Source organism: Juglans microcarpa x Juglans regia, chromosome 2S (assembly GCF_004785595.1).
Source record: "Juglans microcarpa x Juglans regia isolate MS1-56 chromosome 2S, Jm3101_v1.0, whole genome shotgun sequence".
NCBI classification, from domain to species: Eukaryota; Viridiplantae; Streptophyta; class Magnoliopsida; order Fagales; family Juglandaceae; genus Juglans; species Juglans microcarpa x Juglans regia.
In genome coordinates this window covers 28,750,992-28,823,080 of record NC_054597.1, presented here as the reverse complement: position 1 = coordinate 28,823,080, position 72,089 = coordinate 28,750,992, and the positions used below count along the sequence as shown (strand labels likewise).

The window sequence follows — 72,089 nt, the reverse complement described above, 5'->3', positions numbered from 1 at the left end:
TTCTTATCCGAGTCACTGGTACTCAGTTAACAATTATTTAGAGAAAGTATATGGAGTATATTGCATCTATTTACTATGAGCCGACTATGGATGTCTACTTTGAAGAATGTTCACAGTTAGTTGGCCTCATTATTACCTATGTTACAATTTTTTTTGTTTTTTGTTTTTGCAGATTACAAGAATAGAGTACGTGCACTCTAAAGGATTCTTGCATAGAGACATAAAACCTGATAACTTCCTCATGGGTCTTGGTCGGAAAGCAAACCAGGTGATTGATTTTACTGTCTTTTCTTCCTTACCTTGTATGGGTTTTTATTCTTTTCTTTGTCATTTCATTGCAAATCCTCCTGGGCTTTTATTGTGCTGAACAGGTTTACATGATTGACTTTGGGCTTGCAAAAAGATACCGGGATGCAACAACCAATCGTCATATTCCTTACAGGTACTTTTTTTTTTTTTTTTTTATTATTACACAACTAATGTTTTTATATGGTTCATGGATGTCTGCATTGCTCATACATTTTAGTGAATATCTTTAAAGAATATTATATAGACATGGATATGTGCGTGCACACACACACAAACTTGGATTTCTATGTAATAAATGGATACATATCCTTACACAACTAAGCATTGTCTTCAACAGGGAGAATAAAAACTTGACAGGGACTGCACGTTATGCAAGTTGCAATACTCATCTTGGAATTGGTAAGCTAGGAAATGTTCTCCCATTTATTTTCTTTTGTGGTTTTTTCCTCTACCCCCTACTTTCCTCCTCTTCATTCCCCTCCGATGATGCAAGTAATCCATATTTGGTATCTTCTTCATAGAGCAAAGCCGGCGGGATGATTTAGAATCACTGGGATATGTGCTTTTATATTTTTTGAGGGGAAGGTATGATTGCCTTTTCATTTCTTTCCTTTTTAAAGATTAAATATAGAACCATGCCCACCACCACTATCTGTTTCTGCTTTGTATTAATAATGAGTAATTGCAATACTGAGGTCTAAAAGTATGATTTCTGCTTTCTTATGCTTTGGCACATCATCTCTCTAATGACTCAGTTTCTGTGTAGCCTTCCATGGCAGGGTTTAAAGGCTGCCACAAAGAAGCAGAAGTATGACAAAATATGTGAGAAGAAGTTATCAACTCCTATAGAGGTGTGTGTTGAGTCTGTTGACTGTGGATATGTTTGATGGAAGTTACAAGTGTATCTGAAGTGACTGTTGGTTTTTTTTTTTTAAGGTTCTCTGCAAATCTCATCCAGTGGAGTTTGCTTCATACTTTCATTACTGCCACTCACTGACATTTGATCAGCGACCTGATTATGGATTCTTGAAGCGTCTGTTCCGTGACTTGTTTGCTCGTGAAGGTATTGATCCGCAAAGCCTAGTGATCCATCTTTCTCTCTTTTTGCTCAATTCTCGTCATGTTGCAGATTTAAGCAATCTAATAAAGCATATGCCGTAATCGTTAATCCTTCCAGTCAGATATGGAATTCTTTGCATGAGAGGAATTATGGAAATTGCAGTAACATGCTGATTATGTTTTTGGTCTATGTCCCCTGTGCTTGTTTAAACCCTTGCCCCTCCCTCAAGCTATAAATATTTAAATAGACAAATGAAGGATTAAAAAATAGCCTGCAGCATGTTGTCCTAGTAGCATTCATGGGCCTTCCCTACAATGAGATGGAGATTGTGGGTGATACCTAACCCCAAGGGGTTGGCTCAAGTGGTGAAGGCCTTGGTCTTGGGGTATCACTCCCTTCAAGGTCCAAGGTTCAACACCTCATGGGTGCAAACAATCATTTGGGGCCATACCCCTTGGTGAAAAGCCAGAGATTTAACTAGTTTTGTGTAAGGAAACTTCCGAGGGGTGCACGGGACCGGGGTTTACTCTGCAGGGTGGGTCCGAAGGGCCCTGCCTTGGAGAGGTCTCCCGACATAAAAAAGAAAGAAAAAAGAAGAAGAAGATTGTGGGTGATACCTATGGTTATGCTGGAGGCAATTAAATAGAAGCCCACATACGCATAGGTATGGCCTTTTGGTAAATAGAAGTAGTCTGTATAATTTCTGAACCTGCACAACTAATTGTGAAACCATGAGTGATGGTCATTTCAATTCAGACTATATTCTAAGCTATGCCAGATTTTGCTGCAATTTAACTCTTTACTTTGTGTTTTTGGCAATTCCAGGATATGAATTTGATTTCATATTTGATTGGACAATCATAAAGTATCAGCAGTCACAAAAGAATAGAACCCAGTCTCGAGTATCTGTACGTATATTCTCTGCTTGGTATGCTTAATAATTTGATTATATTTGCTTATTTGGAGAGAGGGATATTGATAATTCTAACAATACTCAATGTCCATATATTACAGTCTGTTCCTGTAGGTAGCAGTAGTCGTGCAATGCCACTAGATGTGGACAATCATCAAGGTTAGTTGTTGCTGATGCATTTAAAAAAAAAAAAAAATAGAAATCCTTATAAAAAACCCTCTAAAGATGACTTATAAGTCTGAGCTATTGCTTGTTCAAAGTAAGGATTTATATGAAGTTCAGCATATGAAAGTACCACTTTAATCATTGGCTATATGATTGGTACTAACTTATGGCACCAGTGGCATGGATTTAATAGAACTGTGTTATTTATTTTCCCTCTCAACACCTGTTATCATCTATTCAGCTGCATTAAAGAATAATCTTGTATTCATCATCTAATTGGCAGGTGGTGTTATCGTTCCTCTTTCAGCTGAAGTAAAAGAGCGTATTAGACCTGGAAATGCAACTGGTCCTGGTTTCCGGATGCATTTTAAATCACCAATTACGAAGAATTTAAGTTCTGAGAATCCTATTGAGAAGAATGTAATTCTTTTACTTGAGCCTTTATTTTGGGTGGGGCTGGGGGATATTTTGACTCAATTATATGGGTTATATGTAATGCAATTTCCTTGTACATTATCCATTTACTAAAATTTATGCTAATTAGGTCACGGGTGGGATAAATGTTGCTATGTAGGTGACGAGCGAAGACCACATGGCCTCTACTTCATATGCACTTGCTGGTTCCTCTAAAAGAAATTCCTCAAAGCTTGCATTGCCCACTGATACTGCAAATCCTGGTAATGGACATGGCAACCGAATGGGTCCTTCAAGTAGCTGGATATCGTCACTGCCACGCATCTCTTCTGCAAAGTGATACATGGTAATTTATCAGGATCATACTTCAATGACATTATAGGTTGGATTCTTTCTTAGTTTGCTTTCCCATTCTACACATTAATTGTATTGTTGACTATCTTGCAGTGTATTGTTTTGTTGTGGATCTGCTCAAGAAGATTCTAGGGACGCAACCTTTGAAGCTGCAAATGTGTGGTGATCGGTGTTTTGTTCTTCACTTTGTGTCTGTCGAGAAGATTCTGGTAATGCATCTACAGAGGCTGCAATGTGCCACTAGTGTGATGTGCTGCATTGGTTCCTCTATTGATGCCAGCTTGCGTAATTTTTTCTTAAGGTGACTACAATCACAATTGTTATAAACACAGACTACAAAAAACTTGGGTCCTGTGCTGTACATAGATTTCACAAGTGGCTCATAGAGAACTTGTATTTACAGTCCTATGTAATGTGAATGATGTGTGAAAGTATACTTTAATTCCCATTTCTAGTCATATATAGTAGGTGCCTTTTGTGCCATATGCTGGCTGGTGACATTTTTACGTTGATTAATTTTATTTTACTTGATCCATGGTTATGAGTTGTTGGTGTAACTAGGCCTGGTTTGGATAGTGAGTTGAGATGGTTTGTGAATAGTAGTGAGATATTTGACTTAAGATGAGATGAGTCAGAAATGGTTTGAGTTAAAATGTTTTATGGGGATTTGGGAAGGGAGAGAAAAAGTTGAATAAAAATATTATAAAGTTAAAATATTGTTAAAATATAATTTTTTAATATTATTTATGTTTTGGGATTTGAAAAAGTTGATTTGTTTTTTGTGTTTTGTTTTGAAGTTTGGGAAAGTTGTAATAATTAGGTAATGATTAGATGAAAAAGTTGAAGATTTGAAATTAAAAAGTGTTTGTATTTGTGGTGTTTGGATATTGAGAAGAGATGGGATGAGATGGAAGCATCTCTCTATCCAAACCAGGCCTAATATTCTGCATCTTTTGGATCAGACCCGTGTTCTGCTAGATGAATTTTACCTAGTGCACTAATTTTGATGTCCATATTGTGTGCCTTATCTGAAGCATCCCTAAGTAAGTGGGAGTTCAAACTGAAGAAGTTTAAGTTTTGGTTTTCTTGCTTTTGACTGATTCAAAGGATTTTACATCGTAGCACTGATTTCTCGAAGTGATCAGATCAACATGTGTTTCTTAAATTTAATTTTGAATGAGGGGAGAAGTGTCTCAGTGAGTTCTAGAATTATGACATATAAAAGGTACTTGTCCCAAAAAAAAGTTGACCTTTGTAGGGGATAGATCGTTAAAGTGTTTGTAAGTGACTGTTCATATTTTAGAATTGCATAGAACTTTGGAGAATCTTGGTTTTTTTTTTTCTTGATAATATAATCCATGCTATTGTTTATGATTTCTCAATTTGCCTTTCTACATATTTAGATCTGACTATACCCCCAACATAAATCATGCTTGATTCTATTTTACTTTCATTGTTTAAAGAGGATCAGTGGTTTTTAGTTTTGTTTCAAGATGTTATTTAAAGCCATTAAGTAATTATAGCTTGTTGATGTTCATGTTTACAATTAGATTTAAATAACCTGCTCAGTTATCAGTTCATACTTTGCAATTTGCAGGATTTCTTTTTCCACAACATTGTTTGCAGGATGAAATGTGGCAGGGAAATGCTTACTGAGGAAGAAGGCATATAGGAAATGTTGGCATTATGGGATTTCCTGTATGCTGATCTAGAGATTTGGAGTTGGCATGATTTTTGCACCCACTTGATGTCAACAAAAATTGTGAAATTGGTGGTTTCTCACCAGGCAGGACGGGCTTCCCTCAAGGGATGTGTTAGATTATTCCTTTCTCTTTCCCGGGAGGGTAGTAAATGCACCACAATTAGTAGTTGGATATGGTGAAATCTGCAAAATCCTTTATGCTGGATGTTTGGCATACTGTTAATATCTGTGCTCTTCAATCTGGAGATCTAAGAACCCATAACATGTTGATGGTCCATTACTGTTTGAGACGCATTTTCATGCTAACTGCCAGGTACATTACGTTTGAAAGCAGATTCGTATCGGAGTTATTGAATTCATTTATAGATTGCAAGGAAGCCATCACACACTTTTATGTGGATCACCAACTTATTGCACCAATGTACATGGGGATCATTTGGCGTGTTTCTGCTACGAGACTGGGATTCCAGGCTGAATTTCAGAAACTCATTTTGGTGGCATCACTATTTCCACCTGATATCTGTTGTTTTACGGAGCCAAGCGTGAGCAAATATGCTGGTGGATTTCAGTTATAAAGCTGGCGAGAATTGGGGGTGCATCCTCCAGTCAATGCTAGCACAGCCAAGTAGAATGGAAGATAAGATATCTGAAGAGGGTAAAGTCATATTGTCCTAAAAAGGAGGTATGTGGGCATTTAAATTGCATGGATAAAAAAATTATACTTTGCCTTCATCGTCTTAGATGCCACCACCCTTCTTTTTTGCCTTTTGAATCCACCTCAAACCCTCTGGGAGTTCTTGCATTGTCCTACTATCCACTCAGCGTAAGTATTTTGTTTTTTGTTTTTCTTCTCTAATCACTTAATTTTAAATGATCTCGAAATTAGTACTAAACTTTTCACTTAATATTGAACTAGATAAAATATAACGTATATAACTGTTTTTTTTTTTTTTTTAAATTGGAAGTTTAGAAATTATATTATAAAATGAGTGATAGTTTTATGAGAGACATTGATTTTTTTCTATTGTTTTTTCTTTAAATATGAAAATGCAAGCACAAAAATGGGTTAAAAAAATAAATTAGCGTGTTTCTTCGCAGACTGAAGACGGTAATATTATAAGCGCAAACTCCACTATCAAACGGCGTTCTAGTTTTCTAAAAGAATCATTTAAAAAATAGAATAATTTTTCATCAGTTATCATTTATTTCACACACCATACCTTATGAAAAAAATATAAAAAAAGTTGTAGATGTGTTATGGGAGTAAATAATAGTAGATGTATAATAAAATTCATTTTCGAGGCGGGCATATAGGCTATATAGCAGGCACAGAATTTGAGGCTCGAGCTAGATGCAATATGAATGCTTGTGTTAAATCACCCATTATCAATAAATAAATAAATCAAAACATCTTAGAGTTCATGTCCAAACTCTGAAACCTTAATTCAGAAAGAGTGATGCACATAACATAGGTTTTTAATACTTATCCAGTATTTCAAGTCTCGTTTGTTTTCACAATTCTTTTAAACTCATTTCATTTCATTTTATTACAATTTTTTTAAATTTTTACACAATAAAATGAATAATATAATTTTTTTAAATTTTAAAACAAAAATAATATTAAAAAAATATATTCTAATAATACTTTATTTAACTTTTAATTTGAATATTAATTCATCTCATTTTATTTGTGAAAACTCTCACAATTATTAGAAATTGGTGAAAGAAAAGTTAGAAATTGTTTAAAAAGAGGAAAGTTGGAATTTAAAAAGAAAGAATTACTTTTAAGAACCAAAGAAATATACCATTCTATCACAAGCCATTCTAGATCTATATAGAGAGAGAGAGAACCAAGTAAATTTGCAAAATAAAGTTACAAAGCATAGCAGAAGGTCAAAACCCAAATCATCATATGAATTGCAGATATCTATTTCTTCTCTCTATATCCTTGAGAACCCTCGCAACTTCAGCCAGCATGTAACACCCCATTCTCAAAGGTTAGGAGTGTCACGTACTTTTTATAAAAATAAATTCAGCAAGAGATCTCAAATTTTATAAATGAAATTAGAAAATTTATTTTGTAGAAAAGGTCTAATAAAATGTCTTCCAAAAATTTAAATGAAATAAATTGAACAAAATTCATGTCATAAAAGTATGTTTTATTTTAGAAAGTCTGAACTAAAATTTAATGCTCTTTCTATTCCTAGCTTGCCTGCTCGTATTCATCATCCTCACCTGGGTGGTTAAAAATATGAAAACAAACAAAAATGAGTCAAAGATTTAGGAAGAAATCAATCACAACGTAAACATAATAAACATAAGGTTTTCATAAAAACTTTCATGCTGAGAGTTTAAATTCATGACTATTCATACTGATCTTATGCTATGCATGACTGTTTTAACTGAATTAACTGACCGATCTGACTGATTTATCTGATTTAACTAATTTATTTGATTGGCCAACACACTTAACCCTGTGTGCGAGGTTGTGCACCAGCCCCACATCCCGCGGCTGCAAGGGGAGCCGCTGATAGTATTCTGGCATACTATGGTGGACCACGACTGAGTTCGCGGCTTGCACATTCACCCTGAAACTGAATTGCATTGGTACCATACATCTGAATGACCATCTTACTAACTGATCTGATCTTATCTTTCACTTGAATTTAAGATGTCTTACGTATCTTATACACATGAGATGCATGACATATTACATACATAATTATAATTTCTGAATTTAAACTTGATGCGGAATGACAAAATAGTATGCTATGCTGGATGACATGTTTACATATGATATGAGTGGTGCATAAATAATTGGCTGGAAATGAACTGGCTTGAATACTAATTATCTATAAACTGAACTATGATGATCCTAAATTTGTGATCAAATTACTTACCTCGCTGCGTTTCTTCTTGAATAACACTTCGTAACTTAAGACCTATATGAAATAATAATTATCACTAAATTTGTTTGGAAACACAAAGTACTAATATCTTACTTAATTAAATCCACAATCTAAAAGATAGTGTTAAACAATTTAATAAATCCTAGTATCTAATTTACTTAAAATACTAATTTATAATTTAGTAGAATACTCGAACTATTTTAAAATAATTCATAAAACTTAAATTCTTAAACTAAGTTTTATTTCTTAACATAATTATTAAATCTTATAAGAAGCCTAATAAATTCTATTAAATATTCTTAACATCATAATTTTATTAAATTCTTAACATAATAATTTTATTAAATTCTACTAAATAGACAAAGAAATATTAATAAAATATTCACAAAACATCCTTATAAAAATAGCATTTGACTAATATATTTATTTAAGAAAATTGACTTTTAAAATGTTAAGCCCAATAAAATTAGTAAAACTGTTGTTGAAATAAAATAAGATCAAATCCAAATTAAAATACAAGTCCATTTAAAATAATTAGAATAGTTTCTGAAAAAAATAGCCTAGCCCATAACATAATAATATTGAACTACATGAGCCCAACAAAATGAGCTCAAACACACGTGCATAAGGGCCTAAGGCCCAAGGGCCCATCAAAATAAACTCACAGGTTTCTACTAAATCGAAAGACACGAGCTAAAACAAAAAAGAAAAGCAGAGAGTTTGAGAGAGAGGGGTTCTGCGATAGGAAGACTCACCAAGAGAGGCTGAGTGCGACGGCGGCTCCGGGGGTTTGGGAGTGATCGGCGACGCGTCTGGGGGTTTTCCTATGGTGGTGTGACACCGAGTGAGGAAGAGAGAGAGAGATTAGAGAGAGAACTATGCTAACCGAAAACTACCGAAACCAAAAGAGGCTGCGGCGGTCGAGGTCTTACCGGAAGGGAGTGGGTGCGCTGGGGCTGAGCTGGTCGGCAATTTCTGGATCCATGGGTGGTGCTTTGACGTCCTATGGTGGTCGGCGGCGGTTGGGCAGAACCTAAGGCTTAAACGGAAGTGTGTTAATCCTCTGGGTATTTCAGAAACATATGATTTTTGTAAGGTGGCTCACGAGTTACTCCTCTTGTACGGGGTAAGCGAGATTTATAATGGTAGATGATAGAGAAAAAAAATAAGAGGAAAACTCGAGGAGTAGAGACGTGCATATGAATGAGAGTGTAGACGTGCGGAGTGGAGATCGTTACTCGCTAACATAGTCGGTTTTCCACTAGAACGTTATCAACAAACACTGAGAAACGTACAGATTTGAGATTTAAAGTGTTTAACTAAGAGGTTAAAAGTAGAGATGAGGTCTGGTGGAGATAGATAAAAAAAATATTTTAAATTTCAAATCAAACTCTAGTGAACGTAAATCTGATACAATTTAGTAATAATTATTAAAACAAAACTCTAGTAAATTCAAATAAAATTATAATAGTAATTATTAAAATAAAATAAATATAAAATCTCATAAAACTATAATCATAATAATAATAGAAAAAAGTAAATAAAAATTTTACTAAGAAAATTACTTATATATCCTAAATCCAAGACTAGTATGTTACACAGCACCACCCGATGTTCTGTGCTGTCAACACGTACCATCCCTGCCAACAACTCTATCTTCTTCCTTGTTCCTTCTTCAAACAGCAATCCGTCAATGCACTGCTTATCCTCACGCAGTTCATCATCATCATCACCACCATCAACTTCCACTTGATGGCAACACTAGGACTCGGCATCTGACTTCACTTCAGGATCATCTTCTTCATCATCAAGCTGGGTGACAGACAATTCAGATGAACGCCCTCCATTACTGCTCATTGTCTGCAACACTGCAGAGTTGGTTCTCTCCATCCTGGACCTCCCTTTAGTATTGAAAGCCATCAACTTGAATTGATTGAACTCCCTCAAATGGGTTGGAGGATTCGAATACAAAGCTTTGATGGAATGGTTAGAATGGCCAACGTACGTGGTGTTTTGCTGTAAAGCAAAACAGCTTTAGGTCCTCTTCTGAGTTATCTCTTGCAGCCGTTAATATTGCGAAAAAGGAAAAGGGGGGAACTGGTCTGAATGAGAAACGTTCCATTCTTTTTGAATGCCATGAATATTATGTAGTCCGTTATGAAGTGAGGATATACAGAGTGATTTCAAATATTCCATTAATGCTTTATGGGGGTCAAAGTATGCACGCGCCCTCATATATTTTTTTCTCAAAAAAAAAAAAAAAAAAAAAAAGAATGTACAGCCAGTGTCATGCACAAGCACGCATGCGTGAGATAGAGATAATATGGGTCAACATCAAATAGAGCATAAGCCTTTTGTCATATTCAGTCACTCCGTAGTTGTATGTCAATTCCAGAACAAAACTTCAATCTTCAGGTCCATAACCCGTCATTGCAACTGTATGCTACGTAGGAAAACCAAGAGATTATTTTCAGTAAGGATGAAATGCACAAAACCAACCACCAAACATGGCTTTGTAAACCGGGAGACAAACAATTCAATCAAAGGCCTGGCTTAAAGACATAGTCTAGCCACAATGACCACAACAGCATTCACCAATGGATTTCCTTAAGAAGCTAATCTTCCATCTACAAATTACCCAAAATGAAAGTTAAGCATACGATGGCTAGCATCAAGCATAAGCCAATTATTTACATGTCCAGGGTTGTCAAATCCTATAGCTGTGTTGACACAGCAACACAAAAGGTTTGGTGTGCCCTTACCACATAGGTCAACTATGAAAGTAGAATTGCAGCTAGGCGTGCTGGCAGATAGAAGTTCTGACCATAGACCTTTATTACTTTGCATAAACCAGAAGGGAGATGAGGAAAGGAGAGAAAGGAAGTTGTTCAGGTATGAAGCTAGCTGGGCTTTAGAGGAGGACTGTGTGGTGGCCTTAAAGAAGGTATGGGAAGAGAGGATGATGGAAGATGGTACCCCAAAGAACCTACAAGACAGCTTGATTGATAGTAAAAGAGTTTTACTTGGTTGGTGTAGGAAGAATGGGAAAAAAGAGGGAGAGAGCTGAAGCAGAAAACCCAATTCCTAAAAATGCTTCAAGAAAATGAGAATAGACACAATTCTGGCGAGATTACAAGAATAGACACATCCTTATCACCTAGCCAACAGGAGATTGATGACTGTATGAAGCATTTGGAGGCTCAAGTGACAGGGGAAATGAATGAAGCTCTTACAAAGACCTTTACTAAAAGGGAGGTTAAGGATGCTATAAAGCATATGGCACCTCTGAAGTCACCTGGCCCAGATGGCTTTGGAGCCTATTTCTACCAAAGTCATTGGCATATCATTGGAGATGAAGTCAGTAGGACTGTTTTATCTTGGTCAAATGGTAACTATTTTGATCCCTCTGTCAATTTCACCTACATTATCCTCATTCAAAAAGTATCAAATCCTAGTATAGTCAGTGAATATCGACCAATTAGCCTCTGTAATGTGGCCTATAATATCATGTCAAAAGTATTGGCTAATAGACTAAAAACTGTATTGATTGATTTAATCTCTCCCAATCAAAGTCCCTTCATCCCTAGGAGATTAATCATTGACAACATCATGGTGGCTTACGAGTTGTTGCATTCAATGAAGGCTAGGAAGAGAGACAAATATGGAAATATGGCTATAAAACTTGATATGTATAAGGCATATGACACGATTGAGTGGCCTTACTTAGAAGCAATTATGAATAAATTGGGTTTCTGCAGAAGATGGGCTGAGTTAATAATGATGTGTGTGTCCTCAGTCTTTTACTCAGTTATAATCAATGGAATACCAGGTTCCAAGTTATGTCCCTCAAGAGGTTTGAGAGAGGGAGACCCCTTGTCTCCCTACCTCTTTATATTGTGTGCTGAAAGTTTATCTTCACTTCTCAATGCTTCTGACATGAGAGGGGATACGAGGGGGGTCACAGTGGCTAGGGGAGGAACTAGAGTAAACTACCTACTATTTGCTGATGATTATGTATTACTTGGTAGAGCAAAAGGAGTGGAATGGAAAAAGCTGCAAGCTATGTTACTAGTCTATGAAAAAGCCTCGAGGCAGGTGCTGAACAAAGAAAAATCTGCCATTTTCTTTAGTCCCAACACTAGTTCAAGAGAGAAAGAAATGATAAGAGAAAAAGGTGGAGCTGTGATCGTTGGTTGCTATGAAAAAATATCTAGGCCTGCCCTCAGTAGTGGGAAGATCAAAGTACTTAACCTTTAGAGGCATCAAAGAAAGAGTGTGGAAGAAGATTAATAATTGAAAAAATTCATTCCTGTCTATTGCAGGAAATGAGATACTTATCAAGGCAGTCCTTCAAGCTGTGCCTACATACACTACGAGTGTTTTTTAGGTTTCAAAAAAGTTGGGAAATGAGCTAGATATAATGTTTGCAAAATTTTGGTGGTGCAACCAACACAAGAACAAGTAAATACATTGGAGCAGGTGGGAGTCTTTGGGAAATCAAAAAGGTTTGGGAGGGATGGGTTTTAGAAATGTGGAATGCTTCAATAAAGCTTTGTTGGCTAAGCAGGGATGGAGGTTTTTGCATAACCCTAATAGCTTAGGTGCCAACGTTTACAAACATAAATACTTTAGAGGGACTTCCCTGTTGGAGGCTAAGTTGGGAACCCTCTTTGATATGGAGGAGTGTGTGGAAGACTTTAGGTCTGATAAAGGAGGGGCTGAGATGGAGGGTGGGGAATGGTAAAAACATAAAAATATGGAGGCAAAAATGGCTATCATCACCTGTGTCTTACTGTGTTCAGTCACCACTGTCGATGATAGATGGGGATGCTAAAGTGGAGGAGCTAATACAGCAGAATAGAGAGGAATGGAATGAGGAACTTGTCACAAACATTTTTAATGAAGATGAGGCAGAGCAAATCTTAAGTATTCCCCTGAGTAAAACAAATACATAAGATAAAATGGTGTGGGGGCCTTCCAAGAAGGGTCTTTTTTCTGTAAAAAGTGCCTCCTACCTGGAGGTTGAGAGGAGAAGAGCCATCAGAGGAGAAACCTCAAAAAGAGAAGAAGCAGACATTAGATGGAAGGGTATATGGGAGCTGAACATACTAAAAAAGGTAAAATTATTTTTATGGAAGGCAGGGAATGACTACCTACCTACGAGGAAGAAGTTATACTCGAAGAAGTTGGTGGATAGTGATCTCTGTCCAATTTATAAAAAGGAGGGAGAGGATGTTATGCATGTTCTATGGAAGTGTACTGCAACAAATGATGTGTGGGTTGAGTCACTGATTAGAATTAAAAAATGGTGTACTGATGAAGATGACTTACTGGATCTCTGGGGAAAAATGATGATGAAACTGTCAAAAGTTGAACTAGAAGAAACAACAACTATGATGAGGGGTCTGTGGATGAGAAGAAATCAACTCAATTTTGAAAACTGTTATAAAAAACCTGGGCAAGTCCTAAGTATTGCAAGGGATGAGGTAGAAGAGTTTCGAAGGGCTCAAAGCCTAATATGCAGGAACCAACCTAATGTAGTTACTGTGAGGCAAGTGAGGCGAGCGAGTTGGAAGAAACCGAGAGAAAATTATGTCCAATTGGGATGCAGCACTTGATCAAAGGGAGAGAAAGATGGGAATATGAATTGTTATACGGGATGAGAATGGGGATGTTTTAGCAGCTGTCTATGGTCAAAGAGGGCATGTACAGCAAGCAGCAACAGCAGAGAGCTTAGCCCTATGGAGAGCTATGGAGATTTGCAGTGACCTTAACTTTTGTAGGGTTGTTTTCGAAGGTGATGCTCAAATCATTGTCAAGGCTATTAGTGAAGATAATGAAGCATTTCCAGACTATGGGATGTGATTAAAGATGCAAAGAAGATGCTCAAAAATAGGATAGATTGGAAAGTACAATTTGTGCATAGAAGCTCTAACGAGGTAGCTCAAATACTTGCAAAAAATGCTTTAAGTTTAGTTTCTGAACATATATGGATAGACCTGAATGTATTAGTCAAATTCTAGAAAAAGACATGAAATGTATTGACAACAATCTTTATCAATGAATACAAGGTGATACGTTTTGATTAAAAAAAAAAAACTATGAAAGTAGAATTGCCACAAATGAGACCATGCCTTTCTTTTAGGAACTCTTCTCAATTTCCGGAGAAAGATATCTGTCTTTTAGGTTCTCCTTTGAAGATCTTGCTTAGAATCTATTTCTTCTATCCTTCTTCTTGTACCCTTATTAGGATGAAAAGGCATCTAGATCCTGGTTTTTAACAATCTTATCTATAACAAAATAGATCCATACACAAAGATATAGGCCAATCCATTGATCTAGCCAAACAAGTCAAGATACCTTGTACTCGGGATTATCTCAGTAGCGAGGAAGTTCCATGCCAAATGCCCACATAATAGGATGTATGGATTCAGAACTATATATATAACTTGACAAAGAAGGTCAAAAGTAAAGAGCAGAGCGTAGCAAATGAGACTTCAAATTGCCCGATCTCAAGCAGAAAACTCTAACCTTCTCATAAAAACTTATGTAACGATCATGATTGTCAACATGAAGCATTATATGACACAATGGTTCAGGAAAAAGTTCAAACTTGTTGCCATCAAAGTCCTCAACAAATGCAATCACTGTACTACCACCTTTGATGGGACCAGGTTCTTGGGTGCCTTTACCACCCTTGACCTTAGGAGTTTGACAGACTTGGCAACCTAACTAGAGACCCAGATAAAACTCCCGTATATGTCCACTAATAAATTACAAGGTAGAGGACATTCTAGCATAAATGATCAAAGCGCATGAGTAGAGGGAGCTTTCAAACATGAGAGTGAAAAGAAAATACACCATATGATCAAAGGAAAAAGGTATAACAATTGAAGAATAGGAACTCACATCTTCGTCAGCAATGCCAAAATGGCCAAATCCAGTTCCGATATCATAATTTTTAACTCCATGATCTGGAAGCATCGGTAAATCAAAATGAATATCAACAAAATGAAGGAAAAAGTACAGATCTTATGCGCTATTATAGCATGTGAATGTTCATAAGAACTTTATTTTTTTCAGTGACAAAGTGAAAATCTCTGGGCCCATATCCAAGAAATGCATTTGTGTATCTCTCGTCTGGTATGTCACGTTTTCAAAGCAGTTTCATCTCCAAGCACTCTGTAGAATCTGCAATCAACAGTCACTTTTAATTGGTCCTAAGTTGCCTCTAATCACAGTTGTTCAAAATAATAGATGACATATAAGATGGGCAGAGCATTTCAGATTATACTGAAAAGACATACTTTATGGTTTTGTCCAGGTCTCCAACGTGGTAAAACATGGAGCATCCTTCGCTTGTCTTTTTTGACCCATTCTAGGACATTTTCTTGGGTAGCAGTGGTTCTTGCTTGGGCTACATTTCCAGCGGCAGCGACCTCCATGCAATTAACCTCTCCTCTCAAAAGCATAGCAGCTTTCAGATCAAAGAACTGTGACTGCGGAACAGCTGGACAACAACTCTGAAACCATTTTGTCTAAATTTCTGAAATGTCCAATACAATCATCAACCGTCCAAAATTTTTAAAACGTCCAATGCGCTCAATATACAAGTGTTTCTTTCATATTCCATAACATGGTATGAGACCCATGGTTTTTAATGGGTGGGCATGTATGAACACCACGAGAATTCTCAGGCTTCACAAAACATTTAATAATTTCATTCCCAAACATCATTTAAATACAAAACAATTTTCGATTTCAAATTTTCACATTTTTCATCTAATAAAAATTATTCAAATACAAAAATCAATACAATTTTTATAAATTTCAAAACAAAAATAATATTCAACAATTTTCTAACTTTATAACATTTTTATCAATATTTTTTCTCTCATTTCTCAAAACCCAATAAAACATCTTCACTCAAACTATTCTACTATTATTAACAAAATTATAAGATATTCTAAGTATCCAAACATGCCTTAGAAATTTATTATAAAGGAAAAGCCCATATAATGTAAAAGTCACACAATGCTCCAACCACTATAATGAGGAAAAATGAGATGCAGTTAATTTAATTAAAATCCTATTCTAATCTAAAGTCCTCAAATGCCTCAATTTTTTAGAAGAGACAGAATCAACATAGATTATATTCTCCTAATTCCAAACACTGCATTTAAAATAGTTTTTCAAAATCTTATATAGCATATGCACAGTATATAAAGACGCACTAACAAAATCTACCATCGTGTAACAGATCTGATAAATAAAGTAGTAGAAATTGCAAATCTCATTTCGAAAGTAAGTACCTCTAGAGGAAAATGAGAGAGAAAAATAGAAGTTTCCAGTCTTTTTCGATGATCTAATAACTAAGTAACATGGCTCTTACATACTGAGGTTCCCAAACTAGGCCTAACTAAAGTCTAAATTAAAAGAAGGGCTAAAATAAATCTTAGGTCGTGGCCCAATACTCATTATAGACGTAAACACTAAAGAAAACACTACATGCAAAAGACACTAAAAAGGTTGAGCCCATCAGGAGCCCGTTGGTCAAAGCCCTCAACTAGCAGAACTCCCTTTCATAAAACACCTTCCCAACAGCAAGTACAACCTCCGACGATTTAAGTACTTCCTTCCTAGAATCTATTTCTCCTTCTCCATGCACGAACCTTTCTCAGATTTGTTCTTGGTCTTCGTTGGTCAACTAGTTATAAGTCTCTCCCTTTAGAGCACCTTGCCCACAAGGTGAGGATAGGCTTTTCTTAACTTTGAAATTCCTCCCAAGATGCTTCTACTTCACTCTGTCCTTGCCAATGAACCAACACCTCATCCTTTGGGGGATTATGGAGCTTCAACAGTCACCGTTTCAGCACTTGTTCAGGTTTAGGCTTCAAGAAACCTGATGGATCTACTGGCGGTAGTGTTGGAACTATGATAACCCTAGATCCCAATTTCTTTTTAAATTGTGACACATGAAACATAGGGTGGATTTGTGAGGTTGATGGTAGATCTAACCTGTAGGCCACTAAACCGAATTTTTGTAGGATCTGGTATGGCCCAAAATATCTTGGAGTCAGCTTGGGGTTACATCTGTGTTCAACTGAGGACTGTTGATACAGCTGGAGTCTGAGGTACACCCAATCTCCAACCTCGTAACTCTATTCCTTCCTCCTTAGATCAGAATACTTCATCCTTTCCTGTGCATGTTGTAAGTTGTGCTTCAGTAACATTGATATCTGATCTCGTGTCTTCAAGGCGGTTTCTATTGGCTCCAACTGAGCGGTTCGTGGTACATAGTTAATGATCCTCGGTGATGGGTACCCATACAATGCTTCAAATGGGGTAAGTTTGGTAGATAGCTGACCACTCAGCAGGGGGAATCCACTGGGACAAGACCTTGGGGCAGTCATTGGTGAAGCACCTCAAATTATTCTCCAAAGTCCTGTTAACAGACTCGGTTTGTCCATCCGTTTGGGGATGGTAAGCCGTGCTCATGTTCATCTGAACTCTTTGTAACGTGAACAATTCTTAACAAAATTTGCTGGTGAAGGTGTTGTCACAATCTGAGACAATTGATAGGGGTAACCAGTGGTGTTTAAAGATGTGCTTAAAAAATAACTCTGCCACTGTTTTTGCTATGTAAGGGTGTTGTATGGGGGTGAAGTGACTATACTTGGTAAGCCTGTCTACCACAACCCATAAAATGTTGAAGCCATGAGAATTAGGAAGTCCCTCCACGAAATCCATAATGATGTGTGTCCAGTGTTGGTTGGGTATAGGCAAGGGTTGTAAGAGTCCACTGGGTAGGGTGTTGTCGATCTTCACCGTCTGGCAAACATCACAGTTCCTAATGAACTATTTGACGTCATGCTTTAAACCTGGACAGACCTCCTGACTTTTTGAATAGTTTTGTCAAACCCCGCATGGCCACCCCAAGGGCTGCTGTGCAGGAGTTCTAGCAACTTGTTTTTAAAGTTTTCTTGGCTGGGAATGTACAGCCTATTCTTGTAGAAGAGCAAATCTCCTTTCATAGAGAAATCAAGAGCTAATTGTTGGGTCTTGAATTGTGAAATTAGTGTGTTTGAACCCCTTCATCCTGGTTATAAATAGCCTTTAACTCTTCCAGCCAATCTATGGAGGGAAAATATATTAAGGCCAATGAGACTTCTTCTTCATTGTCTTTCCTTGATGGAGTATCGGCTACCCTGTTTTCAATATCCTTTTTATATTCTACAACAAAGACATAGCCCAATAGCTTAGTAAGCCACTTTTGCTAACTAGGAGTGCTCACCTTCTGGTCTAACAAGTATTTGAAACTCTGCTGGTCAGTTTTGATCACAAAACGCTGCCCCACTAAATAAGGCATCCATTTTTGCACTGCTGAAATCAATGCAAAAAATTCTTTTTCATAAGTGGACATATCCCGAGTCCTCCCCTTAAGAACTTGACTGGAAAAGGCCAAGGATCATCCCCTTTGCATTAGGATTGCATCAATAGAGGTACTCGATGCATCACATTCTATTGTAAAGGGCAATGAAAAATCAAGTAATGCCAAGACTGAAGGTTGCATTACTGCTTCCTTCAACTTCTGGAAAGCTTCCCTGGACTCATCATTCCACTTAAATTTATCATTCTTCAACATTTCTGTGAGTGGGGCAGCAATGCCCCCATAGCCCTTGATGAATCTCCTATAATAACCTGTAAGTCCCAAAAACCCTCTTAAAGCCTTAAGGGAGTTGGGAAATGGCCAATCCTTCATGGCCTGTAATTTTTTTGGGTTAGCATGTACTCCATTGGAAGAAATTATGTGACCTGAATAGGCCACTTCAGGACTCCCAAACTTGCATTTAGTTTTCTTAGCATAAAGTTGGTGCTGCCTCTAGACTTACAGGGTTACTTTCAAGTGATCCAAGTGCTCCTTCTCATTGTTGTTGTACACTAGGATATCATAAAAAAATACCAGTATAAATCTCCTTAAATAAGGCTTGAAATTGTCGTTTATCAGTCATTGGAAGGTGGAAGGGGCATTAGTAAGCCCAAAAGGCATCACTAAGAACTCATAGTGGCCCTCATGAGTTCTAAATGTAATTTTTTTTTTCCAAATCTTCAGGTTTGACCTGAATTTGTTGATACCCGAACCTTAAATCCAACTTAGAGAATATTGTTGACCCGTGTAGTTCATCCATTAACTACTTTACTACAGGAATAGGAAACTTGTCTTTAATTGTGATATTGTTGAATCCCTTATAATCCACACAAAGCCTCCAAGTGCCATCGGCTTTCCTTTCCAATAAGATAGGGGATGAAAAGGGACTTTGGCTGGGTTATATGACTCTCGAAGCTAAGAGTTCCTTCACGATATTCTCTATCTCATCCTTATGAAAATAAGGATATCTATAGGGTCGAAGAGAGATAGGTTTAGCCCCTGGACTAAATTAATTGCATGATTTCGTGCCCTTGAAGGGGGTAAGCCCCTTGGTTCGTCAAGCACATCAGCAAAGGGCTCAAGTAAGAGTTGTATTTCAGGTGACGATTCCTCTTTGCCATCCATTTCATTTAGTCCCCTAGTAATAGTTGTAGTAGTATGCCCATTTTTTCCAACTTATTCCCTTGGTGCAATGAGCCTTCTTCAATGAGCTGAGTAATGGCTAGTCCTTTTAGCTCCACAAGCCTTCCTTCAAAGGTAAATTGACAACACCTTGAAGTTCCACAGTATTGGTCCTAGGTCTTTTAGCCATTAAATCCCCATGACCATATCACAACCTGCAAGGGTTAGCACATGTACATCCAACGAGAACTTCACACTCTATATCCAGAGCTCTAGTTCTTCAATTTTGCCCTTACTAGGCAACAATGCTCTATTGGTCACCTTCACTTTGACAGTTTCATCTATGTTCACCGGTAACTGATTTCTTTTGGCTATTGTTGGATCTAGAAAGTTATCGGTTGACCTCGTGTCAATCAAGATGGTAATCCAGTTATTTCTTATTTTTCCTTTAACTCTCATGGTTTTGGGGCTTTAATTTAGTGAAATTTCTGGATTGTCTTGTGTGATGTCTATCTGCAGCACCTTCATGTCCACCTCATTCTCGGGTGGACCCATGTTCTGACCAGTATCAATCTCAAGCTCTTGTAAAGCCTCTTCGAGGATGTACAACTTAGGGTTTAGGCACCTATGGCCTGGGCTCCATTTAGCATCACAGTGGTAACATAGTCCCCCTTCCCTCCTCTTTTTCATTTGGTTCTGGTTTATTTTGTGGATGGGTTATGATGACTTATGTTGGGTTGAGGTCTTTTCTGGTGGTGGACGGCTGGAATCTGGTATGTGGGTTAGGATTGGCTTATTGGGTTTTTTTGGACAGATTGAGGTTTTATTCTTGTAACTTGGATAAGCTATAGGCAATAGTTAGGTTTTAGGGATTGAACATTCTCACTGGAAGCCAGATTTCATCCTTTAATCCACTTAAAAACCAATTGAGCTTATAAGTGTTAGATAGCCCCTTAATCTATTGGATAAAGTTTCAAAGTGAGACTTGTAATCCTCCACAAATCCACTTGTCTCAACTTAGTTAAAGCTTCCATTGGGTCGTCATACACATTAGGGCCGCATCTGACTAATAATACTCTCACAAAAACATCCCAATCTGTTAATTGACCAGATTCTTCCAACCCTTGGAACCAGACCAAGGCTTGCCCCTCCATATGAAAAGAGACCAATCTAATATGATGGTGGGGGTAGTGTGTTGTGGAAAGCAAAAAATTGGTTTACCTTATATAACCATCCAGCCGGGTCCTCGCCGTAAAAGGTGGGAAAATCCAAGCAGATAGATCTGGTTTGCATTTCACCTAGTGAGTTGTTGTTATTGTCTCGGTGGTGGAGCCCCGATGAGTATTCTCCTTGATATGGGCTATGATTTTTTTTCCTGCATTTCTAGGATTAAAGCTGCTAACTATTGCATGATAGTGTCTCCTTGCCTTTTCAGGGTTATCATTTCACTTTCTAAATGGTGATACTGAGTCCCCAACCTGTGATACTGGTTTTCCACCCTGTTGTACTGCACATATGTGGATTTCCTTAAAGTTGCCAAGCCTTCCTACTACTCTTTCAGCCTTGTCCCATCCGCCATTGTAGAAGAAAAAGTTTGTATTTGCACAGAGATCGTATCTCTCTGATACCAAATTTGTAATAGATATGATAAATAAAGTAGTAGAAATTGCAAATCTCACTTCGAGGGTGAGTACCTCTAGAATAAAATGAAAGGGAAAAACAAAAGTTTCCAGTCTTTTTCAAAGATCTAATAATTGAGCAACCTTGCTCTTACATACTGAGGTTCCCAAATTGGGCCTAACTAAAGTCTGAATTAAAAGAGGGGCTAAAATAAATACCAGGTTGTGGCCCAATACTCATTACAGATGTAAACACTACATGCAAAGGAAATTAAAAGGTCGATCCCATCAGGAGCCCATTGGTCAAAGCCTTCAACTAGCAGAACTCCCTTTCGTAAAACACCTTCCCAATAGCAAGTATAGCCTCCAATAATCTAAGTACTTCCTTCCCAGAATCTTTTTCTTCATTCTCCATGCACGAACCCTTCTCAGATCTGTTCTTGGTCTTCGTTGGTCAACTGGTTACACATCGATAAAGTATTAAAAGAAAAAACATTGGGAAAGAAACAGGGTAGCCTAAATTTCTTCATAGTCATTTGTCTGACAACGATGGCTTCACTTTTCCATAACAGCACCACAAATTTTCACATTGAGAATGCACTCATGTAGACATATTTATGTAAGGTAAAGACGAACATATAGGCATCTATGTATCTATTGTGCATATAATTATATGTCTAAAAAAGAAAATTTAAAATGCATAGCGCCTGCAATTCCTACTACGATAAAAAATAGTAGAAAATGATTAAATTTCAACTTGAGAAACCCCAAATCCAATTTGAAAGCGATTCACGTAAATGCAGTGCGAAAATGCAGGGAATATTTTTTGGGCTCTGAATACAAAAGGAAGAGCACAGAAGTTTTACCACAAGATGCAAGAGAAAAAGATGGCTAGAGGGATAGTGGGAATAAAGAGGAAAGCGCAGGGGAGGCAGTTTCAGGGACAAAATAGAAAGCCGAGCTGTGGATGCCATGAGAATTGTTATGGACGTGTTTCACAGCTCTACACATGAAATCATCTGCAACCAAAGAGAGATAGGGCTTGGAGGGTTCGTGGGAATGCCTCTGATGTCTAAGTCAATAAAATAATAGAGATTTCTTAGGGAGTAGAAGATGGCCCTCGTTGTCATACCTAGGTGGTCTAAATAGAACCCATAGTTTCTTCTGTTTGATGTGATAACTGTCTAACCCATCATTTGAAATTCAAGTTACGGGATAGCTATACGAGCTTCACTTGCTTTTGATGAACTAATCACCACTCTCCCTAGATTCTTGACTAGCTATCACTATATCCTTTCAGTGGGCCAAGTCCTCGACTCAGGGCTTATTGAGTTAAGCTTGGGCTTAGGCCCATGATATAGTCAAGTAGGCCCTCGAAAGGGGAAAGGATTAAACCCCTTCCAGTTATCCTGCGAAGTTACGTGTGATGAGATTTGTAATAATGGTGTCGCTTCGTTCCTTGGGTTTTCCATCATTTCATGCTACCGTGTCAGGGCGTCGTTCCACTTTCATGCCCTTTCACATACCTTGATTCCATTTGTGGTTCAGTTACTTTTTCTTCTCGAACACTCATTTTCTCTACTCTCACCCTTTTGGCAATCTCGCTTTCTTCCAGACGCTCTGCTTCCCTATGCACCCTTGTTGTTTCCTTTCTAAACAATGGCATTTTTCAAATCTAATCTCCTTTCTTCCTCTCGTGGACATAGGTCTTCACAACCTCGAGCCCTCCTCCTCACTCTAAGGGGGTGGTTGCTTTTCGTTTAGTCTTCGACAGCCATCGATGGGCTTAGCCTGTCACTCGCCGCGAGTTGGACTCAGCGAGGGATAGCTATGGGATCCCAGACTCGGTGATTTTGGGCCTACCTAAGCAACGCCGTAGAGCCGTAGAAATAAGGGGTTTGGCCGTTTATGTGGCCCTGTATTTATCCATGTTCTGGGTGGGGCTTCATTTGCCCTTTGTATGTCCTGTGTGTGACATGTTAGACTTTTTGGGTCTCGCTCCGACCCAACTCGTGCCCAATGCTTGGTGGATTTTGATGGCTTGCTGTGTTATTTGGCAGCAACTTTTAGAGCCCACAGGTGTGATAAATACCCCGACATTACCGCTTGTGAATTCCTTTCCTTGCACAGCTTCAGGCATTTGGAAAGGAACATTTGTAGTTTTAGGGCTCACAATAAGTTGGTCCAACTAGAATGCAAGTATTCCCACACCAAAGAGTGGCAAAGGAAATTTTTTTTGTATCGTGCGAAAGCTGGGAGTTTCCTGTAGATGAATTTGTGAACCAAGAGTTTCCCATCAGGGCTTCATGGAGCCCAGTTCCTGATGAGCGTGGCTTTGAGATCATCATTTCTGATCGGGAAGAGGCTCACGTTCGGTTGGTACAAACTTGGATAGATAAGAACAACAATTCTACCTGGTCACATACTATACTAACCCCCTCTAATATTGAGAGATTTGTGATGACACCTAGCAGGGCACATGTTTTTGGTTGCCAATTTTTGGGCGCTCCGTCATTGGCCTGTGGTATGAAAAGGGATCTATTGCCAAAGGCGGGAGGTAAAAAGAAGAAGAAGGCTTTCTACCACAGCAAAACCTTCGGATGAATCTAGCTGCCCTTGGCAAGTGGTAGAAAAGACTTTGGTTGCCCCCAAGTGCCTGTGACCAACTCTCTTGATGAATTATGGCCCTGGCAAAGGTCGATCTAGAATTGGTGATAGAGGTTGAATCTGCCTTGTCGCTTGGTGCTACCCCCGAGATTGCTCCACAGACGTTCCCTCACACAACAACCCAGGAGGATGACGTTAATTTGGACGAGGATAAGGTCGTTGCGACCTTAAACCCAGATTTCCTAGGAGCCCCATCTACTACATTGAGCGGCTTCCCCTGTTCTTTTGATGCCTACGTGAGTCTTCTCTAATTGAAGACACTGAGGGCCTGTCGGCGGGGACCACTCTTGCTGCATCTGGCTCAACAGTTGCCTCAACCGTCTCCGGCGGGGTCGCCTTTGAGATACCTTTCATCTTTCCTCCTCATTCTCCCAATCAGTTTGGTCCGGTCCGGTTTTGGACAAAATCTAGGACCAAACCGGTATGTACCTGTTTTACATTTTTCAAAACCGATTACGCCCCGGTTACCCTCCTAAATTGGTACCTCTAGTTCTACTGGTTTCTGGTCCGGTCCGATCCGATTTTTCAATTTTTTTAAAATGTAAAAAATATATAACAAAGTGTTATTTCTTATGATAAAATGTTATTGATAATTTAATATATATATCATGTTTAAAGCATATGATCAATTAAATTTTCATCTTTAAGATTACACTTTTATTTTATAAATTATAATAACATTATCTTATATATAATTATATTAATAACATATGATCAAACAAATTACAAATGTTCATATTTAAGATTAACATTTTCTGTATAATTATAAATTATAATATGAAATTATTTCATATATGATATATATATATAAAAATTTAATATATAATTAGATATTATATATAAAACTTATATGTATAAATATTTTGTATAATATATAAAATTAATTTATATATTTTTCCAATCGGTCCGATTCGGTCTAGTCCCGGAAACTACAAAACTGAAACCGAACCGGATCCGGCTGGTTTTCATAATACCGATTTCGGACCGGACCGGTTCAAAACCGGACCAACCGGTCCGGTCCAGACTGATTTTTCGGTTTAAATTTACACCTCTACCCGTGGGATCCTTGGGGGTCGATGCGAGTGGAAGTAGGGTATCAATTCCTTCCTCGTCTTTTAGCATTTCCCCTATTGGAGGTGGCTGTCTCTCTCCAACTTTTCCAGTTGACCATCCTCTTGTCGAGTCTCCTTGGGCATCACCCACCATCCCTCGATGACAGAGGTGGGCAGTGGGCGCCCGCACCCCGCTGCCTTGCCCCAGTTCGCCTTGCCCCCGCATGGCGAGGCTGGCAACCCCGCTTCGCCCATGCAGGGGCGGGGCTCCCCCACCCCTCATCTAGGGCCCCTAGCGGAGGCAAGTGGCAGGGAGGGCCCAACCCCGCCCCGCCCCCACTTACATTTTTATATAGATATTATATAAACATAAATATATATTTATATTTTATAAATTGTGTATATATAAATATATTACAATTTGTTACACTTGTTCACAAAATATGCACTGGCAAATTTAAAAATTACATAGTTTAAAAACTAATACACAATAATTTACACAAAATATGCACTAGCAAATTTAAAAATTACATAGTTTTTAAATTATAGTCATATTTAAAAATTTTAAATTTTAAATTTGGGTCTAAAAATATATTTTTAATTAGTTTTAGATTTAAAATTAATTTTTAAATCAAGTAAAATGTAGTATTTTTTTTAAGCAGACAGAGGCAGGACGGATTGGGAATCCACCTCGCACCCCGCCGACGGGGTGAAAACCCCACCCTGTAGGGGGCGGGTAGCACCCCTACTCGATGAGGAGGGGAGGTCTGCTCAGGGCCCCTCGCCTCTAGAAAGCTTTGTTGGTGTGTCCTTCAGGTCCCCTGATTTTTGCGATTGGTCAAGCTCATGGGCAAATGACTCCTCTCGGCCTTCGAACGCTTGTCGGGAAAAGGCCTTCCGTGCTACTGTTTGCAACCTTCGCAACATCCTTTCTTTGGTAAGTTCCTCTTGCCTTGTGTTCGAGTTCTCTATTGTCTTTGCCCTGTTGGTCCTGATCTCGTTGGGTTTTCAAGGGGTGGATCGTTTGGTGGTAGCATTGGTTGAGGACCGTTTGGACTTAGAGGAAGAAAGCCAGTCCATGCACTCTTTTATCGGTTGTGCCCACAGTGTCATTCTCGTTGCACGGGCCGAGAAAGAAGAGATGGCCAAGGGATTATATTGAATGGAGTCCTACTCTCATCAGCTTGATGATCATGTTGCATCCTTGCATGGGCAGGTTGATCTGCTAAACTGAAAATGACGAGCTCCCTAGAAGAAGCCAGCCAGTGCCGATGCAAAGCAAAGTCCAGGGGAGCAGAACGGGACAATCTATTCGCTCACCTTAACCAAATAGAAAAATATGCTGAAGGGCTTAAGAAGAAGAAAACTAACTATGCCCCTCACCTAGTGACCTCTGAGGAGAGACATTTGAAGGCAAATATTCAACTATGTGTGGTTGAGGGCGAAAAGGTTAAGGTGGAACATGATTGCCATTATTTGTAGCTGAGTGAGATTCTGGAGTCACAAAAAGCAGTTGTTAGAGTCAGAGTCAAAGAGTTGAACGTCAAGTTAGATTGCTCTCAAGGTGAGGTTGCTCACATTCTTCCTCAACTGACAACTGCCTACTTCGTTCGGGGCTGAGCCTGGGGTCTTGGATTCAAGCTTAGGGTCAAACAGCTAAGGGAATTCCGGGTCACCCATTCGGAGACAAATCTTCACACCCAAAACTGAAAGTTGATTCGAGCTAGTTCCTCTGCTTATCATATTTTTGATTCCCTTGGGCGAGATATGATGCCAGACTCCTTTCCTCCTCCTCACCATTCCTGATAACCCTTTTTACTTTTTATATTTAGATTAGGAATGGAATATTGCGTACGTACGGGATGATATGTTTATGTTTCAAGGACTATTTTCATCATAATGAAACGATGTCGTGGTTGTTACGATGTTGTTACTTGTGTGTGGATTGTGCCAATGTGATGCGTTTGTGATTTTTCTGCCCTTTTGTTATTTTCCTTTACATTGTTCCCATGCAACTTAAGAGAGTGAAACTCTTGGTGACGAGAGTGTAGCGGGAGGGTGCTTCGATTGCGTAACTCTAGTGATATAAAAGTGTAGTGGGAGGATGCCTTGACCGCGTAACCCTAGCGATAAGAGTGTAGCAGGAGGATGCCTCAACTACGTAACTCGGCGATTACAGTGTAGTGAGAGGATGCCTCGATCGCATAACGCTAGCGATGAGAGTGTAGTGGGAGGGTACTTCGACCGAGTAACTCTGGCAAAACTCTAGTGAAACTCTGGCGACAAGTGTAAAACAGTGAGACGAGAATTTTCAAAGGCAAGTTTATTTATTGTACCGATATCAATACAACATGAACTAAGTAAAATCTTTTCTTAAATGCTCGGCATTCTAAGGATGGGGTAGCTTGCACCCCATAGTGTCCTTGAGATGATATCCTCCAGGCAATGACTAGCCACCACGACGTATGGTCCTTCCCATCATGGTCTAAGCTTTCATTCCTCTGCTATGATTACTTCGATCTCCTTAAAGACTAGGTCGCCCACCTTGAAGGACCTTGGTTTTACCCTCTTATTGAAGTATTGCTCCATCTTCCTTTTGTAGGTTGTTATCCTGGCTTCAGCGTTTGTTTTGACCTCTTCCAACAGATTTAAACTTTCTTCACTGCCATATGCTAAGGCGAAGGGTGTTTCACCGGTTGAGGTTTTTCTTGTCGTTCTGTATGCCCACAATATCCCGGGGAGTTCATCTACCCAATTCCCATTTTTCTTGCCCACATTCTTCTTCAATATTCCCACAATAGTCTTGTTTGTTGCTTCAACTTGTCCATTCACCTGTGGGTGCCTTGGGGACGAATATTTTACCTTGACCCTGAGTTTGGTGCATCACCCACGATAGTGTTTGAAATCAAGTTGTTTGTCGTTGTCTTAGATAATGTTTTGTGGTATCCTGGACCTGCATATTATTGCATTCCATAGGTATTTAGTAACACTTTGGGTGGTCACAGTTGTCATTACTTTGGCTTCTGCCCACCTCATGAAACAATCGATGGCGACGATGATGAATTTAGTCTCTCCCTTGCTTGGAGGCATCGAGCTGACCAGGTCTATGCCCCACTGAGCAAACGACTAAGGGAAGGTTATAGACTTCAACTCTTCGGGCAGACTACTCGGGATTGGCGTATGCAGTTGGCATTGGACGCATCTTTTGACCTTTGTGGCCAGTAGTACCTCACTCTCATGACCTTTGCAACAATGGCTCTCCTCTTGAGTGGTTTCCACATATTCCTTCATGCACTTCTTCCATAATGTAGTTAGTCTCTTCTTTTGAGATGCGCCTTAATAATGGTGCCAAGAACCCTCGTTTGTATAATATCTCTTCCATCATGGTAAAACGGGTGGCCTTGTTCCTGATCTTCCTCACCTCTTCTTAGCGGTGGGGTGGATCCCAATCTCTACGTATTTGATTATGTAACAACTTTTATGGGGTGCGCCTGAAAGTAGGGTCGCAACCGACGTGCGGCTGTCACAACTGTGAAGATGATCAATTCTATCTTTGGGTAGTGCGTTTCTCCCATTAAGGCTCTGCTTACGTAATACACAGGCTTCTGCTCCTTTCCTTCCTCCCTTACCAATGTGGCAGACACGATGCCTGTGGTCACAGCTAGATACAACAGCAAAGGCTCATCTTGCTTTGCCTAGTTGAGTAACGGAGAATGGCCAAGTACTCCTTCAATTGTGCAAAGGCTTCCTCACATTTGGAGACCCAGTCATGGGCTTTCTTCAAGACCTAGAAGAAGGGAGACACCTGTCCATTGATCGGGACACAAACCTGTTGAGTGTCGTTATCTTTCTTGCCAACTTTTGTACCTCATTCAGATTTGTGGGTGACTTCATTTCAATGATTGCCTATAGCTTTTCAAGGTTTGCCTCGATACTCCTTTCTGACACCATGAATCCTAGAAATTTTTCCGCCTGCATCTTGAATGCAAATTTCATTGGATTAAGTTTTATCCCGTATTGGCATAATACTTTGAAAGCTTCCCTCAAGTTATTCACATGTTGCTCGAACTTCATGCTTTTCACCAACAGATCTTTCACGTAAACTTCCATGTTTCGGTCTATTTGATGTTTAAACCAAAGTTTTAAATTTCGTACCGTACCGGCCGGTACGGCCGAAATTTTTTGTTTCGGCCGTCCGGCCGGTACAGGTACTATACCTGTTCCGTACCGGCCAAAATACCGGCCGTACCGGCCGGTACCGGTAATACCGACCTCAATTTCGGCCTGTACCGGCCTATATTTCGGCCGGTACCGGCCGATATTTCAGCCTGTGTTTTTTTTTTTTTTTTTTTTCGTTTTTTCATTTTTTCAAACTACAAACTTATTTTTTAACCCTCAATTCAGACTAGACTATTTATAATTTATATATATGTATTTGTATATAATTTATTTATATATAGACTATTATTTTAGAATATAATTTTTATATATATTTATATATATAATTTATTTATAGATCGACTATCCCGAAACGTTATCCCGAAACGCTATCCCGAAACGGTACCGGTACCGAAATATTTCGTTCCAGTGCCTTGACCGGTACGCTATCCGGTACGGTATTCAAAACATTGGTTTAAACATCCTGTTCACCAGTATTTGGTATGTTGCTCAAGCATTTTTCAAGCCAAAAGGCTTGATTTGTAGCAGTATAATCTTCGATCGGTTATAAAAGTCGTATTCTCCTGGTCGGCCTGGGCTATCTAGATTTGATTGTATCCAGAGTAGATTTTCATGAAACTTAACATCATGTGTCCTGTAGGAGCATCAATGATCAAGTATATCCGTGGAAGGGGAACTCTATCATTCGGGCAAGCTTTATTAAGATCTGTAAAGTCTACACACATGTGCCACTTCCCGTTGGATTTCTTTACCAGTACCACATTCGACAACCACTCAAGATACTGAGTTTCTCTGATGAATCCAGCTGCCAGTACTCGGTCTACCTCCTATGCAATCGCCTTATACTTCTCAGAGCTAAAACTATTTTTCTTTTGCCTGATTGGTTGCGCGCTTGGGCTGACGTTAAACCAATGCTCTATAACCTCCTCGCCAATCCTGGGCATGTCTCCATGACTCCAAGCAAAGACATCCTATGCTTGGTGAGGAGCTGTTTCAGTTGTTGCCTTTTTTAGCTTGCCATCTTGGTCCCAATCTTCACAGTGTTCTTCGATTTGGCTGGTCGAGAACGATGAGCTCCAAAGGCTCATTGACTTCTCCCTGCTTCAGAGCATCCTCATCCCTTATCTACTCATAAGTGCTTCCACCGGCACCCGAGAGGGGGGGGGGGGGGGAGGAGGATTATTGCACTGCTCTCTCTCGAATGGGGCTCAACATTCTTCACCTCTCTTTTTCCTTGTCTGAGTTCTTTTACGTAACACTCTCGAGCGAGTACCTATTCACCACGAACTTCTTATATCCCTATTTTTCATAGGGAAGGTGGAGGTGATCACCCTCATGGCTTTTAGTGTAGGCTGACCAATGATAGCATTGTAAGCTGATCGTGTTCTCACAATGAGAAACTCCGTCATGGTGGTGGTAATGTGAGGGTCTGCCCCTACCGATACTGGCAATGTGATAGATCCTATGGGCTGCATTGCTTCCTTAGTGAACCCTTTCAAGGTAGTTGGCGCTGGATGCAGTTGATCCAAACTTATTCATCCGAACTTCTATTGTCAATCAGTATCCTCCGTGTAGTATAATTCGCTACTAACATTGTCACAACCAGTACATCGTCATGTGGGTAGACTACCCCCTGCAGTCGTCTTCGTCAAGGAGATAGTGGGCAAAACCTGTATCTATGGTTGTTTGACTGGTCTCCCTACATTGTAGACTTCTTTGTACCTTGCCCACCTGGCGTACGGTTTTCGCCCTGAGGAAGTGGGACCACCCTGCGATCGTGCGTATCTTGCCTAAAGGCAAGTTCCATTAGTCTGCGTCCTGCCTAGGGGGTTGGTCTCGTGATTCTTGGGACCTCCTCCCACTTCTCGGTGAGCCTTTGTTGGCGTCTACACTCTTTCCTCATGTCGTCTAGACGCCGTGGTGGAGTAGCGTTCGAGGCGACAATGAGCTCAAGCTCGTCATTGCCTCTTATTTCTTCACTTTTTTTTATGGAAATCCTCAATCCTATGGCTGTTTGCATTGTGATACGTACAGAACTTCGGGGATTGGCGCCCCTGCTTTTCACCACGTTGGGCTTCTCTGGCTTTGTCTTGGACGTGCACATTGGAGTAGTGCACATGAGGGCCATTGTGGCGCCCTGTGTGAATCAAAGCTTTTCACCTTCCTTCGTGTTGGCCTCTCCTCGCTTTCGGGCCTCCCTCTCGATCTCACTTTGATCCCCTTTTTACCGCCCGTTCCTCTTTCCATTCCAATCTTGTCGTTAGGGCTAGCAATGTATCTTCGACGTTGACAAAATTGTCTGCCCTATCTATGAACTCTCGCTCGAGCAAAGCTGCCAACATGATCTTCTCATCTTGGTCATCAGTTGTTGTCCTTTCCCTATTGAATTGCGCCAAATACGCTTTCAAACTTTTGTCTTCCTTTTGTTTCATGGTCAGTAGGTAGGCTGCAAACCTCTTTCGCCTGCAGCCTGTCATAAATTGAGTTAGGAATTGTCGACCTAATTCCTCAAAACTGTCAATAAAACTCAACTGCAGTGCTCCAAACCATCCTCGGACCATTCCCTTCAAGGTCAAAGGAAAAGCCCTGCATGAGCTTTAAAGGTCTCCAGATGTTCAACAGGGTCCTTGGACCTGTCATACATATCTATCACAGGAACTTTGAATTTTGGTAGGAGTGACACTACCATGATCTCTGCACTGTACGGCAGATTGGGGCTGGTCAGCAACTGGTCGACTGAGGAAGATGCCCTTATTTTCTTGGCCATTTTTTTTGTATTTATCCATCAGGCTGCTCAGGCCATGATGCATTTTACTTGTCTCCTCCTTTTCATGGGGAGGTTTACCTACGCTCTGTGCTTTCGTCTCGACCCTGTCAACTTAGCTAGGTATTGTATCCTCCCTGACGGTCTATTCCTTGCCTTGACATTTTCCCTTCGAAGCAATTCGACTTCAGTAGTGAGCTTTTTCACAATCTCCTCCATCTCTGCAAATCTTCCTTTCATGTTTTGGGATGATGCCTCTTGATCCTTGGTCGTTTGGGATTGAGTGGTAGTGGACATGTGAAAAACACGTTGGTTGTAGGACAAGGATTCCACAGACGACGCCAATTGTTATGGATGTGTTTCACACCTCCATATACGCAATCACTTGCAACCAAAGAGAGATAGGGTTTGGGGGTTCGTGGGAATGCCTCTAATGCCTAAGTCAGTAAAATAATAGAGATTTCTTAGGGAGCAGAAGATGGCTCTCGTAGTCATACTTGAGTGGTATAAATAGAATCCATAGTGTCTTCTATTTGATGTGATAATCGTCTAACCCATAATTTGAAATTCAAGTTACAGGATAGCTATACGAGTTTCACTTGCTTTTGATAAACTGATAACCACTCTCCCGAGATTTTTGGGTAGTTATCATTGTATCCCTTCAGATCCCGTTTAGATGTTGAGCTAAGTTGAGATGAGTTGAGTTCTTTACGAATAATAGTGAGTTGATATGGTGGAATGAATTTTGTGGGGCTAACCTAAGATGAGTTTAGATGTGTTTGGATGTTAAGATGAGTTTATATATTTTTGGGAAGTTGAAAAAGATTATGGGTTCTGCTTGTAAAGAGGTGTTGAGTTCAAAAAAGTTATAGGTCCCACGTGTAAAGAGGTTTTGAGTTGAGATGAGTTTAGTGATTTGAGATTTGAATGTTTAGATGTTAGACTCAGTTTAAAATTAGATTGAACTGAGTTGATTTCAATTCATTCTAAGTTCCCCAGGACCTTAGTGGGCCAAGTCCTCGACTCAGGATTTATTGAGTTAAGTTTAGGCTTAAGCCCATGATATGGTCCAGCAGCCCCGAAAGGGGAAATGATTAAACTCCTTTAAGGAATAATCCTCACCATTTCCAAACATCGGTAGTTTCTCCCCCTCTCTCTCTCTAAGAACTGGCGACTTGGAGTGTTGACTATTGAGATTCCAAGGGTGAGAGAGACATGCTTGGGCCCACGTATACTTGTCAGCTTCTGCCACATCAACAACTTCAAAAGATATTTTTTACTGGCCTTATTTGTATTGAGATATCATCTTATCTAATCTCATCTAATTTAATTATTATAATTTTTTTAAATTTTTACGTAAAATATAATAAGTAATTTTAATTTTTTAAATTTTAAAATAAAAATAATATTATAATAATATTTTATTCAACTTTTAACTTTAATTTATATATCTTCTCCTACAAAAGTCCTCACAAAATCCAAAAATGAAGCCCTCCAACCCAAAATTCCCTCGATTCTCTCCCGCTCGCCAAGTCCAATATTCCCGTCCCCAAATCACGTCGCCACCTTTCTCTTGATAATTCTACAAGCACTACTCAAATAGCCTTATACAAGCACCGGACGCCGTTCGAAGTTCTTGCGCTATCTCGGTAAACTCTCTCTCTCTCTCTCTATGATCTTTGTTTGCGAATCTTGTTGGTGGGTTGGCTGGGAAACAAGCTTGAGAGTTCCAAGCCTTCTTTGTGTAGGTGTAAGCAAAATACCCAGTAAAATAAGGTCAATTTAAGCTTTCCTGAAATCATTCGGGTTCCCGGCGTCATATATCCATATATTTGTTGTGATAACTATGATGTGAAAACTCTTAAGAAGGCAAATGCAGACTTACAATTCAAATATTCATCTCAAGCGAAATGAATTAGTGGATGTTTTTCTTATTCTCTACTCACAAAATGATAATGATAACTTTGCCAAAGTATTGACACCTTGATATATCGTTAAAGCAAGTGATTGCATCTGCAATTAAAGTAAAGAAACCTACTTGCCTTCTAATAAAATCTTACCATGAGGTGCTTAGCAATCAATTCCCCCATATAAGCCTCTGTTACTCCTTTGTTTGGCGATCTAGGTGAGGAACTTGAAACTTAAATTGCTATCCATATTATATAACAAATGTATAGAGAATCAAGGCACCAACCCGTTTTGGCTCCCATTTTTTAAATTTTTGAGGAAATTTGAGGAGAGCAACCCTATTGTTATCTAGCTCAGCATTGAAGTTGCATAGAATGGTTACAAATGCTCTAAAGGTAAACCACACGAAACTATGTGGGTTCAGCCATATGAGCCATTCTCCATTTCAATTTCTAATTGCAATTTTTGCTCTTGTGCTTCAAAAGTTAGTTGATGTTCATTAAGTTGACCAAGATTCAGGGCACAAAGGTACAAGTGCAAAGCAATGACTAATTTGTAGGAAACTAGTATATCTGTGAACATTATAAAGATTGTTTATGTATCCAAGTAAATTATTAGTGAGTTGTCACTAGGAGTCGATTTATACAATTTTAAAATGATAAAGATTTATTTTGTTTGAACCCTTTGGATGAACCTCTAGTTTATAGTTAAATTTTCTTACCCGTTTGGATTCGAAACTCACCTCAACTCATCTCAATTCATCTCATCTCATCATTCTCATCATTACAACTTTCTCAAATTTCCAAACAAAATATAATAAATGATTCAACTTTTTCAAATCCCAAAACAATAATAATATTAAAAATAATATTCTAACAATATTTTATTCAACTCATCTAAAACTATTTCAACTCATCTCTAAATCCAAACGGGACCTTAAACTTTTGCTTAATTCGAAGTTCACTGGGATATCTGCTAAAGTTATTCACCATGCCTCAAAGCATTCAACATTTTTACCACCAGTATGATTTGCTGTCTCTATTGTCTATCAAGATGTTTTCTCCACTTGTTTGGAAGCGATATTTTTTTATGGTTGAGCCCCTATAGGGACCTGGAGGGATTTCATGAAACAATAAGATGGGGAAAGGGAAAGAAAGCAGACCTCCTAAGCCTTCTAAACCAGCTTCTTGCATTCAGGTATCCTCGTCTTCCTGCTTACCACTTAATAATTTTTATTCTTTTTATTCATTTCATTTTTTGTTTTTAAACAATCTTATCTGTGTTCACAGGAAATACAGACGACATCTTATCCCCATTGGTCAAGCTGGTCAAGCTCTATGCAGGTTTGTGATGGCAATGCTTATTTTTTCAATTGTGGATATTCATGTTAGAAGCTTATTGATGAGCTCTCATTTGGGCGTATTATGGAGCTATGCCGCCTTCATTTTTTCCACCATTTGTTGCTTCTCCAACTCCCCACCCCTATCTATGGGGAAGCTAGGTGAATATATTCCTATTGTAGGTTATGTAGTGCGATACATTTCCTACATGGTAAAGTTTTTTATTATCCAAATTGCTAATAAAAAAGCTGCTTCCTCCCCTTTTTCCCCTTCTCATTTTCTTATCAGTGCTAAAAGTGGTACCGAGGGTACATCAGATGCAAGGAATGAAAATAATGACCAACAGGTACACCATATCTATGTTAATACTTTTTGCAGTATCACTTGACCATGTTGGATGTTTTATAAAATTGATGCCAAACCCTGTAGGATTTTGCTGGAAGTAGGGAGGATGATTTCCTGGAGATGGTTGCGGATGGTATATTTTTCATCCTCAACCTAATTATTCCTTCATATGTTACTTTGACTATCGATAATTTTGTACTCATTACAACTTTTGCAGGAGCCAATGCTCAGAGTACCACTATTGGTGGCACTGCTGAAGCTTCAGTTTACGGGAAGCCCATCTCTATTCCTAAAATTAATTGCCCTCTTCCCACATTGGTGCCTCCAGTTGGTTAGTTAGGTTTTGCAGACTTCATTTACTTAACATTAGCTTAATGACTTTTGTTAAACTTTGCTTTATTCTTTTTTATATAGACGGAAATGAAACTGTATGTGATTTAGAGTTGGATGAGAAAGTAGACAATGACATGGAGGAACATGAAAATGTTGAAGAACCCAAGTACGGTATGAAATTTAGTTCCGAACAAGAACTTTGCGTATATTACAAGCAATATGCCAAGAAAACAGGTTTTGGACTGATACATCAAAGATCTAAAAAGAAACCAGGTGGGAAAGTTAAATACCTCACCCTTGCATGTGCTCATTTTGGCAAGGCAAGACCTAGCACAAGTAATGTTTCAAAGCCATGTCCAACAACAAAAACAAAGTGTAAGGCTAAGATTAATGCAATGTTTGTTTTTGGCTACTGGCTTGTAATTACTGTCGAGCTTGCCCACAATCATGCATTGAGCCCAGACAAATCAATCTTTTTTAGATGCCATAGGAAGCTAGATCCTATCATGAAAAGAAAGATTGAACTTAAAGATAGAGCCGAAAGACATGAGCAAGAACTTTAACCCACTTGTTGAAGGAGAAGGGGTTGAGAATCTTTCGTCTATAGAGAAAGATCACCCCAATTTTATTGATGAGGAAAGATATCTTCAGCTTGGCAAAGGAGGTGCTGCAGCACTTTGTGAATATTTCCAGAGAATGTGAGAAAAGAGTAATGCCTTTTATACTGTAATGAATTTTAATGATGATGATAGGTTGAGAAATGTGTTTTGGGCTGATCCACGAAGTAGGGCAGCATATAAAGGTTTTGGGGATGTCGTTACATTTGACACAACATACTTGACTAATAGACACAAAATACCATTTGTTCTTTTTATGGGTGTGAATCATCATGGTCAATCAATATTTTTTGGAGCAGGCTTAATATCAAGTGAGGATGCAGACACATTCATATGGTTATTTAAAACATTTTTGAAATGCATGACTGGTCAAACTCCGAGTGCAATTGTGACAGATCAAGATAAGGCTATAAAAAGTCCAGTTGCAATAGTTTTTCCAAGAACCTGACATAGATTTTGTCTATGGCACATTGTGAGAAAACTCCTTGAAAAGCTTGGATCACATGCACAATACACTTGTGGCTTAAAAAGTGTTATACAGAATTGTGTATATGATTCACAAACTTGTGATGAATTTGAGAAGAGTTGGCAAACATTACTTGATACTTATAATCTTCATGACAATGCATGGTTACGTGGGTTATATAGTGAAAGGACTTATTGGGTACCGGCATATTTGAAGGATGTATTTTGGACTGGAATGAGTATTACATGAAGGAGTGAAAGTGTGAATACATATTTTGATGGTTTTCTGCACTCGAAGACCACATTGAATGATTTTTTTGGCCAATTTGATAGAGTTTTGAGAAAAAAAGATTGATAATGAGGATACAGCTGATTTCAATTCTTTTAATAGCATGATTCCATGTATATCTCATTTTCTTATTGAGAAAAAATTTCAAGAGACGTACACCATTGCAAAGTTCAAAGAAGTCCAACAAGAGTTTGTGGGATTGATATCTTGCAATTGTTCTCTTATCAAAATTGAAGGTGCAGTTTCAACCTATCAAGTGTCAGATATGTTACATGTTGATGACAGCATTAAACAAGTAACGTTTTGGGTTTACTTCAATGAAGAAGAATGTGAAATGAAATGCATTTGTGGATTGTTTGAAATTAGGGGAATTTTATGTAGACATGCTCCTGCTGTGTTCTTCATGATACGCGTTAGATCATTGCCATCAAAATATATTCTTGACCGATGGAGCAAAGACTTGTATCAAAGATACACTTTTATCAATATTTATGATGATCTGAGAGTAAAAAGATACAACGCTCTGGTGGAAAAATTGAGTGAATTAGCAATGATTGCAGCATCAAATGAGGATTGTTACAAAGCTTGCACCTGTTAGAAATGTCAAAGAAGAAATATTGTGGCTTAAGATAACTGGTACTTGGCATGGCTATATAATTGGAAGTGAAGATGGGTAATTACGCAGGTATTCAAATTGCCAAGTGAAGTTTCCTTTTCCTCCCTGTTTTTATAACGGAGATATGCATGTTTATATAGCTGAATTATGAATTTGTTTGTCACAGGATATGGGTTCTGCCTCTTTGACTAAGCGATTGAGGCTGCTGGTGATATTGTCCGTAACTTGTTTTAAAGCATTTAGCCCAAGTGGACAATCTACAATATCCATTTTGGATGAGTCGTGTACTTAACTGGTGATATTTAGTGTCATGTACCCGGTTTAAGCTTTCTGTTTCTATTCTGGAGTTATAGAAAGCTTTCTGTTCTGTAGTAAGCTCTCTGTTTTTGTAGAAAACTCTCTGTTCTTGAATTATGATCCTTGTTTTTAAATAGCGAGCTTGTTCACGTTGTGTTCTTTTCGTAGTGCTTACTTTCCAATTCTTTTGTTGGTTTTTGAAGTTGGATGGGGTGAGGAAATTTCATTGAAGAGTACGTCTAATGCGTTATGTGTGTGTTTTGTAATGTGATGCAGACTCTTGATCACATTGGATTGGCTAGAAAAGGGATTGTTTCCCGTTCCTGTCGATGAGAGAGTATTATCATTGTCTAAGCTGGATGACAATGAGAATATAGAATTTATTATCTTCAATAAATAAATTTAATTGATTTTTTTTTATTTCTAGTTTTTTAATTAGTTTTTTGTTTTTTTGAAAATAGTTTCTATTTCTTAAAAGTATTTTTCCTTTTCTAATGAGGTAGATCACATTCTACTTTCGTATCATGTGTAGACTTTTGTTTAGATCATCCTTGAATTTTAACATTTTTTTTATAAAGTAAGATGTTATTGCAAATTTTGAAAGATTTTAGAAGTATTGGGTGTAATTTCAAAATCCAAACAAAAGTTTTTTTTGCAAACTGGCGAATATGTAGGATTAATTGTCCATTTAAAAAAAAAAAAAAGATAAAATAAAGTGAGATCAGACAAAAAAAAAAAAAAAAAAAACGAAAAACTGGCTTGGAGGTTAACGGGAAGAATTTCCCCAGACTGGCTTGTACATTTCAATATTTTTTGTTTTGTTTCAGTTTTTATTCGTTTAAATTTTTAATATAATTACTTTTTGTTCTTTGGAGAATGTTTAATTAAGCTTTTCTAATTTAATTGTTTTTAAAATTTTGGTTTAATTTAAAATTTTATTTCTTTTAGTTTTAGTTTATATATATTTTTCCTAATCTTAGTTGCTTTATTTAAGTTAGGTTATTAGTACTTTAGTAGTTAGGGAAATTCGTATATATACATTATCAAAATCAGTTATCTAAAGAAATGAGTTTTTCGACGATCCTAATATTAAAATCAGTTAGAAAAGATAAGTAATAGGACAAATAGGGATGAAAACAAAAACCGGTGAACCGGTTTGATCCTCGGTCTCATTTTTTCTCAAAATCAGTCGAAATCGGTCCGTGCCTATTTTTATTTTTTTGACACCGAACTAAACTTGTGCATATATATTATATAAAATATTTTTTATATTATATATAATTTATATAAGTATATGTAAAATAATTTTACATTAAATGCTAAATTGTTAATTAATATAAAATTAAATTTTGAAATCTTATTATTTATGTATAATAATAATCTAATATCATAAAATTAATACAACATAAAATTAATCTTATAGATTTTAATATAACATTTGATATAACATTAACATTAAAAATTTTATAACATAAAATTTTAATATTAAACATAAACATTTGATCATATGTTATTAATATAAACTATATATATATTTATATTTTATAGCATAATAAATTATAATATATATTCTTTTTGGCAAATACATTTCTATACATTTTGATAATATACACTCACATAAAAAGTGTATAATAATATTATTACTAACATATATAATCAAATATATAAATAAGCTACACACTAACATATTATCACTAGCATATTATTATTAACATACATAATCAAATACTATATCACTATATAATTCACTATATATTACTATAACATAGTTATACTAACTATATAATCTACTAATACTATATTAAAATTGAAAAAGTTAGACCGAACCATATCATTATAAGAAATAAGACTTTTTACAGGGATATTATTCCTAACAAACATAAAATCGCCGCAATTAAAGGATTTTTATGGCAATTTTTACATCGTTGCAATATTTTTACAGGAAATTTTGAAACTAATTTTTTGTAGCCATTTTTTCACTTTTTGCGACTAACATATTCGCTACAAATACTAAATTGGTCATTTACAGTAATTTTTCACTTTTTGTGAAGAAAACATTTACTGGCATGTTAAAAAACTTGTTACGACGGCTCATTAATCGCTGCAATTGTGAAATTGATCTGTTGCAGCAATTTTTTAACTTTTAAAATTGCCGAAAAGGGTCTAAGTTTTTTTACGGCAACATTAATCGCCGTAATAGGTCGTATTGAACTAGGCCCCGGTCTCCTTTATTTTTCCCTCTCGCCCGATATCTCCCTCTCTTTTCCCCTCTCACTCACGATGTCGGCATCTTTCCTCCGTACGTTTCCCTCGCTCTGTTTCTCTCTCTGCTACATCTTTCCTTTGTGCTCGGCGCCATGGAGCCTCTAAAGTCTTGGTGTGAGTACACAACGCCGACGGGCTGGAGTGGTTCTGCTCCGCGACCTCTACGCCTCGTCGGTCCTGCTCCGCCACCACAACCACCATGCTCTTCGTCCTCGTTGGTAGGTCATCTCTCCTCCACCGTCTCTCTCTCTCATCTCTCTATTTTGTGCTGCAAGAGTGCGGAATAAACAAGATTATTGTGTGCCTTTGTTGTCTGTGTTGGTGGCTTAGAGTTGTGAGGTGCTTTGTGATGGAGGTAATTAGAACTGGATTGCTACTTTAATGGATCTGGGTTATGAACATGAAGTTAGGATTTTGTTTCAATTTTTGTGTGGATGATGTTGGTGTAATGCTGGCAGCTCTAGGGTTTTGTTTGCTTATGGATTTTTTTTGACTTTGAGAAGATTTTACTTTGCAATTGTCGTATTCAGTTTTTCTTTAGTTTATCGTATTGGGTTTGGAAAATTTGCATATTGTCGTGGAATAGGGATTTATATCTTTTAATTAGATTTGGGCGTTGGGTATTAGATCAATAGCGATTTATATGTTTTAATTTAACAGCAGCTTGCATTAATTATCCCCAAAAGTTATGGGAAATCAGATCATATTTGCCCATATATCTATGCATGACACACACACACACACACACACACAATATCTAATCATTCTCATGTGTGTGTGTAAAGTTATGAATGCCTCATCATCAACATTATTTGTGTTTCTATTTTGCATAATTGTATAGATAAAGCTTATGATTATAAGCATTTAATACTATTTTTAAGAGATTCACACCAGAAGTACTATTAAATTATGTAAAATTCAGGTTGTGTATTTATCTCTTTAATTTGCACACTAAGCTTCTTAAAAATTTTAGTCTGATCAATTCAATTTAATTCAAGAAATGATAAAATCCTTGGCACAACATGTATTACTCATATTTTAGTACTAGATCTCTTCTTCTCTTATCTAGGGAATTAAGGCGGATTTCAAACTTATTTGCGGGAGAGAGTGATCATGCACTCACCCCCATTTTGGCATAATTTATAGCTTCATCCTCAAAAGCATTGATTATATATATATAGATTGGTACTTAAGTATTTTGGTACGTTTCCTGCCCTTCTTTCTAGGCCTATCTTAATCTCATGTTCTGTCTTTTTTATCCCTTCCTTTCCATCATCCCTGCAAATGTATATTTGTTATCGATTTATGGGGTAGCCGTGCTAGCTTGAACGTTGTATTTGGAATGATAACATGCTAATGTACATGAGGGCATCTTTGGCCAAAATGTGTCAAATGTAAATTAAAACTGATTACATATATATATATACATATTATGTATATATATATATATATATCTCCATCATAATTCTACTGCTTGCACAAGTATAATATTCTCTTCATACAAAGCCAACATCAACGGTGACATGCATGCATGCATATGGACCCCATTGAGTTCCACCTTAAGCTTTGTGACAAAGTTAGGCACTGTTGATCTGTAGGTGTACATTAATACTTTGCAAAATTATATTAAAGCGGATGATCCAGACCCATCACCTGGTTAGTTTACGAATCCCTTATATTCTAACTATCTAGATACGTCTATAATATATAAATCCCCACTTGAACGCCAATAATTTATAGTTAAACTTCATTTTTTGCGATGTAATGTGGACATTCATTAAAATTTTGATCAAATTGAGAGTGACCGGTTTTGCCAAGCCCAATATTGCAAAACTTCTACTTCCCGCTGCCTTGAATTCTTCCAAGGCAAGTAAATATGGGTTGATGTGGTGTAGTTTGTTTGATTGCACATCCTCCAAATTCAAATTCAATTTCTAAGAGTGTTCATAAGCATGAGCTTATATTAATGTGATGCAGGATTATTATCACATTATTTGGGTGTTTTATTATCATGTTTGATGCCATTTGGCTAAACTAGCTTATGTCATGGAATTGGGTGAGCCTATTTTGATTCCACTACTCATTTAGACTGGTTCAGATGTGTTTCCTAGTTTACCTACTGTGATTCTCATTAACATCTATATATAGTTGGGAATGTAGTTGTGGAGGTTTTGCTGTATATTAATGTCTACAGCTTTTCCTTAATGTAAGGAAGGAAAGAGCCCTAATGAAAAAAGCGTAGTAAGACGATCTTGATGTAAGGAAAGTTTGTGAATGGGCTCCTCTTTATCATACCATCCGTAAAAGGGAAGACTTTCTTCCATGCCCTTCGTGGCCTTGCTGCTCACTAATTCCTTACAATTTCCAAGATATCTTCTGGCGAATATGGTAGAGACTAGAAGAGAATTTTGGATAAATGTTATTATTAGTTCTGTATAGGTTATTCAAACTTTTCAGCTGGCCAACCTGTCCATGGATTTGGATTCTTTGGCTTCTGATGTTGGAAGTTTCAGATTATGAGGTCACCTTTCAGATTTTTTGCAAATTTAAGGTCCCTATTGTGAATTTATTATTTTCTCAAATAAGCGTGTAAGGGTTAGATGTTTGAGCTCCATGGTGATTGGCAGGACTCAACTTGACCATTAAGAATGTGGAGTCAGTTTCTTATTTTATCAGTCAAAAAAGGGGAAAAAAAATGAATATTAATGGCGAAAATGCCATGGTTTTAATTTTGAGAAAAGTACATATGCCTATGTCTTTAGTTTACACGTATAACCAATCAATATGAGTTTGTGGTTCTTTCTGTAGAAATTCTCAATGTCCATATAGCTTATATATTGCCTTGTACTTCTCATCTAGCTTTCTTTCCCATCAATATATTGTAGTCTGATTTGATCATACCTATCATTCCCCTCATTAAACTTATCATCATTTGTTTATGATGCTTGATACAGGGTCTCATCTCTCCTCAGGGTCTCATCTCTCCTGGATGGCAATCATTCCTATTGCTGTAAGTTCTCTTTTCTTCCTTGACTAGTTTGGCACTTTCATTGGGGTGCTGGAGATGACTTTTCAACACTTAACTGATCATCTCATATTGTCTTGGAAATTTACTTCTACTCCCTCTCTCTCTCTCTCTCTCTCTCCTGTTTCTGTTGTTTGGCATCCTGAATGCTTCCGGTGCCATGCTTTCAACCTACCGATATCTGATTATGAGGTAAAAAAAAAAAAAAAAAACCCAAGAAACTTTCATAGCACTCTACGTCTGGGAATAAACCATACTTCTGTTTTTGTGGAACCTTTTTTTTTTTTAATTTTGTGAAAAAAAGATATCTTAAGGATAATAATAGTGAAACGTTTCACTAGTAATTTTTTTTTTTTTTTTTTTTTTGTTACAGATTATTTGCGCAAAAGTTCAATTTGTCGTCCAAAAGACTTATTTGGGACAAAACACATTCGTTGGAAACATATTTTTAACTATTTGCTACTAACTTAATTGTCGGAAATAACGTACTATTTGCGATGATTTTTTTGATTCACTGATTTTTGCCAAAAAAAAAAAAAAAAAAAAAAAAAAAAAAAAAAAAAAAAAAACAATTCCAACGAACATGCAATGATTGAAAAATTGACGAGAATAGGTATTTCCGACAATTTTCCATAGTATTAGCGACAGAATGTGGCGTAGGAAAAAGTCATTTTTCTTGTGGTGTTAGATTGAAATCGGTAAAACTGAAAATACTAGTTTAGGGGTGTAGGTGTATATCGGTTTGGTTATAAAATATGTCCAAAACTAGATCGAATCAACCCGGTTGTACCCCAAGGACAAACTTGTTAATGTGGAATATCATCTAGGATATATTCTATCCAATTCAGAAACACATATGGTCATTAATATGATCAGAATTAAAAAAAAAAGCCAGAATCTATGTACGGAAAAAGGGCCCGATATGTAGCTTGAATATGATTAGAATCGAAAAAGTCTGCTTCATAGCATATTGTTGTAGGCATACAAAAAGTACGTTGAATGTGATATACTATCCTACAGACCGCATTAATTGTTGTGAACGTGTTTTGCATTCTTGCTAATGGTCTCCAACAACTTGCACTAAGAAAATAAAAAGGGGCCTCAGTGTGGTATGGGATATCTCCGTTGCCCAAATCAAGACGAAGTGCTATGTGTTATAGATATATATAATATTGGGTTCCACATTCCACACATGCTATGTGTTATGGACAATGTTTAGGGATCGAGAAATGTGCACCATGCATTGTATCGATATGTGCAAATGCATTTTTCTTGTTTTTCTTTTTTTTCTTTTTTTCAATCATTTTTTAAACACCTCTAAACATTTAAAAAAAAAAATTAACAAACTCACTAAAAATCACTTGTTTAACCTGCATTAGGTAAGGGTGATACTAGCCACCGATAGAATTCGAAACTGACAGTGTATTTTTTTTCTTTTTTCTTCTTAAAGTATTTTTTTATGTATTTTAAAATAATAATAAAAATAATAAAAATAAAATACAATATTAAAATATAAAAAAACACAAATCCTTAAAAAAAAAAAAAAAAAGTATCGTCAATTTGAGAGCGTCACTTGATTCCCCGAGCATTTTTCATATTTTATACAATAAGGTTTACATAATAGATGTATTTCTATTTGAATTATAAAAAAGTATTTAGATAAAAATGAACAATTTAAGGAAATTTCTAATTAAGGTAGGAGTTGCTCGTTTGAGGAGTAATATGATATGAGAATTTTGTGAATAGTAGTAAGGTAGTTTATGAATAGTAGTAAGATAATTTGAATTGAGTATTTTTTGAGTTTTGGGAAAGGAGAGAGAAAAATTAGAATAAAACATATTATAAAATTAAAATATTGTTAGAATATAGTTTTATAATATTATTTTTGTGTAGAGATTTGAAAAAGTTGAATTATTTTTTATTTTTTGTTTGAAAATTTGAAAAAGTTGTAATGATTAGTTGGAAAATATTTGTATTTAAATTTTGTTTGGGAAGGAGATGTAATAAGATGAGATGATAAGATGCAGATATGAGAATTTTGAGATGAGATCTATTTTGAAACAACTCCCAAGTTTAAAGCTACCATTTAGTACTCAATAATATTAGGAAAATGCTAGTTGAACCGATAAAAGTGATCGATTGAATTTTTAATTTTTAATTCTTTTATTTAATGATTAAGGAAGTAAATATTAGGGAATTGATATTTTTTAATTTTTTAAAAATATTTAAAACTGTATAAAAAATAATTAAAGAAAAAAAAAAAGCATTTGTATTATAGGTCCACTTCGTCGATCAAATTCCATAATATTAATTGCCAAGAGTGTTAGTTGGCGGGAGTGCTTACCTAACTATGGCTACCAGTCAGACTTAGGTTTAAAGCTACCATTCAGTATTAAATAATATTAATTGCCGACAGTAGCAAAGAGCTTGGAATGTATGATGCTATTAATATTTATATCTTATAGATCTCTCTCGGTTCTTGGATGCATGCCCTCATGCAATACCAAGTACACTAATATTATCTAGTTTTGGCAAGAAAAATCAAGCCGAGAAAAATGAGTCAAAGCTCAGGAAAAAATCAGCATGTTGCCGTTTTGGCATTTCCATTCGGCTGCCATCCCTGGCCTTTACTCAACCTAGCTTCCAAATTAGCATCGGCCGCCCCTGACGTGCGGTTCTCCTTCCTCAACACTGCCAAATCCAACCAAAAGCTCTCTGCCACCTCAGGAGCTCACCTCCCACACAACCTTAAATCCTACGATGTTGCGGATGGCGTGCCGGAGGGACATGTCCTCACCCCCGGGAATCCCCTCGAGGAACTGGAGCTGTTCCTTGAGGCTGCTCCTGAGAGCTTCCGGAAAGGCATGGATATGGCAGTGGCCGAGACTGGGCAGCAAAAGATCACCTGCATCTTGAACGATGCTTTCTTGGCCTTTGGCTGCGATATGGCTGCCGACATGCTTGTAAAGTGGGTCCCTTTATACGTTCCCGCACCCTACGATCTCTCTGCCCACATTTACAGTGCTCTCATCCAGGAGACTTATGCTAAAGCTTGCGGTGGCGGTGAAGCTCATGGTAATGGCGGTGAAGCTCATGGTAATGGCGGTGCAGTGGGAGAACTAAACCCTATTGACAAAACCCTAGATGCCATTCCAGGACTCTCCGTAATGCGCTTCGGGGACTTACCCCAAGAAATACTTCAAGGTAATCACTCAAATTCTTCATCAATTTTCGCACGCACACTGCGCAGAATTGGGGAAGTCCTGCCACGAGCAAATGCTGTTGTGATGAACTCTTTCCAAGAACTAAACTCAACCATACTCACCGATGATCTCAAGTCCAAGTTCCAAGACATTCTGTACGTGGGATTTCTCACATTAATAGTCCCAACTCCACCCCTACCACCATCGCATTCAGACGCCACAGGCTGCCTCCCATGGTTGGACGAGCAAAAGCCAACATCGGTAGCATATATAAGCTTTGGAACAGTAGCGGCGGTGCCACCCCACGAGTTTGCAGCTTTAGCAGAGGCGCTGGAAGCGAGTTGCGTTCCTTTTCTTTGGTCTCTTAGGGAAAACTTCAAAGCATTTCTGCCGAATGGGTTCCTCGAGAGGACAAGGAAACAAGGAAAAATAGTTCCCTGGGCACCCCAGGCTCATGTCTTGTCACATAAAGCAGTAGGCGTGTACATTACACACTGTGGATACAACTCTGTGTTTGAGAGCATTGTCGGAGAGGTTCCGATGATCTGCCGGCCGATCTTAGGCGACAATAAGATGAACGGACGGATGGTAGAGGACGTGTGGGAGATAGGGGTTAGGGTTGAGGGAGGGGTGTTTGCAAAGAAGGGAATGGTCAAAAGCTTGGAGCTCGTTCTGGGACATGATCAACATGGAAGGAGGATGAGGGAGAAGATCAGAGATCTTAAAGAACTTGTAGTGAAAGCTGCCGGACCTGATGGGATTGCTTCCAAAGATTTCAAAACTTTGCTTGAGTTAATCTCTCAATAAATTATCAGTACCTGCAGATAGAAAGATCACGATCTCCAAATAACTCGAAACTTATGTGAACGATTAATAACTTGTCTTTTTCATTTTATCTTATTTTCTTTTAATCCCTGTACGTACGTTTGGGGCATTCGTTTGATTGATTGTCTGTGGGGTTTTGCGATCTGCTTTTTCGAAGAGAATAATGCAGTGGTTAGTCATGTATAAAGTGTGCAGTGTGAGGAGAGATGAATTTAAAAACAGTTCTATTTTGTTTAGAAACAGTACTGTTTCTAAAAAAATTTCCATTAATTTTTTTAAAAATAGTACTGTTTCAACCAATTGCCATTACTTTAGAAACAGATGTCATGTATAAAAAAAATTCTTGAGATCATGCTTGGCTAAATTAGAAACAGTACTATTTTAAGTTTTAAAAATGTAATTTCTAAGTTTGGATATTATATAGGTTGAATTTAATTTATAATTTATAGCGCATGCATGAAGTCGATCTTGACAAATAGCAGCAGTACGTCTGCCATTATTTATTATATGTCCATCGATCAGACGTTATGTTGGGAGCGGTTGCGTACGTAGCGTGGTTTTGGGTGCAACGTAGCTATATTTTCTAAGATCCGGCCCACATAATTAATACGGAGTTGGACCAATTTTGAGACCGGAGATGCTTTAAGTCACGCGAAATGGTACGGATGACAAAAATTAATTTGGATAAGACATTTGAACGACCCATAAAGAATAATCACACAGTACTACTTCCGTGATTACAAATGATTACAGTAGGAGAGAAGAGATATTTTTAGATTTAAAAAATTAAATAAATATAAGATTTATATAAAAAAATTATTTTTTTAATAATAAATTCTATTTTTTTAAAAATAAAAATGATATTTGGGCATACTCACTTTAGAAAAAGTAATTAAGTATAGTATCCACATAAAAAATTAATTTTTTAATAATAAACTCACTCTTTATTTAAAAGAGTGCGTGACGCTTGCACAACTCATAATTGTATTTAATATTACTCATTTATACACTTTAAGATTATATAGTAATATTAAATACAATTACAGATTATGTAAATATCGTGTATTCTTTTTAAAAGAAAGTATAATTTATTATTAAAAAATTAATTTTTTTTATATAAATCTCATATATATATATATATATATATAATATAAATTAGGAGTTCACGCTCGCCAACCAACAAAAGAAATCACAAAAAGATTTATTAATATTTATTAATAATTACATTTACATTCTTAACAAAAACATATATAAACTACCAACAAAAACATCCTTTACCACCTGAACTAGACCAACGAGTCAACGACTGTTGTTGAGCTAGTTCTGCCCTCAATCCAATTAACTGCCAGTTTTAACATTATGGGAAAGATGGCCGGGCCTATCTAATTTTCAAGCCAAATTTATGAAATGTTTGGAGAGGCCAAGAATTCTCAAAATTACGAGAACTTCTCATAATTTTATCTCCAAACTTCACCAAACACGAAATATTTTTTAATTTTTAATTTTTAATTTTTAATTTTTAATTTTTAAAGTTTTTATTTAATCATTATCTAATCATTATATAAATGCAAAAATCAATTCAATTTTTATAAATTTCAAAACAAAACATAAAAATCAATACAATTCTCACAAACATAAAAATGAAAATTATATTAAAAAATATATCCAAACAGTTTTTAATTTTGTAAAATTTTTATTCAACCTTTTTTCTCTCAATTTTCAATACCAATAAAACATCTAAATGTCCAAAACTTAAATAATTTCACTACCATTTACAAAATTAGATACTCCATATCCAAACATGCATAATGTCCAAAACTCGAAAACTAGAGTTTTTTTTTTTTTTTTTAATCATATTATATAATAAGATGTCATGATTCTGCATTGGTTGTGGATGCATGGTACCTCTAGCCTTCGGCCCAATGGCACCGATCCGTTTCCATTTGTTAAAAACAAAGGTATGGGATGCATGGTAGCATATTTGACAAACTGAACAGGCCTAAGAAATGAATAGACATGGGCTTTATGTTATGGCCCGTTTATAATTAAGGCCCATTTTGCTTTTGACACTTTTTGGAACTGAATTTCCTTGGCCGTATTGGCATAAGAAATGGTCATTCTCTCAGCTTGTAGTCCACAGATTGCATCGGTTTTCAATAAATCAAGCCAAAAAAAAAAAAAAAAAAAAGAAAAAGAAAAGTGCATATTGCTTTTACATTTTATATATATATATATATATATATATATATATATATATATATATATATATAGTTTGGGGGCACGTACAATGCGTCAATTTTGTTAGCTTAGGATGTAATTACCTGGGTGAAACATATTTAACAAAAAAATCTCAAATTCATTGGATAGCTGGCTACGCAGTATTCAATTGCACTGCTTAAAAACTTTTAAATATATGATGTTATTGCTATAAAACAAAATACAAAACTTAGTTTATAGTTCACATATACTACCATTTTTTTTTATAATTCATATGTAGATCGTTTCCATAGTTCAACCTCTTCTCATAATTGCAACATATGAAAAGTTTAGATGTATAATTACCAGTATTCATGGAAGAATGTAAGTTTGAAATTTCTTTATTTTTCCTTATTTTTTACTCAGTTTTTTTTTTTTTTTTCAATTTGTTAAATGTGTTCCTAAAATTTTTAAATTAAAATATTTATACTCAATCCCTCCACACTTATTCTTCTCTTGATAATTCGAGAGTACAAAGAGTAATTTTTTTTTTTTTCCATCTTATTTCTCCAAGATGATTTAGAAAAATAACACAAAGCTCATGTTTTACATGTCACAGTGTGGTGGAGAAGTCAAAGAATTTATCCAATGTCTTGCTTCCATTCTATTGCAAGGCATGACAAAAATCTTCATCTCAAGAGGTTCACAATTTCAACTTTTAAGTGCTAAGGCCAGCCTTGACAAATAAAGTGGGGCCTTCATGTCTATAGTTTTTTTTTTTTTTTTTAATCTATTTTGAGGAAAACTAAATCTCATCAGAACATCAGAGATTCAGAACCATGAAACTGTATCCATCTTTATCAAAGTATGTATTACCTAAAATCTGCATGAAACTGTATCCAGGAATTCAAGTAAAAGTGGTGTAAATGGCATTCTTTGGAGATACCTATAATCTGAATTATACATCTAGTGCTTGTGGTGTTTTCTGATTCTGTTGGGACCTTCTTTCTCTATTGGCATACCATTGAACTGTTCTTCTGGCAATTGGCAACCAAAGCCGCCTGATTCTTTCCTCTTTCACCCCGTTTCCAACTATATAAGACTCCTCAATTCTGCTCTTGATCATACCCGAATCTCCATGTCTTGAAAGGGCAGTGATTTCTGACATTGATCTTCTCTCTCCTGGATTCATAAGCCTTGATGTCTGGCTAATATTTACTGCAAAATCTGATGCAGAAGCAAGGCCTGGAAGCAAAACTGGACCTGTATTGCTCAGTGTGCTAATCTTGCTTTCAAATGATCTCTTCATCTCCATCTCTTCTTTGATCGTCTTAACCTGCTCATTTTCTACACCTCTGGCCGTGGAGAACTGCTCGTTGTTTGAATCCAGAGTGAGAGAAGAGAATCTGTTGCTTGACATGGCGGTTATCATCTCTGAGTTCAAGAAAATTAGGTCTGAAGAACTCACACTGCTCCACCGATTCTTGAAAACAAAGTCAGATACAATGATCTTGTGGTTGTGCTTATGCAAGACTTTATGGTGATCCTCATCTCCCCCACCATCTTCTTCCTGGATCAACGATTTCTCTTCCTTATTAGTATTACTGCCCTTTTCAGCTTTTCGAAAGCTACTTCCAATACTGAATCTTGAAGACCCTCGATTCTCGTCTTCTCTCTGGACAAAGAGCTCTATGTTGGAGTCAACTCTCCGCTCTGATTGCTCCATCAATCTCATACTGTTTGTGTATGTAAAAATTGATGGGTCTTCAGCGCTTACCCTGTGCCTGCAAAGAGGACAGCTCGAGTGCTTTACAAGCCAATTGTCGATGCATTCAATGTGAAAGGCATGCTTGCACTTGGGCAGTAGCCGGAGGATTTCGGCATCTTCAAATTTGGATAGACAGACTGAACATTCAAGTCCATCCTTTGTACCCTTGAGCGAAGAGAATCTAAAGAAAGGAAGCGACTCAATAACAGTTTTATCGATCCCGGAAAATCGAGAACTTGATCTGAGAAATCCAAAGTTCTGTGTATTGCCATGAACAAATCCTCTCCGATGATAGAATTTGGCATAGAGCAGAAGGAGGACTGTCACGGAGAACATGATTAAGAGGATTCCTAAGACAACACCAAGACTTGGTTGAAATTTTCGTGGACCATCCCCTTGGTTTGGGGAAGATTGTGCTTTGACAAGGAAGAACATGAAATTGAGTTGCAAAATGAGCAAACTTAATCGATTCATGGGATCTAGTGAAATATCAGAACTTTCCCAGAATTCTTAAACTTCTGCAGCAAGCATCTTCTGGAAAATGTTCCAAGTTTTTTGTGGAGATAACTTCCAAGTTCATAAAGGGTTAGTTTGACATGGACCTTTCAAATATGAGTGGGGCTACTCTGCCGCCCCACTCTTACGGCTGGGCGTACCGCCTAGTGTTAATTTTTTTTTATATTTTTTTAATACATTTAAATATTTTTAAAAAATAAAAAAAATATATCAATACATTTAAAATCACTTCTTTAATTACTAAGAAAAAAAATATATTTTTTTACCAAACAGTCAAATGAAGCAGTACAAATAGAAAGGCAAAGTAGTGTTTCTCTTCAAATATACTTACCCCAAGGGTTATCTTTCTGGTTTGTCAATTTCCCAGTTTTGTTTCTAGTTAGACTGTTTATATGTATCCTAATTAAATTTTATAATTTTAATTAATTATATAATGCTTGAGATATAATAGTGTGGAGAAGATTATAGTAGTTGGCAAAGTTTGGCCTCTGACTTTGTCTGCCTTCTCATAGGGGTAATAATACTAATAATAAATAAAACCTGCATCTGACATCACTGGATCTACAGCAAACGTAAATGGAATCATTTGACATCATTCAAGCTGCAAAATTTATATTAATGTAATAATTTGAACTATTCAACATAGGGGAAACTTGGTTCAAAATTGACCCTTATGTGATCCATGGGACAATCTGTTGAGTTAATTTTCTTTTTTTGAGTGGTGTTGAGATGACATGTTTGAGAACATGCCAATGGGTGAAACATGATTAGTGCATTTGATGGTCTTAACTTGTGATTTCATATTGTTTGTTCTTAAGTATATAATTATTTGGTCCAAATAAACTAGTGTGTGTAGAGGTAAGTGCCAATGGCCTTTGTGATTTTGATGGCACTTACCCCTTTCTAACGAAGGTTGCGTGAGGAGGAATCCCTACACCTAACCTTTGTTTAAAAAAATATAGAGGGGTTAATTGGCAAGTGCTTGACATTAAAATATGGCCAAAAGGTCAACGGGTTAATCAACTTACCCATTTGATTTAGCTAGTTTGTTTAAGCGGGTAAGGTAATAATTCAAAATAGAGACAAAAACTCTACATGCAGTCATTTTGGTGGACGAATTCGTGGATGAATCCAGTTGGCATGCTAGCGATAAAATGAAACGGTGTGTTCTAATATGGGCTGGGGAGAAAAGAACGCCAAATGAAATGGTGTGTGGAAGACGCCTGAGTGATGCGGTGCGTTTTGATCTCCTTCTCCAATATGATCCAACTTCTGCACAAAAAACATCAACCGGCACCACCTATGTCTAAGAGCTAGTAAACTTGGTGACCACCTTGGTCCCCTCAGAAACAGCGTGCTGGGCGAGTTCACTGGGTTGCACGAGGCGCACCCGGTCTGGATCTCCCGAGAGGTGATGGTGGGCTTCTTGTTGTACCTCGCAAGTTGGGAAGCCTCCTGAGTGAGCTTCTCAAAGATGTCTTTAATGAAGCTGTTCGTGATCCCCATGGCCTTGCTGGAGATCCCGATATCGAGGTGGACTTGTTTAAGCTTTGAAGATGTCCCATTTGCATTCAAAACTCATCTCATACCATTATTACAATTTTTTCAAATTTCCACACAAAATATAATAAACAATTCAACTTTTTCAAATTCCAAAATAACTTTATCAAATTTCAACACAAAATATAATAAATAATTCAATTTTTATTCTACTATTCACAAACCATCTCAACTCATCTCAATTCATCTCTGAATCCAAACCACTCAGATCTTGTAGGTCTCGACACTCATCTTGGTCCGCTTCTTCTTCTTGTTCGAGGCGCCAGCTCCACCTTCCTTTAGGAACTTCTTTTCGGCCCTGGGCTTCTTCTCAACTGGAGCCTTCTCTGCAACTGTCGATTTCTTCTCCTCAACGGGCTTCTTCTCAGCAGGTTTCTTCTAGGTTTTGGGAGCCATAAGGAATTAATGGGAAATGAGATGATAAACGTAGAAGAATAGAAAGCAAGTGTGTAACAAAAAATTACAAGATTTAGGTTGGTATCTAAATCTTGCAAATTACATGTTACATATCTTACATATCATTGAGCATCTCAATCTTTATAAAAAATAAGAAAACGACACCATGAGAATCTAATGTTTTGGCAGAATACCAAGAACACGGAGCTACTAGTTCTTTTAGTTCTTTAGGTGAAAATAAAAGAGAGTAGATAGTGACATTGTCTGCCTCGTCTTCTTCCTAAGAGTGTAGCAGACCTTCAAATCTAACGATTTGGGAGTGCATACTGAAGGGAATGTAGTTTTTCTTGATGCTCCTAGACAATAAAAGTTACAATACCAATCTAATTGGATGAAGGAACCTCAGAAACAACGATTGGATCTCGTTTTGCACACTAAAGAGGGAGGATATGGAAGAACGATTGGGTCTCACAGGAGCTGGTTTTCTTCTTCGTGTTTTTCTGTTTTCTTCTTCTTCTTCTTTTAATAAGTGATGACGTGGTGTTCTGACACGTCAGATTCGTGCGCCTGGTCATGTGCAAACTCGCATGGGTATAGAAGAATTGGAATAAAAATTATCCCCAATCACTTAATCGAATTAGATAATTCATCACGTATAAAGAAGGAGAGACAAATCGTGGGAACTTTATGACATTTATTGTTGCTTGCATAGGATTTTCTAGTGGTGGCGAACCCATATAGAGGCATTGAATCGTCCACTTTGGTTAGCTATCAGTGAGCATCTCAAGTACATAAGCTAAGCATTGATGAAACTCGGCTGAAAAGTTGCAAACCTATAAGTTTGAATTTATTCAACGTAATGACCAGATCAAGTAGAGTACTATATCCATACAAACCATAAGAGTATGGACAATAAATAAATAAATACATGTATGAAAAATAAATATATAATTAAGGTCCACGTGCATCTCCAATGGCCCCAACCGATTATGAGGTGTTGGTGTTTTAAGTTTGGACGTTGAGAATTTTTAAGATTTTTAGAATTTTCATAATTTCATTCTAAAAAATCATTCAAATACAAATTATTTTTTAATTTTTTCATCTAATCATTACTTAATTATTATTCAAACACAAAATTACTACAACTTTTAGAAATTTCAAAACAAAAATTATATTCAAACAATTTTTTAATTTTATAATATTTTTATTCAGCTTTTTCTTTCTTATTTTTTAAAACCCAATAAAAATATTTTCACTCAAAATATTTAATTCACTACAATTTTTCAAACACAAAATAAATAAATAAATAACCTTTTGTACTAACCTAGCTTCTGCCACCACTGCCCCACTGTTAATAACACTTAAAATTAATCTGGTTAAAAAGGGGTAAAAATCTAATTATCATTATAAGACACTGTACTCATTTCCTGTATTTTTTTTTACGAGAGAGAGAGAGAATTCCGGCATAAAGGAAAATTGCAGCTGAGCTGAAGATAAGGGACAAAGTTTGCATGCATTACCGATAGGCATGAGTTATGTCCTCTGCAGAGCCGTAGAAATTTGTCAAAAACTAAAGTTAAAGTTAACCGTTAATTACATGAAAAAGCCTACTCTGCAGTCCCAAATGTACCGGTTTGACCGTTCGGTATTTTTTTTTTTAATGTTTGTGTCTAAAATTTTAGATTCCTTCTATAATTTAATGTTTGTGTCTTAATTTTTTAAAATTTTTTAATAAGTGACGTGTCACTATATTTATTGTGATTAATAATTTTTTTTTAATAAATGGCCGATGTGATTAATCTAATTAAGCTGCATGATGTTAACGGGTTTTCCTCCGACCAGTTTGAAGAAAAAGTTGTCCAGCTTATATATTGACGTAGGCAGAAACAAATTCATCCTTATCAACTTATCTCCAAAAAAAAAAAAAATCAACCTTATCGGCTGGCGTTTCCGTGCCTATTGTAGTCGTACAAACTGGTAAACGTTTGCGGTCCATAGTATTTGCAATTGCAGCAAGCAATAAGCTTAATTAATTATTTTGGTCAAAAGCATATCATTTTCCACATACAAAATAAAGAAAAGAGACCATTTTCAGAGCTGTGTATAGCTTCTTGTGATGGATATTGTTTCCGTCATTACTCTAGTCGTGCATGATAGCTAAAGAAAACAAACCGATCATCATGTCCACTGAACTTGGAATATCCGGAAACATCCAGTTTTAAGCGGTGAACATGCATTTCACGTGTAAGCTACATCAACATCCTTTCCTAAGAGGCTTTAGATGTCGAAGTCAATGACTGAGACTTCTCTGTTTGATTAAAAGCCCCTCTTAAATGTAAGTAAAGATTATCACATAAGAGCAAGGAAAAGCTAATAGAAAGCAGAGCTTGATGAGCACCTTACGTAGTAGAAGAGTTTGAAACTCAACTTTCCCAATAATTCTCTTGAGGCCCCACCCTCAAGGTCTGGCGGGGTCCGGTAATTGCCAGGTGAGTAGTCGAGGCAAAAAGCCTTGGATATATACCCTTATGAAAAATAATAGCATTTCTCAATTGTCATCGAGTACTCCTGCTAATTTGAAGACCAGTACTAGATATCAGAAAAGCAAATGAGGAAAACCAAAACAGAAAGCGAAAATGAATGAATTGCTCTGAATGAATTTACACGGGTTTATTTATACAATGAGAAAAACTATCTAACTGGCTACGAGAGTACCAGAATCAGTTACAAGTAATTTAATTATATATATTCTAACACTCCCCCTCAAGATGGAGTGTGGATGTCTAACACACCCATCTTGGAAAGAAGTGAATGAAACTAAGTGCAAGGGAAAGCTAGCTTTAGTCAATAGATCAGCCAATTGATTGGTAGATGAATCATGCAGTGTTTTAATCATCCTAGACAAGATTTTGTCCAGAACTAGATGGCAATCTATTTCTATATGCTTCGTCCCCTTGTGGAATACAGGATTGGCTGAAATGTGGAGTGCATCTTGACTGCCACAAAAGAGTAACGCTAGCTGATGCATGTGTTCAATGACAAAGTTCTTAAGAAGTGAAATAAGCCATATATGTAATCTCACATGAAGTGGAAGCTAAAGCTCTATACTCTACTTTAGCTGATGAATGAGATATGGTAGTTTGCTTCTTTGACTTTCAAGATATGAGAGAGTCCCAAGAAAAACAAAAAAGCTTGTAATTGATATTTGAGTGCACACACACGCAACCTAGTCATAATCACTAAAGGCTTTCAAATGGAAACTGAAAGAAGTCGACATAAAAATGCCTTGCCCTAGTGTCGACTTCAAGTATCTCATAACATGTTGTGCAGCTGTCATGTGAGAATGCATAGGTTTATCTATGAATTGACTTAAGACTTGTACTGAATAGGATAAGTCAGGTCTAGTGATGGTGAGGTAAAGGAGGCTTAAAATCTATTACAACTTCCAATCTAAATCTGACTACTCACTCTTTACTAAGCATTCTGGAGATTTTTCTTAGTTGTTTGGTTCTATATTGATGACATAATTGTTGCTAGCAATAATGAAATTTGCAAATAATTAGATTGTTTGGAGTACCACTGACATGAGACTTGTTTTAAGCCATAGAGAGACTTGAGCAATCTACATACACGCGGCTCCCCCTTGCTAGCAAAACCAGAAGGTAGGGACATATATACCTCCTCTTGTAGATCGCCATGCAAGAATCCATTATTGGCATCAAGTTGATAAAGATGCCAATTATAGAATGATTCGTATCATTCTATAATTCCATTAGAATTATACTTCATTTTATACACCCGTTTGCATCCAATTGGTGTCTTACCAATAGAAAAATCAGTGAGTGACCATGTTTTATTAGACTCAAGAGCTACAATTTCAACTTCCATGGCTTCTCCCCAATGTGAAAATTTGATAGTTTCATGATAGTATTTGGGTTCGAAAGTAGAAGAAACCGCCAAAGAAAATTTCTATGAGGGATAGACAATCTATCATATGAAAGGAAATGATGGAGACAGTGAGGATTACCTGTGTCATCTGAAACATCACTTGTAGAAGATGATGGACATGTAGCAAAAGAATTAATTGGTAGTGATAAGACTACAAGTAAGAAGGGTTATGTCTAATTCTAGTGGATCCGCGTGGGGCAATGGAATAGTTATCATCAAAATTATTCAAAGAAGAATTATCCAAAAAAATGGGATTAGAATTATTTGTATTATGTTGGATAGAAACATGATACAAATGGGCTTAAGAAGGACCAAAAAAGGATCATCATTAGAAGAAATAGACCTAGAAGCAACATATTTGTAAGGGAATATATTTTCATGGAAAATGACCTCACGAGAGACAAAAATAATTTTAGGGTCAAGATCATATAGCTTATATCCCTTAACAGCAAATGAGTACCCAAGAAAGATGCATCGATGAGCTCTAGATAAAAACTTAGAATGATTATGAAAAATAGTGAGTGGATGCATATCAGAGGGATACAAACACTAGTAAATGAGAGTAAGAATGAGGAGTGGAAAACAACATCTCATTTGGTGTTTTGTAAGAGAGTAATGGAGTTGGAGTTCTATTTATCATGTATGGAGTAGTGAGTATACAATCTCCCCAAAAGGGTAATGGAAGATGGGCTTGGAGGCCTTTCTATGTAGAAACAGGCTGGGACTCTTTCGGCGGTCTTACTCAGGTAAGACAATTGCAGATCCATAACCTTCTTACAATACATTGGGACCCCCGCCACCGCCAAGACCGTCAGTCCTCCCTCCAGCGACCGAGATTTTCTCAGGAAACCTTTCTTTTGATTTTGTCGGTGCAAATCTGGTATAGTTTAAGCTTAATAAGCATAAAATCTACATCATATCTGCATTTTATTCCCATATAATATTTTTTCTTCTTGAGATGACGATGCGAGATGATCTTGTGAGACGATCTTGTGATTTGGGATCAGAGGATGACTACACACGATGTGGAATTGCCTTAGATGGAATGTGAAAGGTGGTTGAAGGTGGAATAAAAACACTTTTGTTTTTACGAAAGAGGGAGGAAATAGCTTTCACATCTTTGAACGTAGCAAATGGATGGCTAAGTTCATGTGTCGATATAGTTTATCGGCTTCATGGGTTGCTAAAGGGATAGAGGACTGCTTAGAACTCCTCTGTCATGAAGGATTTTTCAGGGAGCTAAGGATGGGCAATGGAGTTCTCATCATTCAACACCATATTAACGCAAGGGGCAGTTTTCTGCAACTCTCAAAATTTCGGAATGCAAGGAGGAAATGTTTGTTGGTAATCCCTAAAGGCACAAATGGCATCAGATGGAAATGTCTTGTGCATTCCATTCGAAACATCCTTGGGCCCAAAGCCCCTGCTCTGGAAGATGCAAGTAGATGGGAGTTCATTGATGTGAAGACAGTGGGAAGGCCTTTCTCGGTCAAATGTGCCTTTTATGCCTTGGTGTTGAGGTAACCAGTGTATATTCCGGTCAAGAGTAACTCTGTGGTGGAATGAAAGGGTAACGCACTTGTAGGAGACAATTGTTTTCAGGTGACATTAGGAGAAATGGAGGGTAAGCACACTCCTCATGTGTTGCATGGTGGAATGGGTGCCTCTATTGAGTGTTTGAGGATGGGAGAAATGGAAGGGGTCTAATGGGCTGTCAGAGCTCAATTGACGAGAGTTATGGAGAATGTGAGAGATCTGATGATTAAAGTGGATAAGGGGCTGGACCTTGTCATGGGTTTGGGAATTGGGCCAAAAACAGAAAAGGGGGATGGGGGGTTAATCCTACGGGTTTGAAGGCCTCGTGTTCGCTGGCTTAGGGCACCTCAACGCCGTCACAGATAGGGTCGTTGGACGCCGACATCACTGTTCACACCGGTGTCACCCAGATCTAACTGCCTTCAGTCACTAGTTGCAAATGGGGTTGTCACTTTTTTCCAGGGTTCACTTTCAGTTGAAAATGGGGGGTCTTTCAGGGTTTTAAGTACTTTGGAAGAAGTGGATGAGTCTCTTTCAGAAGATGAAAATGGTCTAACATAATGTAGTGCTTCCCCACTTGTTTTAGGAGGTGAGATGAGCCTAGCCCTATCTGTTCTATACCTCTTGAGGGAGTAGTAGGGTCTGACGAAGTAGCATAGAAAGGGTAGTCGTGGGGTGGCGCACCTACAAGTAATAATCTCGTCAATGGAACGGCGACACCTACGCTGGAGGTGAAGGAACATCCAATGGTGATAGCAACAATATAGTTGCTAAGGAGGTTCGAGATTTGAATGCAAGAGATGGTGGGGAGGAAATTATGAGTTTGTCGTTGGTGTCTTGTGAGGAGGAATGTTTAGGGTCGAGAGTGCAGTTGAGAGCTGACTAGGAAAAATGTTGTTCCCTTGTTATCTCTTCCTCCGATAAACAATATAGAGAGTTCATCATCGGATTGGGTTTTGCATAAAGTTAACGAGATTCAACAGTGTATGGGGATTTCATATGAAGAATGTGACAACCAATTTACAGCACTACTCATTGCGATTGAGGTGGGCCACTCACTTGAAACCAAATCAAGATTAAGGAAAATCAGAGAGTTAAAGTGTATTTCTTGAGCAATCAACAATGATGCTAAGAGAGGTAGTTCAAGTCGAGGGAAGACTAAAGGGAGGGCATTATGAAGCTCTCCTTGTAGAGCAAATTTCAGGTGAAGTATTAGTCTTACGGGAAATAAGGGATTGGGGTTGGGAGGTTTGTTCTGTTCCCATTCAGGCTTGGTGTATTTTAGATAGATTTTAAATTTTCACGGGCTTATTGGTCATTAGGGGCTCTCTAGTATGAGCAAAATGTTTCTTGTATACATTCAATGTACTTGGTTACTCCTATTGATATTAGTATGGGCCAAATGTTTTTTTTTTCTACTTGATTGTTTGGATAGGGGTCTATGTGTGAGTATTTTTTATTTATTATTATTTTTTTTTTGGGTTGTTATGGGTGCATGTATAAGGTTTGAACTTATAAAAAAAAGATGGGCTTGGAGGCATAAGGCTTAAGCCACATTTAAGAGATATTGATATTTTCTTTCAACAATGTCATTTTGTTGTGGTGTGGTTTTCTATTACGTTTGTTTGGAAACAAATTTAAAATGTATTTTCTGAGGTAGAAATGAAGATATATTTAAATTTTTAAAAATTATGACCATATTTTTTAAAGTTTAAAAGTTGTAATTATCTGTAAGTTATACAGATATTTTCTTTTATTGATAGTATTTTTAAAATTCGAATTATATTTTGCATTATCCGGAAAAGCACATTTGAAGAAAATCATTAAAATGATATTTTTCTTCAAACATACTTTGTAACTTATTTGAGATCAAAAGTATTTTAATATGTAACATTCAAACAACTTAATTTTTTTTTATTAAAGAGCTTTTAAAGTTATTTAAATGACTTGCAATCCCAAACAGGCCCTTAATTACATGCATTTGGAATTCAACTATCAATTTTACAAAAGTCAAAATTTGAGGCCTAAATTAAAATAAAAAAAAAAAAGACAAGGTGAAAATCCATATAGTGATTTTGTATTTAATTGTATCTGGCCCTACTTATCATTGAAAGAAGGATAAACGTATTTCATTATGAACCAATAATGAAACGAGGATGATTAGATAAATGATTATTTTTTCATATACTAAAAATATGTTTTTATATGAACAGAGTAAAATATCCTAAAACGGATTAAAAAGATAATTGTAACGAGTTTTTTTCTTTTTTAATAAATATAAATTTCTGATCTCATCCTATCTCATCATTACGTCTTTTTTAAATTCTTATAAAAAATATAATAAATAATTTAACTTTTTCAAATCACAATTCAATTTTTTTAAATTTAAAAATAATAATAAAATTAAAATATAATATTTTAACTTACAAACAAAATAGAAAATTTTCATCTCACTTTACAAACCGGCAATCTAAAACAGCTCGAACCCCTCCTAAATCTAACAAAATATCCCCCACAGAATCTAAAATATTTGAAAAACAAACTCACGTCTCTCCAAAAAAATCTAATAAAAACTCTAATATTTAACTCAAAACATTGACCAAAAGGTTTCAGTCAAAATATATATTTTTCTAAAGAGTGGGGCTTTTATATTTTTTTTTAATATATTTAAATATTTTTAAAAAATAAAAAAAATACACCAATATATTTAAAATCACTTTCTTAACCACTAAGTAAAAAAAAAAAATGACCAACGGTCAAATTGAGCAGTCATAATAGAGCGGCATAGTAGACTTTCTCTTTTCTAAAACCAACATCGTATATTTTTATTTCCTGGGTAACATAATATTTTTCTCTATTATCTATTATTCATTTCTCAATCTTCTCTTACTTTTCTCCATGATCATAATTTCAAATAAAGATTGTGTTTTCATGGAAGATGTTAAAGAGAGAAAATCAGAATTTGTAATTAATGGTCTCATACAACCATGATGTGTGTTAGTTTATTATAATATTATAGAAAAATATTTTAGTTACAAAAAGATTTTATAAAAATAAACTCATAAATTAATGTGACTTGATGTGGTATATTAGATTGTAAAATTATTTATATTTTAAAGTAGATCTATCGTATCACATTACATTATATCATTTCGTGAGTTTACTTTTATAGGATCTCTTTGTATCTTCTTTATATTATAAGCTCTCTCCTCCCCATGCAAATTAATTCCCAACTCCGCCACTTAATCATAGTGACACAAAATTAAAATGTTAGACGCTGAAAGCATACAGGACAAGTAATACGAAATGCATGACAACTCATGATGTTAAACTTTGTAGAATAATGTATATATGACATGCAACTTGCAAGCCTCGAGAGACCACAACACCAACTTATTCTTCTCATGCATGCCGTTCTACACTTATTTTAATTGCTTTATTTAGCTGGCTGGCCTAGGGCTGAGTACCGATTCAATTGGAGTCGGAATGTCCTAATTCTGACTCTGACTCCAACTCTGTCGGAGTTTGACTCTAGACCCCAACTCTGATTTCGACTCTGACCAGCGTAGACTCCGCTCCAGAGTCGGAGCGGAGTCGAAGCCACTACCAATCAACAAAATCACTGATTCACAAGAGAAAAAAATTACCCAAAAATCACAACAAGAAAAATTCAGAAGAAAAATAACCAAAAATCAACCCAAAATGCATATGTATACTCAAATTAAAATCAACAAATTGATAGATATCAAGCAAGAGATGGAGATCGAGTGTGAGGGACTTGGGAGAGACAGAGATGGAGGGACTTAGGAGAAGGATTCAGCAGCAAGGGGCAATTGTCGCGACAGGGAAGGGCAGAGGAACACATGGACAAAGATGAGAGAGTGGGGTTGCGAACAGAAGAGGCACTACCAGGAGAGAGAGAGAGAGAGAGAGAGAGAGAGAGAGAGAGAGAGAGGCGACGATGACTGATGAGCTCAAACGGAGGACGACGGTGTTAAGTTGCTAAACACGTGAAACAAGGTTGTTTTACCCTAAGAAAAAGACGCCATTTTATATAATAGCCCGCATGTGGCGAGATTTACAGAGTCAAAACGACATCATTTTGACTATGTTTTGGGCCTTTTGGGCTGGGCTGCGAGAGGGTTTTGGACTTTTAAATCCACATTTTTTTTTCTTTAAACCTTGTTTTGGGCCTATTTTTTTTTCTAAATCCTAAATCGAGCCCTATACCAATTTTAATCTTTATTTTAGCCATAAAGTTTTATTTATTTATGGGTTTTATAATCTTTTATCACTAAGTTTAATTGTTAATATTGATTATTAACAATGACTATTTAACTAGTATCTAATTACATATTATTAACTCATTAGAATATTTTATACTAATGTACAAGTTATTCCTATTATAGATTTATACTATAGTATTTAATTACATGTTATTGTACTAAACTTAAAGTATTATATGTTATTAAGTTAGTTTCTAACTTAATTATATACTAGACTTAGTATTATATGTTATTATGCTAATGTTATTATACCTTAGCATTACATGTTATTATACATTACTATTAAATGTTATTATACATTAGTGTTACATGTTATTATATATCAGTTATTATACATTAGTATTACATGTTATTATACATTAGTGTTTATACATTATTATTATTACATGTTAGTATTGATTATTATTAAATATTAATTATATGTTATCATATTATACTTTTAACATTTTATCATATTATAGTGTCTAATTATATGTTATCAACATATCATTGTATTTATGATTTTTATAATTTTTTCCATCACTCAATTTAATTGTTAGTATTGATTAATAACAATTATTATTTAAATCGACTTGTACTATATTTTCTAAAATTTAAATAGAATTATTATACTAGTATTATTATACATTGTTATTACATGTACTATAAGTTTATAATGTTATTATACATTATTATAAATAGACTTGTACTATAGCTTATAGTCTATAGGGTTTAAATACAATTGTTAGTATTTATACTTGTACCATAGAATTTGATTATTGACAATAACATATTATAAACTCATTATACTTGTACTAAACTAGACTACTAATATCTAACTTATTCCTATTATAGTCTATAAACTTGTACTATAGTGATTAATTACATATTATTATATTCGTTTTAACTCATTTCTAACTTAATGATATACTAAACTTAGTATTATATGTTATTGTACTAGTGTTATTATACATTAGTATACATGTTAATATGTTATTATACATTAGTATTACATGTTATTTTACATTGATTATTATACATTACTATTACATGTTATTATACTCTAGTTATTATACTTTAGTTATTATACATTAGTATTACAATTAGTCTTTATACATTAATATTACAAGTTATTACATTAGTTTATTATACATTAGTGTGATGTTTACATATGTCATCTCAGCATTGGATCTAACAAAAAAGCTGAACTATTAGCCCTTCTTCATGGTCTCAAAGTTTGCATTTCTTTGAATATAAATTTTGTTGAAATTGAATCTGATTCTTTGACTGTAGTTTCATGGTGGAATCGAAGAAGATGCAGGGTGTGGTACTTGGGAGGACTTTTGGGAGGAAATTAATGAAATCATGGCTTCGATGACTTGTTCCATAAAACATATCTTTAGAGAAGGAAATCAAGTGACTGATTGGTTGGCTAAACAAGGGGCAGCAGGGTTAGATTTTGCATGGCACATGTTTGGAGATATCCCTCGAAGGTTGATATTAGTGTTTGTTGAATGTATGGATTATTCAGGATTACCTTTATTACATTTTTATTTGTGTTTGTTGGTTTTCTGTTTTGTTCATCTTTTGTTCTCTTGATTCTGATTTATATGTTAGGCTTGTTTAGATTGTTTTGTTGTTTTATTCATTTAGTTTATTGTTTAGGCTGTTTTTATTATATTAGTTTTGATGCATGGGATGGCTTTTCTTTGAATATTTGTAAATTTCATGTGTCCTGATTTGTTACCACGGTATTCTTCCACCATAAGCGAGGACAATTAATAAAACTAGGGTACCGTATTCTTTTTTGAAAAAAAAAAAATATGCTTACATAAGTCATATACTAAATTATTATTAGTCAATTTAGTTTATTTATATTATAGTATAAGTATATTATTTTATAATAATTAGCTCACAGTATTATTGAATTTAAATAACTCTATAAGTTATAATGATGAATGTATAGAAAAATACATATATTTTTTATAACATATGTACAATATCGAAGTCGGAGTCGGAGTCGGATGGCAAAGTCGGAGTCGATACTTCCAAGTCAGAGTCAGAGCGGACTCGGAGTCAGTCCGACTCTGACTTTTTAGGGGAAAAAAATCCGACTTTTTAGTGGAGCCATAACAGAGTCGAAGCGAAGTCGAATTCGAAGTCAGATTTTCAGATTTTTGCTCAATCCTAGGCTATAAAATAGTCCAAACTCTTTCAGCTGGATGTCATGATGTTTATATAAATTAGGTAGTCTTGTTATTATTATCTAATTACACGAGAGTTTTAATAGCCTAAACCAACAGAGTCATCACCCCCTCAAATTCCAACTATAACTATTCAATTAAGTGATTTTATAGAAATTAAATGATAAATATTTAAAGTCACTTAAAATGTACTACATTGATAGATTTGATTAAAAATACAAAGAAGAAAAAAAAATGACAAAATTAGAGGAAAAAATAATATTTTTCATTTTGTTTAAGCATCAAAAGAAGACTATTAAAGCCACTTGCTTCCCAACTTGTCATTACCATAGAAAGTACAGGTCACATTATGTGATTAATGGCTGTTGGCTAAGAATTAAGATATCATATATCGAATAATTGCAATATTATTTTTTTTACGTATATGTTGTTTGCTAAGAACATATTTTGGCCCCAACATGATCGATCGATGTCTGTTTTACGGACATATTTGTTGTACGCTAAGTGCGTACGTATGAATTGAATGTGTTTGACACCAGTAATGCTATCTCATTTAAAAAAAAAATTAAATTAAATGTTTATAGACAGTATTGTCACCTCATTATAGTGTGATAAAAATAAGATGATAATATAATATATACAATATGAGTAATGTTAGATACAGTCTTAGAGTCTACAAGTCTTACGCACTCCATTTAAGAAAAAATAGAGTCTACAATTAAAAAATAATTTTTTTTTATATAAGTCTAAGATTTATCTACTTTTTTTTAAAATGAGTGTACGAGACTTACATACTTTAAGGGTGTGTGTAGATGTTGAAGTGAGTTGAGTTGAGTTGAGTTGAGTTGTGATGATAAAATATTGTTAGAATATTATTTTTTAATATTATTATTATTTTGAAATTTGAAAAAGTTGAATTGTTTATTATATTTTGTATTGGGATTTGAAAAAGTTGTAATGATGAGTTGAGATGAGTTGAGGTGAGTTTGGTAACCAAACACACCCTAAAACTGTAAATATCATTTTTCTCACAATATATTTATTGATTCAGGCACTATTTGTTCTATTTCTTGATTTAGTCGTGCAAAGTTTTTTAGATTGAGTAATGTTATATACCACATTCTCATTCTATTTTTATCCTACTATATAAGATGTAGTACATTTATAACTATTGAATGATAAAAAAATATTTAATAAATAATTATTTAATAATAATAAATATGTCATATTTTACTTAATAAAATAAAAATAAAATGATAATATAATATATATAATTTTTTTTTTCAGAATTACGTATGCGTACGACTAATCATGTTATACGTCTCAACTTGTCACTGTGCTCCCAAGACAATATGATTATATTACGACGAAAGAGTAATTTAAAAAACCAATAATACTATCCCATCATTACCAATAATACTATCCCATCATTATGTCTCTATCCTGATAACATTTGATACAAGAGTCGTAGTAGCCAGCTCTCCTTGACGATAGTGCATTTTATAAGTTTTCTTTTAATTCATATTTTTTTAATATATTTAAATATTTTTAAAAAATAAAAAAATATACCAATTAACTTAAAATCATTTTTTTAATCATTAAGTAAAAAAATAAAAAAAAAATTTTCTGAATATTCAAGTTGAACGGTCACATTTAGTAGACAAACTAACTTTTTCCTTAATACAACAACTCTCAAATTTCGTCTTATTTACCGATAATTCATGTAAAGAAGACTAGACCTTAGAATAAAATAATAGTAAAATAATAATGTAATTAGTTCTTTTATTTACAAGTCGGTTTTGAAGATACGCATACCATTGACATGGCAAAATCTGATATATAAATTGTAAAATCTTAGAGTTCTACGTCTGATCGGTTGGGCTGATGTTGGGCGTTTAGTAGCCCCCTAATAAAAATAAGACACGTAATTAGTTTTATACTAGACACACTAAAATTAGTCTCATCTGATTATACCAAAGAAACTCATTTATGAGAAGAGAACAAACATTCCAACTTCATCTTCTTCGAATCAGTCTGCCACCACACCAAAACAGGTCCATTGTCACCACAACCAGAAAAGGTCGTCGCCCCCAATCGTCACCCATCACAACTGGGTTCTCTCCTTTGCCCATATCTCCTCTCTTCTCACCCAAAACTCTTATCTCCTATTTCCTCTATCACATATGAAAGCTCATCTTCTCTCACTCTCCTCACCCAGATATTTTAGAAAAAAATCTCTATTGTTTCATTAATTTTGCTATTATCTTTTCATTCTGCATGTTTAAAATATCTATTATTACATGCCAATTCAACACGAAAATCATTTTCAAATGATCTCTCCCAGAACAACTTAACACAAAGTACTAAATAAAGAAAAAAAAATCCATGTTTTGGCTGAGACTTATCCCTTTCCTATTTCTGTTATGCAAAATCGAAGCTTTCTTATGCTTCTTTGTTCTTCCTCTTCTCGCACCTTGAATCTGCAAGCTTGAATCGGCAAGCTAGAGTGGCTCGCAAAGCCACACTTCCAAACAACTCACCACCATCTTTCAAACAATCTCAAGAAGGATTACCCACAGAACAACTTGAATAACCCTTGATTTTTTTTCTTATTTCTAGAGGAAGGAGTAATAGAATAGAGTAGAAAGAAAACGTACAAATTGCCTGAGAAATAAGTTACAAATGAAAATGAAAGAAAAATCAAAATAAGAGACTAAGAAGAAGTAGAAGAAGAAAATTTTGGGTAGCAGAGGTGATGTGGAAATAAGAAGGAGAGAATACAGTGTAATGAGGCAAAGATTACACAAAAAATAAGTCTGGGAGGAAATTTATCAGAAAGCATTTTGTGGATAAAAACAATGGGCTTCAGTGGAAGGGGAGAGGGTTTTTACTAGGGAGGAATTTTGTTCTCTATAGACAATCATATGCTATATGTAATGGAAGAGCTATATGGCAAAACTCATTGGGGGCTTATTTGAGGAAAAGCAGATGGACAGTTGGAAAGTTTTTCTCAAAATCTTAACCTACTCTTACAAAAGCAAATCAAATCATATTATATCAATTATACTAAAGTGCGAATACAAGTTTTGTTTTTATTATTTTTTGTTTATGGATTCTTGGCTATGTTTTGGGTTGAGTGGGAGCTCGTTTAGTTAGTGAGATGAGATGAGTTGAATAAAATATTATTTTTTAATATTATTATTATTTTAAAATTTTAAAAAAATTAAATTATTTATTATATTTTATATAAAAATTTATAATAATAAAGTAAGATATTTCTATATCCAATCCTATAACGCCAATGCTCCACTTGCGGTCATGTGGGTGAGGGCCCAAAAGGTGGTATTGAAGTAGGGGACAAACAAAGCTGAGTACGCAGGAGAACAAACCCAATCAAGTTGGCGATAATATAATCAAATTAATAAATAAACAAAAACGGATAAGATTGCCATTTCAGAGAATCCCTAAAAAATAGGAAACTCAGAGGAGACTGATTCAAAAGTGTGCTCTTATTCTCTATCCCTGTGCACCTAAACCGTAGTTAATTTGCTAATACAGTTGAAATCAAACTAGCTGTCAAACCCTTCCTTTCCGCAACATTTAAATATATATATATATATTTTTTTTTTGTTGATATCTGCCCACAAATATCCTGTGTGACCCACAGTTAAGCTGTATATTATGAACAAGAGAACAGCAAACGCATGACTATAAATTTATATAGTTAGTAGCTCTGAGGAGCCGTACAATACAAAGCAGTGGTGTTCTTCTTCATACAGAAGAGAAGAAGAGATCATCCAGGTAATGTTCCAGCAAGATTCAATACATGGAATGAATAAAACTATGCTAAAATAATGTAAAATAGTCAATAATCTATTGCAAAAAGTCATCATCTCATTGTTTCTACTTCTTTTGTTTTATGCGTAAATATTTTAAAGTATTGATGTTTGAAACTTTTGAATACTGACATCATTGATCTTTGTTTCTTTCTTCCGCCTGACTTCTTTGGGTTGACTCTGGCTACTAGTATAGCCTCCTTTCTCACAGTAGTGTTTTACCCTGGTTGCTAGTTCATTATAAAGGGCAGTGGTGTCTATATATTCTGAATTTTCGGATCGTATTTCAGCTTCACACACAGAGAGAGAGAGAGAGAGAGAGAGAGAGAGAGGTGCTAGGGGGGAGCTTTGAGATATGGCAGGGGGAGCATTTGAAGATCCAGGCACACTTAAGAGGGCCCATCTGTATGAGTACAGGATTACTGCATATTTCATATATGCATGCATTGTTGCAGCTCTTGGAGGTTCTCTCTTTGGCTATGATCTTGGCGTTTCAGGTGAGTTTTTCATTGGGTTTTTTTTACCATCAATGTTAATTCTTCTTCTGCCTGTATTTTTTCTGGGAAATTTGGGGTATTTCCACTCATGAATATCAGCAAATTCTGTGATCTGGGTTTATATGATTTACGTTTTCATTTATTAATATGATGCCTACCTTCTATTTTTATCAAAAAAGAAAAACATTTAGCTATACTATCTAAATAAAAAATCAGCATCATCTTTATAATTATCATCATCGTTGTCGATGTTCATTTGAAATCTTGAATGGATTTCTGAGATTTGGGGAGAAGTTGAAGATTTCCGAAGCTATTGTAAAGGAAAAAGTGGAACAGATGTGAGGACAAAATTCGCGACCTTTTTGGTGTTCGACAAGGCAGGACATTAGAAAAATTATTGGAAGTTGGAACACAGAGGAAGTATATCTTGTGGAATCTATTTTCCAGAAAAGTAGGTTTGGGTTAGCAGGTTCATGATATGCAACACCTCCAAACTAGTTCATCTACCAAGTCTCATTTCCCTTTCGTGCTTTCTTTTTAACTAAAAGCAACAGAAGCCTCAAAAGAGCCCTTTTTTCCACCTATATTATTCCTCCCTGTTGTGTTGTAAGCCAACAAACTCTTGTGTATGTGACTGCCATTTTACATTTTCCTATTTATTTAAATAAATAAAGCAGAGAGAGAAAAGAAAATAAAAGAAACTTCAATATTTGATTCGAAAAGTTTCTTTAAGGCTACGTTTGATGAATGCTGAGGTAATTTTGGATGATATGTGAATAATAATGAAAAGTAATGATTAGTTGTGAATAGTAATAAACTGTTTGTAGATGACTACTTCACGTACCAAACACAGCGTAAAAATTCTTGAAATTGTTGAGAATATTTGTGAGATGAGATTTTTTTTTTTTTCTTTTTTGAGTTTCTTCTGTGAAGAAAGAGACTATTTTTATAATATTCATGTTTAGCTAAAAATAGAATATCATTAAGAATTGAACTTTGTATGCTAATAACAGGTGGAGTGACTTCCATGGATGACTTCCTAAAGGAATTCTTCCCAAAAGTGTACAGAAGAAAGCAGCAGCATCTGAACGAAACCGATTACTGTAAATATGACAGCCAGATCCTCACACTGTTTACCTCCTCGCTATATTTTGCTGGCCTCATCTCTACGTTTGGGGCATCCTACGTATCCAGAAAATGGGGGAGAAGAGGCAGCATCCTAGTTGGAGCAATCAGCTTCTTTCTAGGAGCAGTACTCAATGCAGCTGCCGTGAACATTTCGATGTTGATCATTGGGCGAATCCTCCTTGGTGTTGGCATTGGATTTGGAAACCAAGTGAGACTGCTTGTCAACAACTAAGAAAGAAACTAAAATATAAAAAATAAAAGTAAAAATTTGCAGCAACTCCTGATCATGCACTTACTGCTTTTGTTGTCCTAATGTTGCAGGCAGTTCCCTTGTATCTTTCAGAGATGGCTCCTGCAAAGATCAGAGGAGCGATTAACCAACTGTTCCAATTGACTACCTGCTTAGGGATTCTGATAGCAAACTTCATAAACTATGGTACAGAAAAGATCCATCCATGGGGGTGGAGATTATCTCTTGGTTTGGCTACGGTCCCAGCAACTTTAATGTTTATAGGGGGTCTTTTCCTTCCCGAGACTCCCAACAGTCTTGTAGAACAGGGCAAACTAGAAGAAGGAAGAAGGGTATTGGAGAAAGTGAGAGGCACCACAAAAGTTGATGCTGAGTTTGCCGATCTTATTGATGCAAGCAATGCAGCAAGAGCTGTAAAACATCCATTCAGGAATCTGCTCGAAAAGAGGAACCGTCCCCAATTGGTAATAGGGGCTTTGGGTATCCCAGCCTTTCAACAGCTCACTGGAATGAACTCCATACTCTTCTATGCTCCTGTCATATTCCAAAGCTTGGGTTTTGGCTCAGGGGCATCTCTGTATTCATCCATTTTCACCAGTGGAGCGCTTGTTGTTGGTGCACTCATGTCAATGGCATTTGTGGATAAATTTGGCAGAAGAGCTTTCTTTTTGGAAGCTGGCTGCGAAATGATATTTTGCATGGTAATTGCATTTTCAGCCTCTGGTTCTCAAAAATATTTTAACAATACTTTACTGCGTTGAGTACTTACCATCTCTATTTGATCTGTAGGTGGCTGTGGCCAT

The 72,089-nt window shown here is 36.3% G+C and overlaps 4 protein-coding genes, 2 long non-coding RNA genes and 1 pseudogene across 14 annotated transcripts in view; 4 read left to right on the top strand and 3 right to left on the bottom strand.

The window, feature by feature from the left end:
* The window catches only part of LOC121251977 (casein kinase 1-like protein 4), a 7,048-nt gene extending 1,772 nt beyond the window's left edge, over window positions 1-5,276 (top strand). Inside the window, exons 5-16 of one of the 6 annotated variants that reach the window (XR_005938150.1) lie at window positions 173-268; window positions 372-442; window positions 647-708; window positions 831-894; window positions 1,076-1,160; window positions 1,246-1,372; window positions 2,195-2,277; window positions 2,384-2,441; window positions 2,731-2,867; window positions 3,022-3,207; window positions 3,309-3,516; window positions 4,813-5,276. Coding sequence is in view for 5 of the 6 variants with exons in the window: in XM_041151413.1 (XP_041007347.1) it covers window positions 1-18; window positions 173-268; window positions 372-442; window positions 647-708; window positions 831-894; window positions 1,076-1,160; window positions 1,246-1,372; window positions 2,195-2,277; window positions 2,384-2,441; window positions 2,731-2,867; window positions 3,022-3,201 (981 nt within the window). In the remaining variant the exon portion in view is untranslated. Of the gene's footprint in view, window positions 19-172; window positions 269-371; window positions 443-646; window positions 709-830; window positions 895-1,075; window positions 1,161-1,245; window positions 1,373-2,194; window positions 2,298-2,383; window positions 2,442-2,730; window positions 2,868-3,021; window positions 3,208-3,308; window positions 3,699-4,812 lie in introns of those variants that run through there. The other 5 variants (XM_041151413.1, XM_041151412.1, XM_041151411.1 and 2 more) reach the window with 5 other exon arrangements.
* Window positions 5,277-14,391: 9,115 nt separating this feature from the next.
* LOC121251978 lies at window positions 14,392-15,337 on the bottom strand. Its single transcript, XR_005938152.1, has 4 exons — window positions 15,134-15,337; window positions 14,896-15,017; window positions 14,736-14,800; window positions 14,392-14,554 (listed from the first exon to the last, which is right to left on the bottom strand). It is a non-coding gene; the product is annotated as an uncharacterized LOC121251978 (long non-coding RNA).
* A 24,703-nt stretch (window positions 15,338-40,040) lies between these two features.
* Window positions 40,041-43,252, top strand: LOC121251474. The gene is made up of 2 exons (XR_005938025.1): window positions 40,041-40,351; window positions 43,106-43,252. It is a non-coding gene; the product is annotated as an uncharacterized LOC121251474 (long non-coding RNA).
* Window positions 43,253-45,713: 2,461 nt separating this feature from the next.
* On the top strand, window positions 45,714-47,168 carry LOC121253546 (anthocyanidin 3-O-glucosyltransferase 7-like). The gene has a single exon (XM_041153548.1). The coding sequence runs from the start codon at window positions 45,714-45,716 to the stop codon at window positions 47,166-47,168; it is 1,455 nt and encodes a 484-aa protein (XP_041009482.1).
* A 2,934-nt stretch (window positions 47,169-50,102) lies between these two features.
* Window positions 50,103-51,757, bottom strand: LOC121251381 (E3 ubiquitin-protein ligase ATL42-like). The gene has a single exon (XM_041150638.1). The coding sequence runs from the start codon at window positions 51,622-51,624 to the stop codon at window positions 50,341-50,343; it is 1,284 nt and encodes a 427-aa protein (XP_041006572.1). The 5' UTR covers window positions 51,625-51,757; the 3' UTR covers window positions 50,103-50,340.
* Window positions 51,758-52,959: 1,202 nt separating this feature from the next.
* On the bottom strand, window positions 52,960-53,622 carry LOC121253052 (annotated as a pseudogene).
* Window positions 53,623-69,276: 15,654 nt separating this feature from the next.
* Window positions 69,277-72,089, top strand: part of LOC121253075 (sugar transport protein 14-like) — a 3,368-nt gene continuing 555 nt past the window's right edge. The window contains exons 1-5 of one of the 4 annotated variants that reach the window (XM_041152969.1): window positions 69,277-69,376; window positions 69,608-69,908; window positions 70,922-71,244; window positions 71,358-71,987; window positions 72,076-72,089. The exon at window positions 72,076-72,089 is cut by the window's right edge and continues 555 nt beyond it. In XM_041152969.1, coding sequence (XP_041008903.1) covers window positions 69,767-69,908; window positions 70,922-71,244; window positions 71,358-71,987; window positions 72,076-72,089 — 1,109 coding nt within the window. In that variant the 5' untranslated portion in view covers window positions 69,277-69,376; window positions 69,608-69,766. Of the gene's footprint in view, window positions 69,377-69,474; window positions 69,909-70,921; window positions 71,245-71,357; window positions 71,988-72,075 lie in introns of those variants that run through there. The other 3 variants (XM_041152968.1, XM_041152967.1, XM_041152966.1) reach the window with 3 other exon arrangements.

Excerpts from the sequence above, each read along its gene's own strand:
- LOC121253546 (XM_041153548.1), top strand. The coding sequence starts at position 45,714 with ATGAGTCAAAGCTCAGGAAAAAATCAGCATGTTGCCGTTTTGGCATTT.
- LOC121251381 (XM_041150638.1), bottom strand. The coding sequence starts at position 51,624 with ATGAATCGATTAAGTTTGCTCATTTTGCAACTCAATTTCATGTTCTTC.